Source organism: Silene latifolia, chromosome 10 (genome assembly GCF_048544455.1).
Source record: "Silene latifolia isolate original U9 population chromosome 10, ASM4854445v1, whole genome shotgun sequence".
In the NCBI taxonomy this organism is placed as follows: domain Eukaryota; kingdom Viridiplantae; phylum Streptophyta; class Magnoliopsida; order Caryophyllales; family Caryophyllaceae; genus Silene; species Silene latifolia.
This window is the reverse complement of record NC_133535.1, coordinates 128,692,421-128,764,509: the sequence shown is the minus strand read 5'-3', so window position 1 is coordinate 128,764,509 and position 72,089 is coordinate 128,692,421. Positions and strand designations below refer to the sequence as shown.

The window sequence follows — 72,089 nt, the reverse complement described above, 5'->3', positions numbered from 1 at the left end:
ATTAATAAATACGTGGGTTAACTCTTATTTATAATCATATAATCACCCCACCTTATACTAATCTTTCGATGTGGGACAATTCTACTATTTTTTTTGGGAAAGGTTAAGTATATACAATTCTACTATTTATAAGTAATATATTCACCAAACTTGGATTATTTTTCTGATGTGGGACAATTCTACTATTTATACGTAATATATCATCAAACCTGCATTGTTTTACAATGTGGGACAAATAACATACTCAGAATTACACCATCTTTTTTACACTTAGTTCGACATTCAACCAGATCCCGAATACCGAATACAGTTAATTGTTACTCATTATATCTAATAGTTATATTTAAGTTTAATAATATGATCAAGTACTCTCCATTAATATTTGTTGTTGTTTTTCTTCATTTTTTTTTATCATAATTGAGATATGAAAATTTCCCGTGGTACCCCTTAATTTTGTCAGATTTTTCATGTTACCCCTACTTTTAAGAATCTGCTTATGGTATCCTTGAAGTTCCATTTTTTTTCCCATGGTACCCCCTAATATAAAGGTCGTTAAATAGACGTTAAGTTTGATGGCGTGACAATAAAATAACAATTAATAAATAATACTCCCTTTATTGTTTTATTGGTACGGATATCTCTCTCTTTTAAATGAAAATTTAATTAACTATATCATTATAATATTGGAAATTTCTCATGGTAACCTTGAACTTTGATAGATTACACATGGTACCCCTAATTTTAAGTTTCTACAAATGGTACCCCTGTGTTCACCTTTTTCTTTCCCATATTACCATTTGACAACTTCCGTCATAATGTCATTGCTTCTATGACTTTTGACGCCTTTTTCTTTTGTTATCTATTACACAAACACTTCATCATCTAATTCTTAAATCCATATTTTATTTAATAAACTAACATTTAATACCTAAATAACAAAACACAAATAGCATGGCATGCTCAATTACTCATCTAGTTACTCATAGGAGTAACGGCGTTATGAAAAAAGTAAACACAAAGGGTATTATATGTACAAACTTAAAATTAGGGGTATTATGTGTAATCTAACAAAATTCGAGGGTACCATGAAAATTTTCCGTTATAATATTGACCATTTTATCGATCTTTCTCCCACCTAAAAAAATGTTACAACTTTAAAAATTTAACATTTAATTCAAGATTATGTTTAAAGTCTCTTATATAATAAGTATACTTTGAGAGATTCAATATATTTGGGGTGATACCTAAGTTCCAAGGATAAATCATATTTGTAATCACGGGATCACCCCACCTTATGATAATCTTATGATGTGGGACAATTCAACTACTCTGTATTTATATGTAGTATATATTTATCACACCTACATTATTTTTCAATGTGAGACGAATAACATATTTAAAAGTACACCATATTTTTTGAACCTAATTCGACATCCAACCCGATTTAATAATAAGCAAATACTATATTATCTATTAATATTCATACGTTTATTTTTTATTTTTTTATTATAATTAAAATATGTGCAAATGATATGAACCTATACTCTAATGATAGATTTTTTTTAACAAAATTCTAATTATATTATTTAAACGTAGTATATTTACCACACCTACATTATTTTCAATGTGGGACATACAAAATCTATAGGTAGAAAATATAATGATATAAACTTTTAAGAGCTCTCCAAGACAATATTTAAGAAACTCACAAAATTTTGGGTTGATGCCTAAGTTCTAAGTATGCCTCCTATTTATAATTATAGAATCACCCACCTTATACTAATCTTTCGATGTGGGACAATTCTACTATTTATATGTAGTATGTTCACCACACTACTTATTTTTCAATGTGGGACAAAACATACTAAAAAGTACACAATTTTTCATATTAAAAAGTACACCATCTTTAATATGTGCAAATAATATGAAATTTATACTCTAATGATAGCATTTTTTACCACAAAGCTAATTATATTATTTTCATAATTTTTTTAACGATTTTTTTTTGACAAATGAAATGTAAAAGTTTGATATAAAAATTGGAAATATCACTTGAATATAATTTAGGAAATATACATATTATAATAATTAAAAGATTCTCCACTTTATTTTTTACATCAAAAATTATACTTTCCTAAATTTATTTTTGATGATGTGGACGCTCTCAGATCGCTCGAAAAAACTCTCTTTTATGTATATATATAGATTATTATGTGTGAATTTAGTTAAATTTGTATGACCAAGAAATAGTTGTAAGTATAATGACACACCGGGTGTTATGTGCGAAACTTTAAAATTAAGGCTACCAAATAGTTTCGGAGTAGTCCATGTATATTTTCCTTTTTGGTGTAAATTGGGTTGTCCACGGTCAACAACAGTGAGTAATACGCTGGTCATGCGCGTAGCCAGAACCGAAATTTTGTGTAGCAAAATTCTTATTGTATTTTAGTATCTTTCCTAAGACCGCATTTTTAAAGATTTTCAGGTAGCAGAAATCAATAATTTCAATTATTTTTTTGGGATTGGGGTAGCGAATGCTACTCTTTCTATGTAGCTTCCCCCCTGCTCCTCAAGGGTGCTTTCTCGATCAGGTAAACGGCTGAACGAGAAGTTTGCCCCATTTCCATGGATTGAACTCGTGATCATATAATTAAGGGATGAAGTCAGCAATCACCATACCAAACCCACTTGATTACTAGAAAACTTTGCTGAGGATTAGAACATGCACTTGAGTAGTAGTGCCGGAATCAGAGGGGGCGAATAATAGGCCGAACAATTTAGTGAGGTGAAATAGTAAGCAATGGAGTGTATTTTAGAGAAAAAATGTAGTAACTTTCAAGTAAAAGATTCAAATTTTCATTGCTTTGGGGGATTCTGGTTAACAAATTTAGGTTTTTAACACGGATTAAGACTGCATACATGTGACCCCTACATTTGTGTTTGCGGGAACCCTTGAGACAGTTGGATATTTGTTGTTGTTGTTGTTGATGATGATGATGATGATTTTCAGAAGTTAATAAGGAAACTACATGTAAAATATGTACTCTTTTTTGTTAAACAGTTTAGATGGCTGACAAGAGGAAAAGGCCTGCAGATGCTCCTTCGATAAATATTATTCGTGATCGTGTATCAAGACCTCCAGCAACCATGGGTGATACCTCACAATTCGGAAGGGTTGATGAAAAGGCTGTGAGAATGGAACTTGCTAACATGATTCTTCTCCATAAATATCCCTTATCAATTGTTAACCATGAGGGATTTCAAAACTTTGCGCGCAGTTTAAATCCCCATTTTAAAATGGTGTCCCGATAACAAGTGAGGGAGGACATTCTTATAGCGTACTTTGACGAGAAGTCATCGTGTCAGTTTTTTACGAGGCAGCTATGTTTTTTTCTGAACAGAAGTATCATACAGCCAATGAGTACTTTCGAAAGGTTTGTGAGATCAAATTGGCTCTCTCTCAACGGGTTTCCTCAGAAGTTGAGGTGGTCAAGGCCATGGCTTCAAATATGATGGAAAAGTTTGATGAATACTGGAATGAAGTCAACACTATTTTGGCAATAACTGTCATTCTGGATCCTAGGTTCAAGATGTATATTGTCGAATATTACTTCACTAAGATATACAAAGATGGGGCTCAAGATGAAATTGACAGGGTTCAAAAAGTATGTAATGAGTTGTTTGAAGAGTACCGTGCTAAAGCTAGAATTAGCAATGCCTCAAAACGTTCCAAATCCAATCAAGGGATTAACCGGAGTGTCAAGCAAGATTCCATGTCCGCATTTGATTTCTTTGTCACCGAAAGGAAGAAAGAGACTACAACAACTGAGTTGGACTATTACTTAGATGAACAAGTCCTACCAAGAAGTGATGATTTCAAAATATTGTCTTGGTGGCAAGATAACGGATTGAAGTACCCGACCTTAGCTTGCAAATGATAGCTAAAGATGTTCTTGCTATTCCTGTTTCAAAAGTGGCTTCAGATGCAGCATTTTGTAGAGTTGGTAATGTACTAGTGCAACATTTTAACAAGCTACGTTCAGATACAGTTGCGGCTTTAATGGTTCAAAGAAGCTGGTTGACAGTAGGCTATCCCGGTATTCCAGCTTTAACTCCAAATTTGCAGTAAAATTGAAGCTTAGTGTCTTGTGTTTCTCGACTTCTTCTCTGAGATTGTCTTATGTAGTGTTAGAGCCATATCATCTGAATTACATGACATCTTTGGTGACATTTTTACAACTTTTCTATGAAAAAGTTCTACTTCCAATGTGTCAAATGGTCCGACATGCTCCTTACTGTAAGACAGGTCTTACAACGTCTTACTGATGATGTTTTTGTTCGTTCCTAGATTTTGGCGATTCTCTGCTTGAAGATGACGAAGATTCAGACTACGACAAGTATTAAACCCTCCATATGCATTATTTTGTCAGGTGAACCTCCCATCATTCTAATGCTAATAACTTCTAAACTAAGGTACATTGATTAGCATTACGCGAATCTTAATTAAGTTGCCTGACAAGCTTGTTCATTATGTAACATGCTTTAGTAATGACTGAGAGTAGAACATGCTTGAATTATCTAAATCATTGTATTTTGTTGAAGCTGAATTATTTAAGTTTGTTTTTATTTCTTGCCTTTTTCACCTCAGAGTCTGAACTCCGAACTCATAATCATCAAAAACAACAAAGCTTCAGTACTAAGATGATTTGAGATGAATACGAAACTGTCAATAAGAGGAGATAACAATGAATAAACAAAGAGATGCGAATAAACAACAGTTAAACAAAGCAATATAAACGAAAAAGCAGAAAGAATAGGTTTGAAGAGAAAAACAAGAAAAGGCATAATTATGAGAACATTTTCGACGAGAGCTCAGAATCTGAAGTACCATAGTACAAATGCTTATAAAAGAAATTAACCCTATGATTGCCTTCAAATGAACACTTAACGAGAAAAAAAAAAACTGTTAAAAAACTGTAGTTACATCATTTATTGTAAGAATCTTCAAATCAAGTCTACATCATTTGGCTTTTATGAGCGAAAAGCCTGCAAATTCACTTATTTCAGTGGTGGTCTTAGAATGTTAACTTGTGGAGAAACTTGAGGACCCAAAAATTCTGTGCATATTTCCTTGATGAATTTATCAACAATGTCCATATAAGCAGGACACGTAAGACGAGAGTAGTAATGAAGAACCTCTTCGATATCCATCTTATAATCAACATTACCCTTGTCCATCAGCTCAAGCTCCTTTAACTTCTGTGAAATCATGTTCACCCTACTCTCTTTTACACTCTTAGCACAAAACTCATCTTGAACGACATTTGTAGGACTCCTGCTCGTAACATAATCATTTCTCACCTTTGTAACCCGCTTCACCGTGTCACCATCTGCCAGTTTCTGAGGGTGGAATTCGAATGATTGGCTAGCTATCACTGGCGCCACATTCTCTTTCGCGGCATAGTTTTTTTGTTGGTCAAGTTTTGTGTAGACCTCTTGACTTCTTCTGGGTTTCCTATGCGCTCTATTCCTCAGCTTGCCCTTATGAGAGTCCCATTGACTGGTAAACTCTACATAAAAATTATCCAACTCTTTGCTGCAAGCTTCAATTTTCGGCGTCTTAGGTATCTTCTCATAAGCGTTGTCTTTAGAAAGAAACGACTTGAAATTATCGATGGTTTTCAAGAAAAACTTCTTGGTGTTGGAAATGGAGTTTCTAAGCAACATTTTGTGTAACTTACAATTTGCTAATTGCAATTTCTCTTAAACATAAAAATGGCTATACTTTCGGCTCCTAGGATTATAAAAGACCGAGAATTCTAGGAAATTGAGAAATGATATGAATTTTTATTGGTAAATTTTTGGATCACACGCTCCAAACCTTTGATTGTGTTCTCTTCTACCTTACTTAATGGTCCCTGTCTGATATAATGAAAGTGCCAAAGTAAGCTTTGAGGGGCCATTGTGAGCATATTATATAGGGAATGTTGGACTTTATTTATGATTTATAGAGTCTTGTGCTGTTCTTTTTTAAGAAAATGTAAGGCTCCTAATTACTCATTAGTGTAAACTTTACCTCTTTTTATCCTTATCATCAAGTTTTTAAACCTCATTACCTCTTTCTATTATTAGTCTAACCGACAAATCTTAGGCGATAAGACAATTAATCAAATGATTAGTCGCGATGTTACTGATTCAAGATCCCTCTCAGTTCACCTTTCTTTTCACTTCATTTTCGAGCTCAAAATTTTGACGTTTAATATGTTGAAAGATATAATAAAAATTTAAGTATGACACTAACATATTCTCCGTATTATGTTTGGCAAAATTATATTCTCGGGGTAAAAATGCAATATAGGAGACTGCGCAAAAGCCGGAATCAATTGAATTAGATTGGAGGGAATATGCGATAAATGGATGTCATGGGCTCACGTTTGGTTGCACATTCCTAAACTTAATAACTGAACATGAATACCGAGGTTCAAACTTTTGAACTCGGCTTTACCAAGTATGGGATCCTATAAATTCTAATGCACAGCCGATTGTGGTCACCCCTAGGTCGCAATGTAAGTTTAGTGAATAGGTAGATGAAGTGACGAAACGCATTAACAAATGAAGTCAAGAGTTTGGAGAAGGGTAGCCATCAGAATGTGAGGGTTTAGCAAATAGTATGAGCTAAGGCTCGTGTATGTGAAGGCTAGCTAAGTATATGGCTGGTTTCTGACTTTTCTTGGGACACACATCTTTCAGATAGTAATGTACCAACAATAGTTTATCTTAGGTTAACCATATTCTGCCAAACAGTACATGGATGTTTAACAAACTTTCTTACTTTGACCGTTTTTCAGATACTCACATTTTTAGTACACTTCACTATACTTAAGTTTGCTTTTCTGACTAAACAATTACTGCAAAATGCTAATAGCCGGAATTTTTGCATATCGGGAGATAATTCCTATTGTTCTTAATCATGGAAAGATTTAAAACGAACCCAAAAGTCAAAATTCTATAGACAATCTCGAGCTGAACCCGGATTTACCTAAGCTTGACATAAGTTATGTAAGAGTTACTGTGTCTGTATGTAGTTGTTATGTAAAGGTTTATGACAGCCAAAGTGGGGATGGGATATGTTTGGGCACAAAAACGCACCTAACACTATTTACAAATCAACTTATTTCCTTGGTCATACAAACTTACAAAGAATATACATTAAGAATAGGATTCTAGGTGGTGTAGGGTCACCGTGATTGCCGCCTGATTTTTAAATACACTTCCTTTTTGTCCTCCCATACCTCCTTTGTTCAAACTTTGAATACCCTTTTAATTTGCATATATTTAACATTAATTCTAACTTGTTCTTCAAATGATTTTGGATTACCATGGAATAACAAAAATAGTTGATTACGCCCGTTGCATTTTTTTTCTGAAATTGTGAAGTAGTCATCAGTTCGATGCTATTTTTATCACAAATTCTTGTATCAGACGGTCTAACAATAATTTATTGCAAGACTACTTTTTCCATGGCTCTTTATGTATTTTTGTTAACCAATTTAGGGTTGACAATGACTAATTTATTAGATAACCTGAAAGGAAACATATTTTTTCATACTTAAACAACTCTCCCTGTTAAATTTTCTGGTATAATGATCTATAGTATGCGGAGTATATGGTAGTATAATTGTTCATAATGTCATATTCTATTTTCTGGCCGACTTATAATTTGCGATGCCTACCAGTGAAATTTATTTTCGAGGATCTAATTTTCTTTGGTGATTTAAACGTGACTGCAATGACTAACAACAGAGAAGAATGGCATTGCCATTATTTCTTTCATCCATAAAACATAATTTCATTGTACAAAATCCATAACAATATGGCAGCAAATCTCAGAGAAGTGTTGAAACTTAAATACAAATAGGTTACATATAGCTCTTAAAGAGTTGAAATCGCGAAAAAGCAGGACTAATTACAGTAGGGACAGGGTTATCAAATCTCGGCCTTGTATCCTCCACCTCCTAAGCAATCCCTTGTGCTGTCAACAATTAACCGTGTCTTATGATGCTCTAGCTTGGGGCAAACCCGGATCCTGTGGCCCAACCCACCACAATAAGCACACCCTTTATGAAAGTTAACTTCTTCTGCTGGATCCTGCAGCTCAGCCAAGACAGGTGGTATCTTCTGCTTGGCTTCCTGCAGAAGATGCTTCAAGTCAAGCAGTGTTGTTTCGCTCTGGTCTTTATTTATGAACGTTGTAGCCAAACCCTTCTTCCCACGTCTTCCTGTCCGCCCAATGCGATGCACATAGTTCTCGATTTGGGCAGGCATGTCATAGTTGATAACGTGCTGAATATCAGGAAAGTCAAGCCCTTTTGAGGCAGCATCAGTGGCGACTAACACATCTTTCTTCCCGGATTTAAATGATTTTATGACATAGTCCCTGTCCTCTTGATCTTTGTCGCTGTGGAGTGCGACTGCTTCAACTCCTTTGATCAGGAGATACTCATGGATGTGATTCACACCAGTCTTGTTCTCGCAGAATACTATAACCGGGGGTGGCGTTCTCTGCAAGCATTCGAGAAGGTGAATGAACTTGGACTCCTGCTTGACATATTCAACTTCTTGGATGACATCCCGATTGGCAGTTCCAGCCCTGCCAACGTTTACAACGATAGGTTTAACCAATGCGCTTCTGGCGAAGTTCTGAATCTCACTAGGCATTGTGGCAGAGAATAAAACAGTTTGCCTCTGAGCTTTAAAATAGCTGAACATTTCTCTGATTTCATCCTCAAATCCTCGATCGATTAATCGATCAGCCTCATCTAAGCATAGATACCTGCAATTATCAAGATTCATTCTCTTTTTGGTAAGCAAGTCTTTGAGTCTACCAGGAGTGGCAACAACAATATGAACACCCTTCTTGATGATATCCACTTGGGTTCGAATATCGACTCCTCCAGTGCACAAAACCCGTCTAATCTCCGGATACCCAGCGTCTCTCAGCGAGTCTGAAAACTCCTCAATAACCTCATACGTCTGCCGAGCAAGCTCCCTAGATGGACAAACTATCAACCCAAAAGGCCCTTCTCCATGAACAACAGGCATCATCAATTCTTCCTGCAATGCAGCCATTATAAGCGGCAACACGAAAACCAAAGTCTTACCAGACCCAGTATATGCAATCCCTATCATATCCCGACCTGATAACACAACCGGAAGCCCTTGAACTTGAATTGAGGTCGGTTTCTCAATACCCTTCTCTTTCAATTTCCTCAAAATAGGCTCCGGAAGCCTCATATCCCTAAAACTTTGAATAGGCGGCGGGCAATCATCCCCGTTGACACTGATGCACCATTGTTTCCTCAACCTATCAGAATGCTTCTTCGACATCCTTCTAATCACCCGAGGGGGTTTCCATCCGGTTGAAAGAGGTTCAGTGTATGTAATGCCCCTAGCCAACTCACTGACTGACATCAAGGCCGTTTTACGGTCAGAGAGTTGGTCGATTATATCTTTCTCTTGTTGGACCATCTGCGTGGTAGGGCAAACCTCAGACTGTTTTTTCATTTGCATAACCTGTACAAGAAGGCTTGGGTTTGAAACCTTGAACTCTTTCGCTTTATCTGCCGCGATTTTGACGTTGTTCATAGCCGTGGCAGTTGCCCTTCGTTTATGCACAGGAACGTATTCAACATAATCCTCATCGTCAGCCAAATAACCCCTTTTCTTTTCCTCCATGTATGAGAGTGAGATTGTGAGAGAGTCTCCCCTATACAATGACTAATATAACAATTATGTAATTTTTTTCCTAAAACAAATTTCCTAAAATTTTTTGTAGTTACAATCTGATTCCTTGTCATACAAGGAATCCATTATTTCCTAATTTGACGAAGTTATATCAAGACCTAGCAAAAAGACCAGGTCGTGTCGTGTTCGTGTTCGTGTCAATATTAAACGGGTCACAAATACCTCAATCCTAACCCGGCCTAATTGGTCATTTGTCTCAACCCTAACCCGACCCATTTAAGTTTTCTATAACCCAACCCGACCTATTTAACCCATTTATCTTTAAGCAGGTCATTTTTAACTCACTTAACCCGTTTATTCCAATAAATTAATGCTATAAACAACGCTTATAACCCTATTTTCCACCAAAATGATGAATCAAAATGCTAATTTTTAAGTTGTTTTATTCAATTGTTGACTCAAGCCAAGTATATTATGAAAATTTTAAATAAATGGGTTATTCGTGCCGGGTTCGTGTCAAAAGACATCAACCCTAACCCGACCCATTTAAGTTTCGTGTAGTGTCGTGTCAATCCAATTAATTAAATGAGTCACAACGTTGTGACCCTAACACGCTAACTTCGTGTCGAGTTCGTGTCGTGTTTTCGGGTCGTGTCAATGATTGCCGCCTCTAGTTATATCCGGATATTTCTAGGATAAGTGGATAAGCGTTAATACTTTCCGGTTTTCGTGAAATAAACCCAAAGGGGTTTAAGGATTATTATTAATAGAATCCGCACGAGCTACAACACCAATATTCGGGGGTAATGACTCTACCCATCTACGAGTACCTACTAACCATGGTCTATAATGAGCAAGCGCATGGGTAACCATATTAAAGTTTCTACGAACCCAAGTAAAAGAAACCCTTTTGAACTAATTACAAACATTATAAATATCATCATAAATTAAGAAAATATTACTACGCCCCTTCCGTCGCCGCTGCAAATCATCGATAACAGTAGAACAATCACCCTCCACAATTACTCTAGAAATGTTCATCCGCCGAGCTTCCTTCAGGCCTTGTAAGACCGCCTCCGCTTCCGCCATTGCAGGCTCCATACTTACCGGCCTCAGCACCACCACACCCCACTCAACGTTACCCCTCTTGCCCTACACATCGCTCCCACCCCAATCCCCACTCCATCTACCACCGCCGCATCCACATTCACCTTCTTCTCACCTACCCCCGAACCTCTCCATCCACCTCCTACCCCCTCCTGCACATCCTCTCCTCCCCCCCCCCTCCTTATTAACTAGTGCCCCATTACTCCTCATCAGTCATCTCATATAATAAATCTCGGACCCTCCGAACTATTAAATCCGTTCGCCATTCTCCATCTTCAAAAATAGCTTTATTTCTCCTCTTCCATATAGCCCAGCAACCCATCATGAACTCTACACATTCTCATATACCCATTTCCCTCAACGCCACTTTCACTCATTCTCTACACATTCTCGTGTCCCCATTTCCCTCAACGCCACTTCCACTTCCACTAATAAATACTTTCCGTTTTTCTTATTATATATAAGTGTTCCGGGTGTAATTCCAGAGCAGATATTCGTTACCACTCGTAGCTTGTAGAATGTCGTCTTTGGTTGAATCCTTCTTTCCTTAATTGTTCCTCTCGGCCTCTCCTGCAACAATGAACGAACTGAGGACTTGGCTTTGCGCCAAGCGTACTCACTCCGACGCTCAAGTCAGTAAACTTAAGGGATAAGTTGTTACTTGGCTGAATGTATATTGTAGAGAGATAAGGAAGATAATACCAGATGAATAGTGTTTCTTAGGTTAAGTTTTGGATCCTTTCCTCAATGAAGGTTGAGGAGTATTTATAGACTTTCACCTTTTGTCACGTAGTGGCCAAGTGGCCAAGTGGCTAGCAGGTGGAAAGACTGATCTACCCCTCGGCCGAGGGACCTATGGCAGGCCGGCGGGCCCTGTTGACTCACCGCCGAGGGGTCTTGGATATGAGTACGCGGATGTGTGCCCCGGCTGGCAGGTTGACATGCCGAGACCCAGGCTGACAGGCCGATGGGCTGCATCGGCTAGGCTGTCTAAGTCGTGTACTTGCTGTGGATATCTTTGACCTTGCTCAATGTGTTGACTTGGTCAGCGGTGCAGAATATGCCCCATCAATTTGCCCCCAGCGTAGTCTATGCCGTGGTATGGGCTCCGATGTACGTTTGAGCGTATATTCTGCGCAAGTAATTTGCCAAAAATTTTCTGCATCGGCTTCTTCTGCGGCGGCCTCTTTTACCTCGGCCTGGTCTTTCTTAGGCCGTGCCATATCCCCCCTCCACATGAATGTGTAAAGGGCATCCGATGTGAAAAAAGAAAGTGATGCTGGCCGAGACCAGGGTTGAGTGTGCCAGTTGTTTTTGATTGCCCCCGGCCGGCGCTGCTTAGCTTGGTTGATCATGTGGCCGGCGGAGAACAGATGCTTGGGAATTTGTTGAGGAAGGTGATTAGGCGGAGAGATATGAATGGGCGTGTTGAAGACGCTTGGTCACTGTTGCATTGATTGACGTCTAACTGTTGCAACGATTGACATCCCGTGGTTGCATGTCCGACACGTGTCTGCACGCTGATTGGTTGACGCTTCATGGGCTGTTCGCTGATTGGTCCTTCTTTATGGGCTTTTCCCTATAAATAGGGCAGTTATTCCGTGAAATTGGCCACCAATTTCATTCTCCAAAATTTTTCTTCTCTCTAAACTTTCAAAGGCTTCTTTGTCTTCTAATTTTCAGAGTTGTTACTCCGGCGAGTGTTTTTCTTCAAGGTAAACAAACAAATTTCTTCACTTTTTATTTTGTTTAAATAATTATTGCTATTATGTCTTCTGCTGACGCCGGGACTAGCACTTCTGTGCCGGAGGGTTCCCCGTCGCGTCTTGATGGGGAGGGGATACTAGACGCCATCCCGATAAGGTTTGGGGGCCCTAGGTCTCCTTCTCCCGTAGTCGATCCACCCATTTTGGAGGAACGGGAGGATGAGGATGACGATGCTGATGAGGATGAGAGGACTCCTTCTGATGGTGGGAGGCTGTCTATCCCGGATCATGGCGAGCCCTGCACGACTGGTCTTGACCGTGCTTGGTCCCATAAGTTCGCCAGTTGTTCCGGCGAGACACTTTTCAGAGGCCATTTCTTCTTCGGTGAGGGGTACAAGATCGTTATCCCTAAGAAAGGTCAGGCGGTCTGTTGCCCTCCACCGGGTCACACCGGCGTGTACATCAGGCACCTGGAGTATGGGCTGCGGTTTCCTCTGAATAAATACGTCATGGCCATCATCAAAGCTATGAACGTCGCTGTGGCCCAACTTCATCCGCTGGCCACGAGGACGATAGTTGGCTTTGTGTGGCTCTGTCTTTTTAGGGGGGAGATCCCGACAGTCAACTTATTCCGCCGCCTTCATCATCTACGACCGTCAATCGCTGGTAAAGTGGGTTGGTATAGCGTGCAGGCGGAGCCAGGCTTCGTCTCCGTGTCCAAACTTACTTCTTGCAAAGACTGGCAACGGCGATGGGTGTATGTTCAAGTGCCGAGGACTACCCCCGCCCGGTCTTTCCGAGCCCCGTTTACTTGCGGTGTGAGAACCGGGAAGAGTATGAGGAGTGTACCTCCCGGGTAAAGTTAAAATGGTCGCTTCGATGGTTCCTCTTGCGAGGACGAGAAGCGGGCGATCTTCTTGTTTGATCCGAGAAGGGATGGTCGCCCCGACTCAGATCATTCTTCAGGATGAGCTGCTCTGCCACGTCGGCCTCATACCGGCCCTCAGCCAGGGTGAGTGGGGTCGGTGTGAGGCCCATCTTTGCCTGTTATGCTCTTGTTTCAGAGCTTTATTTTACTTCTTTCATGTAACCTTTGTTTGATTTCTTGCAGACCGGTTTGGCCAGGATCTGTCCGAGAGTACCTTGAAGAGGATAGGCCTTGATAAGGACGGGAAGGTCGTTGATTAGCATCCTACGGCTGAAAAAAGTGATCGTAGACCGGCTCCTAACGACCTCATGGAGAAGCAGCTGAAGTCATTGGATCTGACGGCGGCCCAAGCACGGGTTCTCGGAGGCGTGCCGAAGAGAACAAAGAAAGCAGCGTCCAGGTCGGCGGCGTCTGTGCCAGCTCCCTCTTCGACCCCAGTGGTTCAGGAGTCTGTGGAGGTCATCGAAATTACTGATGGGGCGGTGACCGTTGCTAAGGCCCTTTCTCCTCCGAAGAAGAGAAAAGAGCCTCCGTCTGCTTCCATCGTTGCCGGGGAGAAGACTGACTCAGCCGGCCCTCGAACGAAGAGGGTCCAGACTGGTACGGATCTAACTTGTGGTTCGGATTTAGCTGGTTCGTTGGACATCCCTGATGACCGGCTTTCTGATGTGTCAATGCATAGTGACATGGATGCTCTGTGTAAATTTTTTGTAGATCCTCCTTCGGCAGCCGCCGTTCTCACTGAACGGCAATTAGGGAAGCGACACTGAGAAGGCTATTGAGAAGGCGGGTGAGAAATGTCATCGTTGACTCCTCGGCTCAGAAGATTCCTCCCTCCGAGCTTGTGGCAGAGGGTGTGAAATTATATAAGAGGATGGCCAAGTGGACCCAACAAGCCGGCTCCTACATCTTGGAGCAGGAGAAAACCATGGGCCAAGCGCGCCACCGATCGCAAAGCTTAAACTTGATCTCTCGCCGCAAAGGGGAAGCCGGGAAGGCTAAATCGGATCTCTTTTTCGCCAAGAAGCGCGTGGAGGAAAGCGAGAAGCGCTAGGGGCCGAGAGGGCCAAAGTTGAGGAAGCTGACGCCGCCACTGCCAAGATGATGGAGGAGCGGGACAGGTACAAGGATGCTTATGACGCCGTGGTTGCCAAGGGGGAAAAGTGGAAGGATCTGTTCCACAACCAGGCGGAGGAGCTCAGGGACGCGCAGGCTGCCCTTGCTCAAAAGGAGAAGGATATTGAAATGCTTCAAGATGATCTTCTCCCCAAAATGTGCGCCCAATTCCGGGACCAGGCCGAGGAGGCGACCAGGGAGGCAATAAAAAGACTCGTCCCCGAGGGCTCTTTCCCGTGGGATAAATTTGACCAGCTTCTGGACGAGATGGCTGATGCTGCGGAGGCAGCGGCTGCAGAGAAGGCGGAGGCGGCTCAGATAGCTGAGGCCAAGGCAAACCATGATGCAAAGGTGAAAGAGGGTGACAGGCTAAAGGCACTTGAAAATGTCGAGCCCTCTTCTGAGCCGGCCACCGAAGATGCTGCTGCTGCTGATGGAGGGCAGCAACAGGCATAGGGAGACGGGCGGTCGTCACCAGACTCACCCGGCGTCTCGGACAGCTTTAGCTGTTCGGGGGCCAATTATTGAGCCTTCTCTCCCTGCCATCTTTTGGCGCTTCAAATCCCAAGTCTGTAACCTTTTGTTTTTTTTTTGTTTCCTAGCTTTTTGTAAAGCTTTGGTAGGTAGAGTTTAGGCTATCCCTAAGGGGACGGCCGTCGTCTGTACTCTCCTTGCAATCATTTTCAATAGAGTTTTATCTTTTTGGTCCTCGGCTTGGCCGGGACGTTGATCACGATCCTTTACTTACCTTTTTGCGTTATTAATTGAGTGCCTTCGTTTTTACCGTCGGCATGGCCGAGTCAGTTAGAATGCATATCTCAACTGCGTAACGTCTAGCATTTCTTCTAGCGTATCGGTCATTGTGTCCCCGTCGCTCTCGGCTAAGGCCGAGGTAATCGGGGTTATGGCTCGATAGCAATTCTTCTAGCGTATCGGTCATTGTATCCCCGTCGCTCTCGGCTAAGGCCGAGGTAATCGGGGTTATGGCTCGATAGCAGTTCTTCTAGCGTATCGGTCATTGTATCCCCGTCGCTCTCGGCTAAGGCCGAGGTAATCGGGGTTATGGCTCGATAGCAATTCTTCTAGCGTACCGGTCATTGTGTCCCCGTCGCTCTCGGCTAAGGCCGAGGTAATCGGGGTTGTGGCTCGATAGCAATTCTTCTAGCGTATCGGTCATTGTATCCCCGTCGCTCTCGGCTAAGGCCGAGGTAATCGGGGTTATGGCTCGATAGCAGTTCTTCTAGCGTATCGGTCATTGTATCCCCTTCGCTCTCGGCTAAGGCCGAGGTAATCGGGGTTATGGCTCGATAGCAGTTCTTCTAGCGTATCGGTCATTGTATCCCCGTCGCTCTCGGCTAAGGCCGAGGTAATCGGGGTTATGGCTCGATAGCAATTCTTCTAGCGTACCGGTCATTGTGTCCCCGTCGCTCTCGGCTAAGGCCGAGGTAATCGGGGTTATGGCTCGATAGCAATTCTTCTCTTTGAGTGCCCGCCTGGTGGCAATTGTGGAGGAGACAAACACTTCGATGGAAAACTTGGGTGATTCATTTGTTTGTTATGATCGTGCGTTGGGGTGTCCACAATGGGTTTGGACACCTCCGCCGCTATACAAAGTATTTTCTTAAGTTATCGGTGTTCCAATGGCTCATCAAAGGCACACCTCCCATGTCTGTCAGCCGGTATGTACCCGGCCTCATCTCTTCGACCACTTTGTAGGGACCCTCCCAGTTGGCCGTCAGTTATATCCATGAGGTCGCCCTCCTGTTGTAAGGATAGACTTTTCCCTTTCTCTGATTTCTTTGCCACTTTGAGGGATTGCATGTTGCATCCTCTGGCAGCTATCTGGACGTTGACCACCTCGTCTTTCTCGTCTTTGGAGACGAGCTTATGCGCTTCCCCCCGGTCCGAGACATACATCAGTGTTAGGGCCCGGATGGACATTACTGCGTCGGCCTCGCTCAGGGTGACTCGGCCTATGAGAACGTTGTAGGCGGACGAGCCGTCGATGATCACGAACTCAGCTAGGACATTCTTAGCCGCATTTCTTTCGCCGAACGTCACCGGGAGTCTGATTGATCCCAGTGGTACCAGGCCGGCCCCAGAGAAGTTGTACAGTGGGTTGGTGCAGGGGCTCAAGTCCTTGACTTTCGGGCCGAGGCCGAGGAAGCACTCCCGAACATGATGTTCGTGTACGCGCCGTGTCAATCAGGCATCTCTTGACCAGGTGGTTGGATATGTCCAAATTGACTACAAGTGGGTCGCTGTGAGGAGCGATGACTCCTTCGTAGTCCTTCCTTCCAATGGTCATATCGGGGATGTTGGAAGCGGGGATCGCTGTGTTGGGCACAAAGTTGATGGCCTGATATAGCTCGTTCAGGTGTCGTTTGTGCCCATGAGCGGAACCTCCGTTCTCGTTGCCCCCGATGACGACATGGATCACTCCTATCCGTTCGAAGACGGATTTCTTACCTGAGCTGCCGGCGTCAGTCTTTTGGCCTTTGGCAACGTACTTGCCGAGGCTCCCCTTCCGGATCAGCTCTTCAATGGCATTCTTCAGATGCCGGCAGTCGTTGGTTAGATGACCGGTGTGGCCGTGGTACTCACAGTACTGGATCGTGTCACCGTCACTTTTTGGCTTGGGGGGTCTCTCCCACTTCTGGCCCTCGTTTTTGCTCAGGGCGAAGACCTCGGCGGCTGATACGACTAGGGGGGTGTGATCATCGTACCGTTTTTTGTAGTACGTTCCCGAGCTCCCCCCGGCATCCGCCGAGTACTGTTTCCTGGCAGACTTGTCCGACCGTGACCTATTATTCTCACGGCGTCTTTCGTCGGACCGTGACCCGTTATTGTCACGGCGTCTTTCATCCGGGTTGTCCTCCCGGCGGCTCTTCTTTTCTGAGTGCTCGGCCTCGCTGGGGCCTACCCAGGTCTTGTGATAGTCCTCTACCTTGATGGCCTGGTCGGCCATTTTCCTGGCGGCATCCAAGCCCAGGCCTCCGCACTTGATGAGCTCATTTTTTAAGTCTCCCCTTGGGAGGCCTTTCATCAGCGCGAAAGCCGCCAATTCGGGATTAATTTCTCGAATCTGCTGGACCTTTCCGTCGAACCTCTTCACATAGCTTCGTAGAGACTCGCCCCCCTCCTGTTTGATAGTTAGGAGGTCTGACGTCTCCACGGTCCTTCTCTTGTTGCAAGAGTACTGGGCTAAAAAGGCGTCCCTTAGGTCGGCGTAATAGTATAACGAGCCGTCGGGAAGCCCCTTGTACCGACTTTGAGCCATCCCATGCAAAGTTGTTGGGAAAACTCGGCACCAGACCTCATCGGGTTGTTCCCATACCGACATGTAAGACTCGAAAGCCTCGGCGTGGTCGGCTGGATCATTATCTCCTCTGTATGATATGGGTGGCAACTTGAGCTTAGTTGGCACCTGGACTTCTAGGACGTAGGAGCTGAGGGGCTGTCTGACCACGTGTCGAACGACACGCGGCGATCGGCTCCTCGCATTCCTAATCCGGCTCCTCCCCTCGTAGCGGGGAGGGCTCTTTCTTCGACTCGGACTTCTCCTCCAACTCTGCTGAGTCGGACTCCTCTGGCTCCTTTGGGGTAAGCCTCGTTCGTGCTGCGGGGACGCTGTCCTCCTATGAGTACGGGAAGGACTTAGGTCTACCACGCCCACTTTGGGCTCCCCCGGCGGCTTGGCTGGGTCAGCTTCTCGTAGTGCTCCGTTCAAATTTCTCGGAGTCACATTTCGGGTCCTGGTCTCCTGGACGGTTTCCGCCGCTCTTGTCGGCGTGACAGTGTGAGCAGGCGTATTACTAATTAAGTTCAGGACCATTTTCAGTTTTGCTACGTCAACCACATGTCCCATGATGGTGACCTGGTTGGCTGGCAGCGGCGTGTCTGGTATTATTGGCATTCCGAACTCCGGTTGGATTACTCCACGGTGGAGGGCCGCACGACTCTGAATTGTTGAAGGTATCATCTTGGTAGAATGCGGTTTCGTCGGTCACGACTGCGTCTTGTTGTTTCGACATCCTCTTAGCTTTTTAGGTGGGTTTTTGTTGTTTTTTTCGTTTGGGAATGAATGTGACTAGCTTCTAGTAGCGATTCCCCACAGACGGCGCCAATTGTTCCGGGTGTAATTCCAGAGCAGATATTCGTTACCACTCGTAGCTTGTAGAATGTCGTATTTGGTTGAATCCTTCTTTCCTTAATTGTTCCTCTCGGCCTCTCCTGCAACAATGAACGAACTGAGGGCTTGGCTTTGCGCCAAGCGTACTCACTCCGACGCTCAAGTCAGTAAACTTAAGGGATAAGTTGTTACTTGGCTGAATGTATATTGTAGAGAGATAAGGAAGATAATACCAGATGAATAGTGTTTCTTAGGTTAAGTTTTGGATCCTTTCCTCAATGAAGGTTGAAGAGTATTTATAGACTTTCACCTTTTGTCACGTAGTGGCCAAGTGGCTAGCAGGTGGAAAGACTGATCTACCCCTCGGCCGAGGGACCTATGGCAGGCCGGCGGGCCCTGTTGACTCACCGCCGAGGGGTCTTGGATATGAGTACGCGGATGTGTGCCCCGGCTGGCAGGTTGCCATGCCGAGACCCAGGCTGACAGGCCGATGGGCTGCATCGGCTAGGCTGTCTAAGTCGTGTACTTGCTGTGGATATCTTTGACCTTGCTCAATGTGTTGACTTGGTTAGCGGTGCAGAATATGCCCCATCAATAAGGATGTTGCTTTTATCCCCCCGAATTTTACAATTAGTATAATGTTTCGCTTATCTTTTACGAGTGTCTTCTAACCATTTTGTATCAACCAATTTTTTTCCAAACATGAAGTTTTTTACCCCCTCCCCCTCCACCGCCATTTATTTACCTTTTGGGGACATTTTAGTAAACGATGAACAAATAATCAGAGCGGATGGAATATTAAGCGACTTAAGGCTTAAATGGGCAAGGAACTGGTGTTAGACCAGCTCTCATTAGCCCAACGTAATAATCAGCCCTATAACTAGCCCATATACTCTAATTTGATGATGAAACCTAGTCAATTCTTATTAATTGCTTCATTTTTAATTCATAGTTGCTCTGTACATTTTTCCTTTGGTTTTCCATTTGGCCTACTTCCTATCATTTTATATATATATATATATATATATATATATATATATATATATATATATATATATATATATTTAATATTTGTGCAAAAATAAATGCGAACATTTTCAAAAAGTTGGAGAGAGTAATGGTTTTAACTTCAAAGCTTCTTATTTTTATTTGAAAAATTCATATGTTACTATTGAAATTACTTCACTATCATTTATATATTTAATATTTGTGCAAAAATAAATGCGAACATTTTCACAAAGTTGGAGGGACTTAATAGTTTTAACTTTTAACTTCAAAACTACTCACTTCCTCCGCACAAAAGAGTTCTTTTCGTTTCTCTAATATATGTGAGGAATCCCCTATATATTAAAAGATTAACAAAGCTAGAATTTTAACGCCTAAGTTTTGCGCCTAAGACACAATATTATCCCCTAATTAATTCTATACCATAAATAATTTATGCTTATAATTAATTTGTACACAAACGAAATTACAATATTTATAGTCATATTATTTACCATATACGGAGTATAAGATTCTCAAAAGGTTTGCTTCCTATCTCCCTCCAAACTTCATTTATTTAAATAAGGAAACAAATGAACATTAAATTATTAACTTTTCATTAAATATAACTTTATATCAAATTAAAACAAATTTTTAATTAGCATAAAATAAAAGTTAAAATACAAATTGCTAATTTTTGTTAGAAAATGATTTGACATATACTTTCTGTCTATCAAACAAAAATATAACTGATATTATTAAATTCGTGAAAATAAAAAATCATTAAAATAAGTTGAGAAGTTTACAAAATAAAATTATTATTTTTGTGATAAAAAAAATCATTAATATATACTTTTCATGACATTTTAAATGTAAAAATGAGTTAATGAATAGTATATTTATTAAATGTAAAAATAAGTTAATGACAACATTTTAATTACAACTTTTTCTAACACAACCCTTTACAAATACCGTGTTGTAGCACGAGATCTATACTTATTTTATTAAGATGGAAAGAAGATAAGTGTGTGGAGGGAATACTTTTATTTGAAAATTTTCACGTATTATAATGAAAATTCGTTGTTATTTTGTCGCTGTAAGTTTAAAGTTTTGCTTATTTTTGCAAAGTGGGTTTTTATTTTAATGACTAGTGGCTTTATTTTGACAATATAGTGTTTTAAGAGTTGAGTTTATTTTTATGATGAAGTAAGGTTTTTTGTTTAGTACATGTCGATACTATACTTTGACAACGTGATCTCTTAAGTTATAGTATTAGTATAGATCCGTGCATGCGCGGTATTTCTAAATCCTTTATTTTATAATATATTATTTATAGATTTAAAATTGACACATTATTAATTTCATATTTTAATAAGGATACAAAATTGAAATGGCAAACTAATCAAATTGAGTAAATTCATAAAATGTGTATTTTAATGACATTTTTACCACAAAACTAATGATTTCAGTTTTTGAACTTTCTAAAATAGTTTTAAATGTTATGAAATATTATTATTATATGGATGTCCATATCTTATAAGATTATAAAATATATTATCTTATGGAAACTCTATCATTGTATGTGTATATATACTACTCATAATTGAATAAGAATACAGTTTTGTCTTTCTTTTATTCTATCTAACTTCTCTCTCTAATTCTCTCTTCCCTTTATTTCACAACACGTTATCAGCACGAGTCTTAACCGACTGAGCGAAAAGAATTATTAGTCTTAATTTGTTCGTACTTCATATATTATAAAAGATCTGATAATCAGGAGGTTCATAGCAGATCTTATTATTTTATTCTACTACTCAAGGTATGTTTCCATTATATCCCTTAATTGTTTATTAAGATCTGAATAGTCAATTATTTTATATGACTAAACAATGATATTAAATTATTTGATGGTGTACGATGGCAATTCAAGTTAATATTTGTATAAAATTGGTAAGCCATCTTTTAGTATTTAACTGGCATTCAATCAATAAATTAAAGTAAAGTTAAGGTATGTTGTTCTTTCATAATCAATACGTTTTGTTTGATTTAGTGCATTAACCATCCCAATATTTTCATCATCTCTATTATTATGCAATTCAATATGCATGGTTTATCTTGTTATATTGTTTAGACGTATATATAATACTATGGTCTCATGTAAAAATTGTTTATGAATTTGGTTTGTCGGAGAAGTATACATCATAGTATTGTTCTAGTTTCATATTATGATACTACCTTGCATGTTATTGATATGCGAGTTGCGAGTATGAGATAGGGGTAATATTAATTTGGACCTTCAGTAATTAAGATATTAGATAAGCGCTAATACATATGAGTAATAATGTTTAAGTATGTAGTTGAACTTGTTTACGTACGTTCATGTTAGTTACTACTGCAATTTACTCCAGTATGCTACAAGGGTTAGAATATATAGTACACTACTAGGCCACCTTGTTCTAGTATGCCGACAAAAGCTTGTAATTGCATGCCAGTACATAGACTAGTTTTTACCTTTAAAAATCTCAAATTTTATCCTCTAATTTTGTATTTGTATATCACGTTATGTGATAATCTTACTTTTGCTAAGTAATTTATATGATGTTATATTGTCAACAAGTTTTGGAAAAAGGACATATCATAAAATCTTGTACCTAAAATTCCAAAAGATATATTTTATAAAGATGAACATATATTTCCATATTATACGCTCTCGGTAGGTGCTAATTTTGCAAAAAGAAGCATTAATATTGAACATAGCTGCAAACTTTATAATCATGTGGAAACGGCTGTGGATGAAACTATGGAGCATTTATTTCGGGGCTGCGAGGTTGCTAAAAGGATATGGGCATGCTCGGAGTTGGGCATTCGTACTGACTGCCATCCAACCGTTGGAATTGCGAAATGGGTTATTAATTGGATTAATTATCTGGATAAGATAGATGACGCAGATAGAAGGATGGTGCGCTTTCTTGCAACTTTGTGGTGTTTATGGAGCTGTCGAAACAGGGTCTTGTTTGGGGGGGAGGTTTTCCACCCAAAGAGTTTCTTTTATTTATGGTCGAATGTCGTTCTTATTGCTGATCAAGCAAGAGATGAAGTGACAAAACGACAAGGGAAAGGTGATATGAATGACCACAACGATGAGGACATTGGATCACTAGAGGGGAGTTTGGCGTGGCTCCGAGAGAGTAACCCTGTTCATTTTGTTGGAGGAGTGAACTTTTGTGAGCGTGTTAATTAGGATCATGGTTGATGCGGGCTGGAAATCCGTTGACAGGGCCGGGATTGGATGGGTTGCTCTCAGGAGTAACGGAGATAGGCTCTTTGAAGGGAGGAAAGCAATCAAGGCTGAATCAGCTATTCAAGCTGAGGCGATTGGTATCAAGGAGGTCCTCTTATGGGCTAAGCAGTATGGGGTTTGGCATTTGGAGGTCTCGACGGATTGTCTTCCCATTGTTTTTTTTTTTTTGCAGGAACTGAACGGATCCATTACCAGGCGCTTGGAGTTCTTGAAGACATACGTTACCTTGGATCTTTTTTCCATTGCCTTTCTTTTAGTTTCATTCCTAGATCCTTTAATATGTATGCACATGGTCTTGCTTGCAAGGTGTAGATACCTCATTTCTGCACCTCCCGCAAACCACCCGGTGATGATTGGGCCGCATGTTTGATACGCGGAACGATTTGTGACAATTCGTAAGATTATCGTCAAGTGATTGCTCAAATATTAATGTCTACCTCTTAGTTGTCATCTACGTCCCGATACGGTCGTTTTGGCAGTAATTAGAGTACATTCGGAGTCCGGGCCTAAAACCGTCTCCATTTTCTGATAACCGTTAAAACCCGAGTCAGAATGTTCTGGAATGTTCCAGATATTTCTATTCCATATTTCACAAATTTCATCTTTTGGCAAATAAAATCCCGTAATATTCATATAAAGATATTAAGGGAATCGAATTATTTCCGTCCTACCATAACTCAAACGCGGAAATCTTTCTTCAGCAGGAGGAAACCTCCTGGGAAAAGACGCAAGCAGTCTTTGCGCCTCTTCCAAGAGACGACGTGGGTCGCTGCGCCTCTTCCCGTGCCCTTTTCGCATGTTTCTCGTATCTTTTTCATATCTTTCCGAGATTCACTTCCAAAGAGTCTCCGAAACCCTAATTCCTTCACGTGATTAGTATAAATAGGAGCCTTCGCTCCTCATATTTCTCACGCGAGTGTCCGCCCTTCTCTTCTCCCTTTGCATTCTAGACTTTGTTCTTACTTATTGGCGCCTACGTGCTTGAACTTTCGACCACGTAAGCTCGGATCTTTCCGGGTACCAGCCTCTCCGTTGCATGACCGACCAATTTGACCAACTACACATCAATCAACTTAATTAATTAATCGTTTTCCTCTTACGAGGGTACTTTCTTTGCATTCGCGTCGAGCATCACTAATCGATATCTTAGTCCTTCTCGTTTCGTCAACATGTAAGTCTGAGGGTGTAAATCTCCCTTTTTGTTTATTGTATTTTACTTTATTGCATCATCAATTGTAAGGTTTATGTCGAAAATACCGTTAAAACCGATTTCTAAACCCCTTTGTTAAAACCTGTTTTTACGGATTTCCAGTAGATAACCGTCGAGAAAGGACGCAGCAACTGCTGCACCTCTTCGAAGGAGCGCAGTTCCTGCTGCGGCTGTTCGTGAGGCTGCCGCAGTTCCTGCTTCCTTTCTTCTTCGTTTGTCCTCTGTAATTCGTGTTCAAATTCTTTCTTTTGCTTGCTTCGTCTGTTAATTCTTCGTCTTGATAGCACAATAATTCACATGTATATTTATAATCACCGTCATTAGTATGTTTTAATCGTCATAAATCCGACTTAAATCCCAAGTAATTCATATTTGCGGGTTTTCGTCATTAAATTCAATTCCGGGTTGTAGAGATTCAATTTGTTCATATTGGGTTTCTGGGATTCGTCTTTGATATAGTTTTCATCTGTTTATTCGCATGTTCATCATATATTCGTCATTAATCCGTCGTATTTAACGTAGTTAATTGATTTAATTCGTAGGGCTCATTGATATTTTTCACTTCTATCATTATTTCATCTTGTAATTAATTCGTTTGCATCCGTCTCATCCATGTTTTACTGTTTTTATGACCCATTCATATGTTAAATAACATGCTAATCACTTTCATCCGAGTAAATATCATCAATCGATCACCAATTAACATTAACGGCTCGCAATTACGGCTTTACAGCCAGAACTGAGCCACGGAACAGACGCAGCGTCTGCTGCGCCTATTCCAAAGGACGCAGCTCTGCTGCGCCTGTTCCTGGCTGAGTTCTGTCCCTGAACTCCGTTTCTGCCTTGACGTAGTTTAATTAGCTTACATATTAACTAACTATTATCCGTAATATCACCTTCTGATCTGTTCGTTAATTTATTTCTTTCTTTTATCCTTTTTATCAAATTATCCGTTTTAAAGGTATTTTCGACATAAATCGCCTAATCCAATGTAATTAATGTAATTGTCATTATAATAATTCATAAGTATTGTATTTCTTTTATTGTTTGTATGTTTTCAGATGTAAATGAGCATTAAATCCTACTTCGACCCAATTGTGTGCTAATTACGTGTCAACCGACTTAGTATTAATTCTCACATACTAGGATTAAAACTTGGATGTTGCATTGCATGCATATAGCCGACGATATATCAAGTACGAATAATTTCCCTAATCATTAGTAGAGGCCGCTATCGAGGCGGGCGGGATTAGGTGTTCGATCAAAAGAGCTTCCTAATACGTACCCTCACCCCTTACTCCAGATATCTGTGAACACCCGTGTTCATTGGCATCCACGAGAGTCATTCTAGACATAGAATGCTAAGGGTAACGATTGCTTAGTGTTCATGTCTTTACTTTGTGTCTAGACATGACACGAGGTATTCGAACGGTTCCAATTTCCCATAAAAATTGGTGGCGACTCCATACAAAAATGCAAACGCTTGTTTCATTTTCACCAAGCGCCCCCGTGGGCGGCCCGCTGTCCACAGTTCGGCGACTCCGCTGGGGATAATACACTTACGTGTAGCAAGGGTGAAACTTGAACAAGGTCAGGGAATAGTTTGTACAAGACAATTGTCGGTTATCATAACTCGGTCTTCCTAGATCGTTTATTCGGCCTTCCTAGGCCCAACCCAACCCATTCGACCAATCGTCCCGTCTAAACGGTCCTAATTCTTATTTGGGCCTAAGGATGGATAGCGATTGACGTCATCCATACCATGATGCTTACTCTTGTTTGTATTAAAGGCCTTCACTACTTGAGGAAATGGACTAGGAATCGGCCTTACTCTTGTTCGGCACGAGCCTCTCCACAGACTTCGGGTTTGATGGTTCGGTATGGCAACCCACCTTTTAAACCAAATCCCTTTTAAATGCACTCAGCATCCCGTCATAATGCTTGTATAAATATGTATACCTTACGTGATCACCATTTCTAAACAAAACCATGGCGATTTTTCAAAAGATCAAAACCCTCTTTTCAAACAGGAATTTCGAAATAAGCTCTTAATTAGCGCAAAATCCGGTCAAAACTCTGTCCGTTTGTCGTGTCAAAATTAGGGCCACAAGCCCATTTCAAAACCTCACTTCGAGTCCACTCCTACAACTACACTACAGTTGGTTAGGACACACATTTTCAAAACTTGTCTTTCTTCAAAGCTCACTCAACACAAGTGGCACACACCCACTTCACGAGTCAAAACTTTTCCTCTTTTAGCAAGTGTGTTAGAATGGTCGATCGTGTTTTGATTCGTCGCCGATCTCTTATCCAGTTTCCAAGATACCCGGATCAAGTGATTAAACGAATCTCCACCAACTTCAAGACGGTAATGATCGAATCCTCGCCGCGCTAGCCCAAATGCAAATTACCCAAGAACAAACATATGACCGCCTTGAGCTTATCGAGGGCCGTATCTTTTCCGTGGAGGGAAGGTTGCCTCCTCATGAAAGTGAAGTACTACGTAACTCCGATGATGAGTCTAGGGACGAAAACCCTCTCATGGGGACAACTGCAGCTGAGAAAAGACTCCAATACTTAGAGGAGCAATTGATGTATCTTAAGGGGGATGACATTTATAGGGAGAATAATCGCAAGTATGAAGCCGTCAATTCCAAATTGCCAACTAACTTTAACATGACGGATTTCTCTAAGTTCAAAGGACACGAGAACCCTTTGAACCACATCCGTGCCTTCAAGGATTACATGTCTATCAAAGGCATCAAACCCGAGATGTTCTTAAGGATCTTTCCTTCATCTCTTGACACCATCCCGAAGCAATGGTTCTACACTTTAGATCACAAGAAGGTCGCCACTTGGGAAGATGCCGCAATCGAGTTCTCTAAACAATACGCGGATAATGCCGAGATCCAAGTCAACATGCGTACTCTAGAGGTTCTTACCCAAAATGACAAAGAAGGATTCACCGACTTCCTAAGTAGGTGGAGGAAGACTAGCACTCAACTAGTTGAACGCCCGGATGAGGCTACTCTTGTGGAAAAGTTTGTGGATAATCTCAAACCCATCTATGCCAATCATTTGAGATATCAGAACATCAAGACTTTCAAGGACTTAACCGTATTAGGGACACGAATTGAAGATGACATCCGTAAAGGACTCTTGTCCAAAACGGTAGGCCGAGGATATCAAGGGTCCACAAGTCGTTCATACGGCTCTACTAGCAAGATCGATGAAGTTAACCTTCTCGAGCCATCCAAGAAAACTACCTCACCAAGGAAATTCACAAACCTTGGGGATACTTACTCCAACGCTCTAAAAAGGCTAATGAAGCAAGGCAAACTCCAACCCATTGGACCTACTCCCGAACCCGAGAGGAAGTCCAAGTTTTGGGATGAAAATTCGTACTGTGAATACCATAGAGGCAAGGGGCACGACACAGAAAAATGCTACAAGTTGAAAAACGTGCTTCAAGACATGATTGAAGATGGTCGACTCCCAATACCACCGGGAGGTAAGCCCAACAACACTCAGAATCCTCTTGGAGTTCTAGTGATCACAAGTGATGAATCTACCTTAGATTGCTCACACCTCATTTCTCCCACCGAAAATGAAATTCACGCGATTGAGAATGAAGGACTCTACTCTACTATATCCCCTACCATTTCCGACTTCATCACATGGGCAAGGAGTGTAGATAGACAAGTTTGGGAGCTAGAAAACATGGTAACAACTTTACGCAATACCAACGCAATACCCGAAGAACGTGTACCATTGATCTTCTCTCAAAATGCCACTATGCAAGAAATAATCACCGTGGTTGATAAACTAGTCGATCGAATCATACGACTAGAAAGTGATATCATGAGAATGAGGGAACTAGCTGCAGTCAATGGGGTTTGGGCCGATGACGATGAGGACGAGTATCTCATTGAAAACTCCCTAGTCAAAGAGATAGTCCAAAATAGTGAAGACCAAGATGTGGACCACCTAACTCGTTCGGGTCGCCCATATCAAAGCACTACTCAAAACGGTCCAACCAACGTCATCACACCAAATGACAACGAAGATGACCCCACTGATCATTTGCTCAAGCAATTACAGAAAACAAAGGCTGATCTTTCAGTCTGGCAACTAGTAGCAAGCTCATTCCCACATCGCCAAGCTTTACTGCAAGCTCTGGCCAAGCTAAACGTAGCACATAACTCCACTCCTGAAGATGTAGTCAACTTGGTCTTCCAAGAATCACCAAAGCTAAGTAATCCTATTACTTTCTCGGACGAAGACTTGCCACCCTTTGGCGCTAGTCACAACCTTGCTCTATACATCACTGTCATTTATCTAAAGAAGAATGTGCCAATGACCTTGGTGGATGATGGCTCCGCGGTCAACGTCATACCCCTCAAAACGGCATACAAGCTAGGCATGAAAGAGTCGGATTGGACCCCTACCAATCAAGGTGTGCGTGCATATGACGGTACACGACGAAAGGTAGTAGGACTTGTTAACCTAACCATAGCCACGGGACCAATCGAACGAAAGGTTAACTTCCAAATAGTGGACATTGAAGCTTCATTCAACATACTTCTGGGAAGGCCTTGGATTCATGCTTCCAAAGCGGTAACATCCACCCTTCACCAAAAGATCAAGATCCCACTAAACGGCAAAGTAGTGACGATCACTTCATCACCCATCAAGGCAATAATCGAAAAACAGTCGAACAACCAAGTCCTTGCGGATCCCGTATACGAACTTGGGGGCTTCCAAAGTGTAAGCGTCATAGAAAGTGAGTTGGCACCATTATACTATAATCCCTACTCTAACTTGGTGGTCAACCACATACTCAAATCCCAGGGATACTTCCCTGGAATGCCTTTGAACCCTATCCGGAAGAATACCTTCGCACCATACAAGGAAGGCAACTCGACAAGGATACCACTTGGACTAGGGTACAAACCTACAAAAGAGGAGGTTCTCGAAATGCTCGCCCAAGTCCAAAACCGCAAGCACGTAGGAGTCCAAATGAGGCCATATCTCCCTACTTTAAATGGGTACTTTGTTCAAGAAGGAAGTTCAGAGCTCATTCATGGATTTCCCGAACTTTGGCATTATCTCGAGAGGAAGTTAGCCGGAATCGAGATCTTTCACGATTGCTACTTCATCCCTCCAGAAACGGTTCCTACCGTCAAAACCCGTCAAGCACCTTGCTTAGACGAACAAGCTGTTAGCCTATTGTTTGGAGAAGATCGATTCATTAGGGCCGCGCAGGATGAGATCATTACTATGATACTTCAGGACGATCGCTTCAACCCCACGCGTTGATCACGTAAACCGACGCAAGAAGAGCAGAAAGGATGGAGAAAATCGATCAAATGGACCAACAATCAAGGAAGACTCTTCAAGCTCACCACTGGAGAAGGAGAGATGTTCAAAGGAGAACCAGAAGACGATGAGTTCGAGTCGGAGTCAGAGTCAGAGTCGGAGTCTAGAGAAGTCATTAGAGAGTCTACTCCTGTCGTCATCCCCACTCCCTTCGTTTCTCCTAGCTTAGCCTCAAGTAGTCACAGTAGTTCGGGAAATGCCCCACCATCGTCCCTTTGCCGCCACCGACCATGGATCAGTTGGCTTCTTTGTTTCAACTTTACTCAAATTTTAATATGAATAAATCAGGTTCTGCTTACTCTTTGTGTTATCTTGAGTGCAATTCTGTTTACGATGATACTGAGGATGACCAAGACCCAGACTTAATCGAAATACCTCCCTACGTAGCCAAAGAAATACTACAGGAAAGGGAAGGGGGACCAGTAATAGAAGACACCGAACCTATCAATGTAGGAACCGAACTAGAACCCCAAGAACTTAGGATAGGGGCTACCTTGAGCTCTACCGAAAGGGCCGACTTCATAGACCTCCTAAATGAATTCAAAGACGTTTTCGCTTGGTCCTACAAAGACATGCCAGGGATCGACAGGGATATCGCTGAACATAGGATTCCGATTAAGCCAGGTTTCAAACCTGTGAAACAGAAGCTTCGACGAATAAGAACAGAATGGGCTCTAAAGATTAAGGAAGAAGTTGACAAGCAATTTAAAGCCGGGTTCATCAAAGTTTCCGAGTATTCTGACTGGGTAGCTAACATAGTACCCGTACCCAAAAAGGATGGGAGAATCCGTGTTTGCGTCGACTTTAGGGACTTGAACAAAGCAAGTCCAAAAGATGACTTTCCTCTACCTCACATTGACATATTAGTGGACAATACTGCCGACCACGCATTACTATCCTTCATGGATGGATATGCGGGTTATAACCAGATCAAGATGGCCATGGAAGATATGCATAAGACCGCATTTGTCACCCAATGGGGAACCTATTGCTATACGGTAATGCCGTTCGGATTGATCAACGCCGGAGCTACGTACCAACGCACCGCAACTACACTCCTACATGACATGATGCACAAAGAAGTTGAGGTATACGTAGATGACATGATCGTCAAATCCAAGGAAAGAGAGGGACATATTGCGAACCTTCGCAAGTTCTTCGCAAGGCTACGAAAGTACAACATGAGACTTAATCCTCAGAAATGCACATTCGGGGTAACATCTGGTAAACTCCTGGGATACGTTGTTAGCCAACGAGGTATAGAAATAGATCCTTCCAAAATCAAAGCTCTGATCGAAATGCCACAACCTCAAACAGAAAAAGAAGTCAGAGGATTCCTGGGAAAAGTACAGTACATAAGCCGATTCATATCGAAACTTACGATGATTTGTGAGCCTATCTTCAAGAAACTCAAGAAAACAGACCACACTATGTGGGATGACGATTGTCAAAAGGCGTTTGACCGAATCAAAGAAATATTGGCTAAACCACCAGTGCTCATGCCGCCACAACGAGATCAACCTCTTGGTTTACATCTCACAGTAACCGAAACGGCCATGGGTGCCATGCTGGCTCAAACTGTAGGAAGTGAAGAAAGAGCTATCTACTACCTTAGTAAGAAGTTCTTGGAGTACGAGTGCAAATACTCACAACTCGAAAAGACATGCCTCGCTCTTGTGTGGGCAACGAAGAAGCTACGCCATTACATGCTTAGCTACTCCGTCAAAATATACTCCAAAATGGATCCAGTCAAATACCTCTTCGAGAAACCCGTCCTCAACGGACGCCTAGCAAGATGGACCATGATGCTTTCAGAATTCGACCTCAAATACGTACCACTGAAAGTTATAAAAGGTCGCGCCGTCGCCGAATTCTTCGCAGAAAATCCTATCGATGACGCACAAACGATAGATACTTGGTCATTTCCAGACGAGGATATACTTCAAACTGACGTAGACTCCTGGGACCTATACTTTAATGGAGCATCAAACTTAAGAGGATTCGGAATAGGAGTGTTGCTCATTTCTCCTGAAGGTGAGCATACACCAATTGCTGTCAAACTCGACTTCGAGGTGACAAACAACGCTGCAGAATATGAAGCTTGTCTCATTGGATTACAAGCGGCAGTAAGCTTAGGCATTAAAAACCTCCGAGTACATGGGGATTCATCACTGATAATCAACCAAGTTACAGGATCTTGGAAAATCCGAAGCGAAAGCCTCGCACCCTATCAGGCTAGGATAGACCAAGTCGCTCAATTCTTTGATCACGTAACCTACCTACACCTACCTCGGGAGGAAAATCAATTTGCAGACGCTCTTGCGAAACTTGCATCTTTGATAAATATGCCGGATCACATGATGGAAATGCCTTTGTGCATCGAACGACGGTCTGAGCCGGCTTATGTCCACCAAATCATCGATGAAGAGGAAATCGCACAGGAGCCCTGGTTCCAAGCAATCCTAAATTTTAAGTTTAATTGTACCTATCCACCGGATATGGACAAGAGGGGACAACGTGCTATACGCCTATTAGCTTCCCAATACATTCTCATGCAAGGAGAATTATACAAAAGAACACCTCTTGGTGTAGTCCTACGTTGCCTTGATCATTCACAGGCACGAAAGGTGATGGAAGAAGTCCATGACGGAGAATGCGGTCCTCACATGAGTGGACCCATGATGGCAAAGAAAATCACACGTTTGGGATATTATTGGACCACAATGGAATCCGATTGCATCAAATACGTAAGACATTGCCACAATTGCCAAATCTTCGGGAATGTGCAACATGTCCCTCCTTCATTGCTCTACACAATGACATCCCCTTGGCCATTTTCTGCATGGGGAATTGACATAATCGGGAAGATAACCCCAGCCGGAACAGGAGGTCACTGTTTCATTCTAGTAGCAATCGACTATTTTACCAAATGGGTAGAAGCGGCTTCCTACACTGGTCTTACAGCTAAAAATGTGGCAAAGTTCATACAAAACAACATCATCTGTCGATATGGTTGCCCACATGAGATCATTAGCGATAACGGGTCACACTTCAAAGCTGAAACCGAGCAATTGCTAGCCAAATACAAGATTAAGCATCACCACTCTTCGCCCTATAGACCACAGACTAACGGCGCGGTAGAGGCGGCAAACAAGAATGTTGTCACAATCCTCAAGAAAATGATTGACAACTATATAGATTGGCCAAGCAAGATACCCTTCGCTTTATGGGGGTATCGTACATCTGTCAGGACACCCACTGGGGCTACTCCTTTCTATTTGACCTACGGCATGGAAGTTGTACAACCAGTCGAGCTAGAAATACCATCCTTGCGTATTTTGCTAGAAAGTCAAATCCCGGAAGCCGATTGGAAAAAGGGATAGATATGAAGAACTCATCCTCCTGGATGAACGTAGGCTACGCGCCTTACATAATGTCCAAACATATAAAGCACGTATCAAACGAGCTTTCAACAAAAGGGTTAGGCCAAGAAACATCAAAGAAGGAGACTTAGTACTCAAATCGGTTAGAGCTCTTTTACCTGTCGACCCAAGGGGAAAATTCAAACCTAATTGGGCCGGACCATTTCTAGTCAAATCCATACTCCCAGGGGGTGCGGTTAGAATCACAGACCTAGATGGGAATGAGTTTTCAAACCCCACAAACCTTGACCAACTGAAACGGTACTACGCCTAGAATAGGAACAAAAACACGCCTCGCGTAACCCCACGTGTCGCTCTTGTGGCACTAAATAAACGGCCCCTGGCCCAGCTGAAATAAGCTAATGTCACTGTGCTCTTGCATTTTGACAAGTTTGTCATCCTCATATCATCAAATAAACTAAATTCGCACCTCCAGAGTAAGCAAAAGCTCATGCTTATTTTCTATGTTCATTACAAGCTCTTGCTTCGAACAATTATTCTTTTACATTTACTCGAACTACGCGCAAGGGTTTGATTTCGCTTTTTTTAAGGTGAATACGTAGGCAATCCTTCACGGGATTCAACCCATTATATCTAAAATGTAAATAGAAGGACATTTGCATCGCATTTGAAATTCGACAAGAATAATAAATAGAAAATCACAACGGTTCCATAACCACTTAACCTTTTTATTTCATTCATTTCCTAAATAATAATAGTACGCTACATAGTAAAAATAGAATAGGCTAGGATTCAAAAAATCCCTCCTTTTTATTACAACAACAATCCCCTATTTACTAAATGAATAGGTGAACTCCAAAATTTTCCCTCCAAAAAGCATCTTTATAAATAAGGAAACTATTGATAATTTAATTGTATTCACTAAATAAGGTAATTAATAATTATAATGTATTTCATTATATAATTTTTTTCATTTAATATTAACTTTTTCATCAAATTTTATAATTTTTACTAAACACTAAACTATAATATTTTAATTAAAATAAAAATAATATAAAGCTATAAACTATTAAATCTTTTATTGATGCTATTATTTAAGAATGACTTAACTCATACTATGTATAAACAAAATTATAAATCGTTTTGATTACTTACATGATAAAAACAAATGAGAGAATTAATAAATTTGAATCATTAGCTTTGTGGTATAAAAAATAATTTTAAAAAAATACATTTCAGTACGTTACTCAATTCTCTTTGACTAATTTTCAGTTTTAATTTTTTTATCTCGAAAATATATATAATAACGAGAAAATGAACAATTAATTAAATACCATTATTATTTTGCAATTTAATTTACTCGGTTTTCTTGAATATTTTTACAGTTCAATTTTTTTTCTCATATCAAAATATAATGGCATGAAATATGAAAAATTAGTGAGGTATTAATTTAGCATTATTAAGTAATATAAAAGTAAAAACTCTATAAATACCGCGCATTTATGCGCGGGATCTAAACTAGTAATAATAATAATCAAATAATAAATAAAGACTTGGGCTATTCCTCCATCTTCCCCTTGCCCTTGTCATTCTTGTCATATTTCTTGTCACGACCTCAAGCCGGACGCTCTTGCACCACTTCAGACCTAATCACCAACGGTCTTTCTCGAGGCCTGACTCTTCCATTCTTGCCAACCACCATTTCTGCGACAGGAGTAGTCTTTGATTTCTTTGAAGGATGAACGACTTGAAACCCGGCTTCTTCTTCTCCCTCTGTTAGATGCTTCTCCTTCTGTTTCTCTCCCTCGCGCACCTTGTAATCAACAGGTTCGCGTTTCCTCAGTCTCTCGCGCTCTTCCGGAGTAGTGGCCTTTCTCCACCTCAGATAAGAATCCGACACCCATAAAGCATTGGCGGAGAAGCTGAAGAACCACATGTTCCTTTGGGCCCATTTGATAGCCCACTCTCTTCGGCTCTCTTTAGTTAGTGCCATAGCAGTCTGCGGGACGGTATCAAGCCTAGGGATCGTCTGCTTCAGCCCAACTTGTCTCATCAATCTTTCCGGGAAGATGCACACCATAAACTCCAATCCAGGAATGCGCACGGACCTAGTGGGATCCAAAGAAGACACTCCAGTGACAGACTTGAGATGCCACCACGGTACAACCCACCTAATCAACGGACCATCATCATTCTTCAGCTTGTTCTTCCAATAATCGCAAACCCGGGTAAAGTCCACCATGTACAACCGCGTCCTCATCGCAATTGAACGAGCATGATAGGAAAGTGCATGAACTGGGGGCTCGATCAATCGGAGCCGTTCCATAAGCCAAACCTACCAAAAGCAGGTATTAGACATCGAAAAAAAAAACGAAAAAAAAAAAAAAAAAAAAAACGAAAAAAACAAAAAATGACTTTTACCTGCAAAATGACGGGACTCCCCAAGAACGGCAGATCGCGGTTGGATTTCCTATTATCCAAACCCAAAATAATCTCTCCTAAGCATTAGCAAGCTGGGCTCCTGCGCAGCTCCATTTGCTCAATAAGGCCCAAAAGACGGGGATCACCTCTCAAGTCTTCATCAATGTGTCCTTGGAAGACATACACATGCAACAAACAAAAGCCAAATGCCCTCCTCCTAGCAACATGAGAAACGGTAGGGTCGGCCCTGTTGATAAATCGGTCCACAAAATCCAACATTCTCACGCCTTTCGGAGTAACTAGACGATCCACCTCAAGTCTGGTCAGTCCAAGCAAGTCTCTAAATTTGCTCTTATACCCTTGTGAAGTGGAAGGAATGGCAGGTAAATGTTCGGGGTCCCACCCACCAATGGCAACAATTTCTTCAGGAAATGGGCAAATGTCACCTCCTGGGAACGCGAAAACATGATAATTCGGGTCCCAATAGTCAAGGCACGCATCCAAGAACGGTTTTACAACCTTAATGAGTTTCAAACTCAACAAAGACCCAAGGTTATAAGCACCCATGTCATGCTTCTCCATATTTGAAAATTCGTTGGTCCATTCCTTCAAGCGGATCTCCAAAGTATTCATAATGAAAATTTTCTTTTGAAGATTTATTTTGAAAGTTTTATGTGAATAGACGAAGAAGAGACGGAAGATTTATGTGAATTAAAGCTCCATCGACGCTTCTATTTATACTAATTGCTGTTTCCAAAAATCCGCCAGAACGGACCAGCTTGGGAACAGGCGCAAAGACCCGCGCCTCTTCAGAGGGACGCAGCTCATGCTGCGCCTCTTCCCCAGTCTCACTTCTGTGATTTCCGCGTTGGATCTTTCCTAATTCTATAACGAATGATTTCCTATTCCTGCGGGGTTTTATTTTGGTAAATACGAGAAGTTTACCATGTTTCAGGTTTCCTAAATTCGCGAGCACACATTTCGAGGCGACGTCGACACCTTCGCCATTTCATCACACCTAATTCATTTTGCTTTTTTAGGAAATAATTTTCATTTTCTTTTAGGGAATAATTTTCATTCATTTTCATTTTGGGAAATAATTTTCATTTGTTTTCATTTCTAACGAATTTCAGCATTTCACTTCTACATTTTCTAACTTATAGATTTATCTTTTTCTTTTTTTTTAGGGGGTAACTCTCCCTACCGTCCGGTCATTTCCGGCAAATTTTTTGACGAACTTGTGTTCTTTTGAGTCTCATTGTGCGCTAATTAAGGCCATATGTATATAAAAATGTATGTTTTGCATGATTTCTATGCGAATTTCGGCAGCCTGACGGCGTAAACCGTTATCTACCAAACCTGTTCGGAACTAACCTGCAGATACAAGCAACACAACCCAGCAGCAAAGGCACTCCGGCCGTCGTGTATACGCCAAACAAAGCAAATGTACAAGCAAACTGGGGGCTTGCGCCCCAAACAAAGTCCAAAACGTTCAAAATCAAATGTCCAAATGTACGAGTCTACAAAACTACACAAAACTACTGTTGGGCGCCCTCCAACTCTGCAACCCTCGCCAAGAGAGCGGCGATCTCGGCATCCCGAACCTCGAGCTCCCTCAACACGCGAGCTGTCTCCTCCCGAGACTGGGTCAACTCTCGCTCCAGCTCGCGGTCGCCCTGTAAACAGCAATAAATTGGCTCATGTCAATCGATTCAAGCAAAATTGGAAATCAAAAAGAGAAATAGGTGTAAGGTTCATACCTGACGACCTCGACCACCGACGAGTGCCTCGACGGCAGTAGCTCGCAGCCGGTTGGCCACCCTCCATAATGCCACGAACCGGGACGGCGCGACCTGCATTTTCAAAAAGAAATTCTCAGCAAATTGAACAAACTCAATCAAATGTGTTCCTACACGAAAGTTATACAAGCTAGAGGCTCACCCTCCGAATCAGATGCTGCCAGTCGTCTAGGCCAGCATCCGTCACAGCTACGTCAAAGTCACGCAGCTCGGAGATCGTCGTCCTCCCGGTCGCGTCAGTGTACTCAAGGGTCTCGAGGTACACTAGGGGCTCGATGCCTGCCGCCTCGACCTCCTGCAAAGACAAATAGTTCTCATTAATCGATGATCTTTCGGCGTAATTCTCAAAATCAAATCAAGAAAAAGTAAAAATACTCACCACTACCGGCCAGTACGCCAACCTCCCGTAGAGGAACGCCGAGTAGTCCTCGCCAGGCAGAAGAAGGGCGTCGCCACTGGCACCAGCCAAGTCCGCCTACCTCTCAGCCTCAGAAGGCTCCCTAAACATCATCCTGGGAGGATCGACGGGAACCGTCAACGCGTCCCGAAAGCACTGACGAGCCAAACGCTCGCCCAAGTACCACACAGGACCCATCGACGTCCTCAACAGCAGTCGGCTCGGGCTCCTAGGTCGAAGGACCTCAGCCACGAAAGGAGGCGCTCCAGCGTACTCCGCCCAAGGTCTGGGCACCCACTATGACAAGATAAGGCAAAGATCATTCCTATGATCAATTAAAAGCAAAGTATAAGAAGTATAAATGAATACGAATGAGATACTCACGCTGCTCAGCTGAAGAGCGTTCACGTCCCGCCGGTAGACGTTGTGAGAAGAACGCTTGCTCTTCGTCCGGCAAATCACCCAATCCCTCACCACAGGATAGGCCCTCTCCAGCGGCTCCGTCCTCTTGGGCGCGAGACTCGGGAAGTAGGAGTACACCCACGCCTGTAAATCAGAATAATCAATGACGATCTTTCGTGATCTGATAAAGAAACTAATTTACTTTGGTCTAAAGGAAGGTTCATACCTCCAGCAGTAGTCCAGGTCCGACAGCACCAGGAGAAGTCCCCTTCTCCATCAACTCCGGACGAACCATGGCCCTCATGAAGCGGATGAGGACCGCAAAACCAGCAATGATGACCCGGTCCCGGCGCCCTAGGGAACTCAGTCGAAAGAAAGGGAAGAAGCTTCGTCGACGGCCTCTCGCCCTTGTCTCCGAGGTAAATCGAAGACGGGGAACCACCAAAGCCACAGGACGAGCCCTCTCGCTCGGCAGACAGGAGGAGGAGCCGTCTCCCTCCCGTCAATCGTCACCAGCGTCGGGGTCTTCCCCACAAAGTAGTCTCGAACGTAAGAACTGGGTACCAAACCCGGCACTGCAACAACCTTCGGCGACAAGTTCCAGCCGATCAATCTCCTCGCCTCGGCCGAGTCCACTCTCATGGCAGTCTCCGGCCACACCACCTCCTCGGTCCCGCACGACAGACCAGAAATCATGCCGTAATCCTCCAAAGTGACTCCCACCTCACCAAAAGGCAGGTGAAACGTGGAAGTCGTATCCCAGAATCGGTCCAAGAAAGCACGGACCAGGCTAAGGTTAACCCGCAACTTCCTCTTCACGATATCCCTCCAGACCTGTACCAAAGGACCGAACGCTCCGCGCTCGATCATAGCCCTCTCCTCCGCCGACAGCCGCTCGTAGTGCTCCATCGCTATCGTGTAACCCGAGAACGACCTGATGTTCCCGGCCTCCTATTATGATTTAAAACAAAGCTATCTTTAGTTTTGAATGAAATTGGAAAGAAATTTGGACAAAAAGGATGAATAGGAGATGAGTAGTGGAATAGAGAGATGAGAGAGAAACTGTTCTTCCTTTACTGAAACCCTAACAATGGTAAAAACACGAAAAGCCACAAAAAATACAAAAAATTCAGCAAATAAAAGTCGCGATTCTTCAGGATCTGCGTCTAAGTTTCGATTTGATGCTCTTAGAACACTAGAGGATGAGAATACAGTCATTGATGCTGAGGAAGAGGAGCTTGCAGTTCTCCCTCTGGAGCTGCCTCAACCTATGGAGACGATTCAGGAGGAGGAAGGGGAGCCTGCTGTGAATCTTGAGGGCCAATGGACGGAAGTTCGATCAAAGAAGAAAAGTAAGACGCCGTCGCCTGATTCTGGTAAGGTTACTCTGACTTTCTCTGAGGAGGATGTTCTCCCGGAGATCAATTACTGGGCCTCAGCTTTATATGGGTATATTCTGGGGGCAAACCCGCCCTGTAATGTACTCTCTGGTTATCTAAAGCGTATCTGGAAGGATTCTGAAGTTGATAAGATATCATTCATGCCTAATGGTATCTTCATTGTTAGGTTTAAGAGTATTGATAAGATGAAAGAGATTGTTAAGGAAGGTCATTTCATGTTTGACAATAAACCCGTCATCATTCAGGAATGGTCTCCTGATGTGGACCTTGTTAAGCCTGTTGCAAAAATTGTTCCTATTTGGATAAAACTGTCAGGTCTGGATCTAAAATTCTGGGGTCAGGAATGACTTAAGAAAATTAGTGGTTTGGTTGGAGAATATGTAAAATGTGATGAACCTACTAAAACTAAGACATTCCTGGGATTTGCTAGGGTCCTTGTGGATGTTCAGGTGGGACAAACCTTCCCAAAGTCTCTACAATTTAATGATGAGAAGGGTAAGACTCACCAGGTGAAAGTAGAATATGATTGGATACCAGTGAAATGTTCTCTATGTCAGGGTATTGGGCACACTCAGGAGGTTTGTAGGAGGAAAACTGTGCATGTTAAACCCAAACAGGTTTGGCAGAGGAAGGTTGTTCCTAAGGAGCCACTGATTGTACCCCCTCCAAAAACTCTGGACAGGGGGAAACAGATTGCTGCCACACCTGTACCAAGAGCTACTGTTCCACATACTCCTGCAGGGATTGTGACTAGAGTAATGAGACAAGATGGGACTGCTTCTTCACACCAGATCTCAGGGCCTACTTTTCTGGATGCTCTCAATATGGCTCAAAAATCTGCCCACATGAGCAAGGGGACTGGGAGAGGAATAGGAGGGGTCCTGGATCATGGTTAATATAGGCTTTTGGAACATTAGGGGCCTCAATAGCCTGAATAAACAGAAGGACATTAAGTGCTTCTTGCATAAGAATAATTTGGGGCTATTTGGGTTAGTAGAAACTAAGGTAAATCCTAATAGTTGGAATAAAGTAAGGAATAATATATGCTCTGGCTGGGCTATTTGTACCAACAATTCTGCTGCCAAGGGGGGTAGGATTTGGCTTCTATGGGATCCTGGCTTATTTGATGTTGATATCATTGACATTAGTGCTCAAACCATTCACACTAAGGTTCTCAGTAGGGGGGATCAGAAGCAGTTCTATTTTACTAGTGTCTATGGATATAACAAGTTGGCTCAAAGATCTGAGTTATGGAAGAGTTTAGGACATTATAGTGACCAGATTGATGGCCCCTGGATAGTTGGGGGGGACTTTAACAATGTTCTTCAACCTCTTGAAAGGATTGGCTCTGATGTCACTTTAGCAGAAATTAGGCCTTTCCAGCAGTGCCTCTTACATTGTGATCTGACTGATATTAAGGCCATTGGGTCTTATTACACGTGGAATAATAAACATGATGTGGATACCAGGGTCTATAATAGGATTGATAGATGCCTCATTAATGCTGATTGGATGAATGTTTATCCTGACTCTTATGCCTTCTTCATGCCTGAGGGAGAGTTTGATCATTGTCCATGTGTCATCAGATTTTGTGGGGATGATATTCAGAGGAAGCCTGCTTTCAAATACTTCAATATGTGGGCCTTGGACCCTAATTTCAAGCAGATTGTTAATGGGACTTGGAGTCAGCATGTTCAAGGCACCCTTATGTTTCATGTGGTAACAAAACTTACTAAGTTGAAGAAAGAGCTGAAGCTACTGAACAGGAATAGATTTAGTGACATTGAGAATAAGATGCATATCTCAAAAATTGCCCTTACTTCTGTTCAGGAGCAACTTATATCCCAACCACTGAATGAGGAGCTCATTGGGTTGGAGAAGACTCTTATTGAGGAATACATTGCTGCCAAGAGTGCTTGCCATCAATTTTTGGCCCAAAAAGCAAAAGTTGATTGGCTCAAATTGGGAGATGAGAATTCCCAGTATTTCCACTCCACTATTAGACAGAGGAGAGCCCATAATAAAGTGTTCCAAATCCACGACTCAGATGGCAAGCTTTGTGTTGACAACAGTGCAATCCAGGATGCTTTTATCTCCTATTACAAGGGTTTACTTGGCACCAGCAAGAAGGTGGATAAGATCAGTGTTGCAGTGATCCAAAATGGAAGAGTTTTAACTGAGGCCCATCACAATTTGCTTATGGCTGATGTCACAGGAGAGGAGGTTAGGAAAGCAATGTTTGATATTTGTGGTACTAAAGCTCCTGGTCCTGATGGCTATAATAGCCAGTTTTTTAAGGACACTTGGGAGGTGACTGGGCCTGGTATTATTGCTGCAGTGCAGGATTTCTTTGATTAAGGGAGATTGTTGAAGCAGGTAAACTCTACCCTTGTCACTCTCGTCCCTAAAATTGATGCCCCTAAGGATGTGACACAGTTTAGACCCATAGCGTGCTGTAACACCATTTATAAGTGCATTAGCAAGGTCATGTGTGGCAGATTAAGTGCTATTCTCCCTGATATCATCAGTGATTCTCAAAGTGCTTTTATTAAGGGGAGGGACATTGTGGAAAACATCCTTATTTGCCAAGACTTAGTTAAGCTCTACAATATAAAGGCTTGTTCCCCCAGGGTGATTATGAAACTTGATCTCCAAAAGGCCTATGACTCCATTGAATGGAGTTTTGTTCAAGACATGCTACAGGCTTTGAATTTTCCTGATCATTTTGTAAACCTAATCACTGAATGCATCACTTCCCCTTCTTATACCCTTTCTCTTAATGGGGAGTCTTTTGGGTATTTTAAGGGGGCTAGAGGTTTGAGACAAGGGGACCCTCTTTCCCCCCTGTTGTTTGTCATTTGTATGGAGTATTTGAGTCAAATTTTGGATCAGATAAGGGATTATGTGGAATTCAGATACCACCCTCTTTGTGGTAGGATCAAACTTAACCATCTAGCTTTTGCAGATGACCTTTTGCTTTTCTGTAGAGGGGATAAACAATCTATTACTGGTTTGTTAAGAGCCTTTGAGTCTTTCTCTAGAGCTTCAGGGTTGAGAATGAACAAGGGTAAGTCTAGTATATATAGCAATGGTGTTGACAAAGCCATTCTTGATGAGGTTTCTCAGGTTACTGGCATGGTACAGGGATCTCTACCTTTTAAGTATCTAGGCATTCCTATTGCTGCTAGGAAACTCTCTGTATTGGAATGCTCCACTTTAGTTGACAAAGTTTCCAAGAGAATAAGGGCTCTGGGGTGTAGGAAACTCAGCTATGCTGGGAGGTTGGTGCTCATTCAATCTGTGCTTTCAAATCTTCATTCTTATTGGGCTAGAATCTTCATTCTTCCTACTGCAATTCTTAAGCAAATCACTAGCATATGCAGAAATTTCTTATGGACTGGTTTAGATAATGCTAATGGGAATGCCCTAGTTTCATGGGACCAGATTTGTAATGAGAAGAAGCATGGTGGTTTAGGGATTAAGGACCTCATTCAATGGAACAAAGCTGCCTTGGGCAAGTATATCTGGTGGGTGGCTCAGAAAAAGGACTACCTATGGGTCAGGTGGGTACATTCTGTCTATATCAAAGCAGGTGCTTGGCACCAGTATACTCCTCATCTGAATGGTAGCTGGGCTTGGAGAAAACTATGTAGGATCAAAGACCTTCTTGCTCCTGGATACATAGGGGATTGGTGGTTACATGATCAGAACTCTTACTCCATTCAAAGTGGATATGAATGGTTGAAACCCCATCCTGCAACTACTCCGTGGTTCTCTTTCACCTGGGTTAAAGAGGCTGTTCCTCGTCACAATTTCATTGGTTGGTTAATTGCAAATGAAAGACTCTTGACACGTGATAGACTGCACAGAATGGGGATCACTTCTGATATTTCCTGTGTGTTGTGTGAGAATGCACAGGAATCCCATGATCATCTCTTCTTCAATTGCATTTACAGTAGGAGGTGCTTAGACCTGGTTGCTGCTAATCTGGGATGCAATCTTCCCTGCACCCAGGTCGGTCAGTGGTGGCTTCAGTTTTCCTTTGCTTCAGTCCTCACTAAGCATCAGGTGGCTGCAAGTCTCCTTGCTCTCATGTACTATCTTTGGTGGGCACGCAACACTTGCAGGCTGCAGGCTTATCTCCCACGCCCAGAAGTATTGGTCAAGCAATGTTCTACTAGTAGCCTGATGCTATCTTAAATTCTCTTGTATAGGGTTTTTAAGTGTCTGTTGAAAATGTATGGCTTTGTTAGCTAGTACGCTTTGATTGTAAACATCTAAATGGTTTCTAATTTAATATAATGCTTACCATTTTACCAAAAAAGGAGATGAGTAGTGAGTAGTGAATTCCTATTTACCAAACTCTTCACCGTCCTGTAGGACAGGTGACCCTCTGCAGCCCACACGAGGTGCCTACTCTCCCAGGTCTCAGCCTACGCAGGAGCTCCCCTCAGCTGACGACCTCCTCGCCCGACGTTGGCCCGTCTCGGGATCTCCTCCTCCTCGACGGCCTCCTCCTCGTGAAACTCAGCAGCCATCACCGCAGCGGTGAAGGCCTGCTCCAAAGCCTCCTCGACAGTAGCGGCGTCAATCTCCATGGGAGCTCTCCCAGAAGTAGAAGCCTCATCACCTGCAACGTTAAAGCAAATTCAGGCCGCGTCATATGACGACGAGCCTCGGTTAAGGATTTTCGAGCCCTCGGAAGCCCTGAAATCGCTCTCTTTTCGCCATCCTTGGCCATATTCCCACCAACCCGATCACTCATGTGATAAATTAGGTCAAGTCAAGTCCAATTCGAAGCCTAGTTCCAGGTTCGGGTCGAAATTTCGGCAGCATTTCGCTATAACGACGATTATGCCCTAGAAAATTGTCCTGGAAAAGCTGTCACAAACCAAAATTCCGAGATGGTAGAAAGTTTACCCATCACCCAAGGATCCCAAATATCAAATTTCATCGCAAATGGGCAATCCTAAGGCTATTTTCGAAGCAATTTACGGTTCAGCTGTAAAACCGTCTCAAATTTCACTCAAAGGCTCAAAACTTGATGAAAATTCGAAACAAATACATGGTTATGTTCCTAACATTACCTACTATCCATTTCTAATATCAATTTGATAAGGCAAATTCATTTAGGGGAAAAGCCCCAAATTTTCGATCAAAAGGGTCGAAAACCCTAGATTTTGCGGCTCAAAATTCAACAAATGCAGAAGATTAATGCAAGATTGAGATACATACCTCAATTAGTCATGTTTAAAGCAAGCTTTTGAATCAAACCTTGGCAGAAATGGTGAAGATTTGAGAGAGAAATGAGTGATTTGTGTTTCGAATGCAAATGAATACAATCCCCCTGATTTTCGCGTTTTTACGCAGGAAAGCCAAATTGGGGAATAGACGCAGCAGGCGCTGCGCCTCTTCCAAGAGATGCAGCTCTTGCTGCGCCTCTTCCTTTTGTTCCCTCCATACGGATTTTCAAAAATTCGTTATAAGTTCGTTATTCGTGGGCCCATCTTTGGTGCGCCTCTTCCCCGATGCTATTTTACTCTTTTGGTCCGTTCGACGATTTTCTTTCGTTCCGGCTCGCATTTCCAAGGCAGCAGCAGACTGTTTATTCCTTCCAAGACCCGTTTTTTTTGCTTGTCGCAACGAGCATTTACTTATTTACGAAAATTCGACACACATTCATTATGTCTCAAGCGAGAGCAAGCGGATATACTTTCCCTCTCATGACAAGAAGAAAAATTCCCCATGATGTCTCCAGCGAGAGTAAGCGGACGTACTGTCTCTCTCAAGACGTGAGGATTAACATCTACCCAAGCAGATCTTTCCCTCCAGCAGTTCCCAGCCGTGTCCTGCTACTTGCAATATTTTCCCGGAGATTATCCAAACAGTTTTCCTCCAGCAGTTCCCAGCCGTGTCCTGCTACTCGCAATGTTTCGTGTTTCCCGCGGAGTTCGACAGGGTGTCGTTCTCCAGAAATTCCCAAACCCCAAAGCCTTTTTTTTCTTAGGTTCGTAAACCCGAAATTAGGACTTTTCAACTATAGGATCCCAATCCTTTTAGGTTCATAAGCCTTCAAGTTCCCAAACAAATAGAGTTCTTATACCCAAGCCTTAGTTATCCTTAAGTTGAACTTACTTTAGGCCTCCTTCCCGTCAATGCTTTCCTTTAGGGCCCCATACCCTAGCACAATCCTTATATATCCTTTAGGTCTTACCCTTAGCTCCCACGCTCAACCTTAGCTCCCATGCTCAACCCTAGCTCCTACGCACCTCCGAAAGCATCTCGAGAAGAAGTCTCAGGTATGGTCTCTTCTTATGGCTGACGAGCCTCCTTACGTAATCTAATGGACTTTAAACGACCCTCCCGGATAGTCGACAGACTCTAAAATGTTCCCGACGACAGGTCCTTGGCTCAGACCCCTTGAGCCGCCTCGCGTCGCCATAGTCGTCAGGTTGTAATCTTCGATTGACCTGATGGCTATACTTTGACTTTCGGCTTGTCCAAGCCTCAGTCAAAGTGGGGGCTCTGTAGATACCTCATTTATGCACCTCCCGCAAACCACCCGGTGATGATTGGGCCGCATGTTTGATACGCGGAACGATTTGTGACAATTCGTAAGATTATCGTCAAGTGATTGCTCAAATATTAATGTCTACCTCTTAGTTGTCATCTACGTCCCGATACGGTCGTTTTGGCAGTAATTAGAGTACATTCGGAGTCCGGGCCTAAAACCGTCTCCATTTTCTGATAACCGTTAAAACCCGAGTCAGAATGTTCTGGAATGTTCCAGATATTTCTATTTCATATTTCACAAATTTCATCTTTTGGCAAATAAAATCTCGTAATATTCATATAAAGATATTAAGGGAATCGAATTATTTCCGTCCTACCATAACTCAAACGCGGAAATCTTTCTTCAGCAGGAGGAAACCTCCTGGGAAAAGACGCAGCAGTCTTTGCGCCTCTTCCAAGAGACGCAGTGTGTCGCTGCGCCTCTTCCCAGTGCCCTTTCTCGCATGTTTCTCGTATCTTTTTCATATCTTTCCGAGATTCACTTCCAACGAGTCTCCGAAACCCTAATTCCTTCACGTGATTAGTATAAATAGGAGCCTTCGCTCCTCATATTTCTCACGCGAGTGTCCGCCCTTCTCTTCTCCCTTTGCATTCTAGACTTTGTTCTTACTTATTGGCGCCTACGTGCTTGAACTTTCGACCACGTAAGCTCGGATCTTTCCGGGTACCAGCCTCTCCGTTGCATGACCGACCAATTTGACCAACTACACATCAATCAACTTAATTAATTAATCGTTTTCCTCTTACGAGGGCACTTTCTTTGCATTCGCGTCGAGCATCACTAATCGATATCTTAGTCCTTCTCGTTTCGTCAACATGTAAGTCTGAGGGTATAAATCTCCCTTTTTGTTTATTGTATTTTACTTTATTGCATCATCAATTGTAAGGTTTATGTCGAAAATACCGTTAAAACCGATTTCTAAACCCCTTTGTTAAAACCTATTTTTACGGATTTCCAGTAGATAACCGTTGAGAAAGGACGCAGCAACTGCTGCGCCTCTTCGAAGGAGCGCAGTTCCTGCTGCGCCTCTTCGTGAGGGCCGATTCCTCGCTTCCTTTCTTCTTCGTTTGTCCTCTGTAATTCGTGTTCAAATTCTTTCTTTTGCTTGCTTCGTCTGTTAATTCTTCGTCTTGATAGCACAATAATTCACATGTATATTTATAATCACCGTCATTAGTATGTTTTAATCGTCATAAATCCGACTTAAATCCCAAGTAATTCATATTTGCGGGTTTTCGTCATTAAATTCAATTCCGGGTTGTAGAGATTCAATTTGTTCATATTGGGTTTCTGGGATTCGTCTTTGATATAGTTTTCATCTGTTTATTCGCATGTTCATCATATATTCGTCATTAATCCGTCGTATTTAACGTAGTTAATTGATTTAATTCGTAGGGCTCATTGATATTTTTCACTTCTATCATTATTTCATCTTGTAATTAATTCGTTTGCATCCGTCTCATCCATGTTTTACTGTTTTTATGACCCATTCATATGTTAAATAACATGCTAATCACTTTCATCCGAGTAAATATCATCAATCGATCACCAATTAACATTAACGGCTCGCAATTACGGCTTCACAGCCAGAACTGAGCCACGGAACAGACGCAGCGTCTGCTGCGCCTATTCCAAAGGACGCAGCTCTGCTGCGCCTGTTCCTGGCTGAGTTCTGTCCCTGAACTCCGTTTCTGCCTTGACGTAGTTTAATTAGCTTACATATTAACTAACTATTATCCGTAATATCACCTTCTGATCTGTTCGTTAATTTATTTCTTTCTTTTATCCTTTTTATCAAATTATCCGTTTTAAAGGTATTTTCGACATAAATCGCCTAATCCAATGTAATTAATGTAATTGTCATTATTGTAATTCATAAGTATTGTATTTCATTTATTGTTTGTATGTTTTCACATGTAAATGAGCATTAAATCCTACTTCGACCCAATTGTGTGCTAATTACGTGTCAACCGACTTAGTTTTAATTCTCACATGCTAGGATTAAAACTTGGATGTTGCATTGCATGCATATAGCCGACGATATATCAAGTACGAATAATTTCCCTAATCATTAGTAGAGGCCGCTATCGAGGCGGGCGGGATTAGGTGTTCGATCAAAAGAGCTTCCTAATACGTACCCTCACCCCTTACTCCAGATATCTGTGAACACCCGTATTCATTGGCATCCACGAGAGTCATTCTAGACATAGAATGCTAAGGGTAACGATTGCTTAGTGTTCATGTCTTTACTTTGTGTCTAGACATGACACGAGGTATTCGAACGGTTCCAATTTCCCATAAAAATTGGTGGCGACTCCATACAAAAATGCAAACGCTTGTTTCGTTTTCACCAAGCGCCCCCGTGGGCGGCCCGCTGTCCACACAAGGCTATGTCTAGTTAGGATATCTTTCTTTACTGCTGTCAAAAAAAAAAAAAAAAAAAAAAATCCATATTATATCTTTGGCCTGAAGTTCAAAGTTTTAAAGGTGTGTAATAATTTAACATCGCCTCATCAGTACAATATATTCATATTGTATAAGTGTAAGTGGCTAGAAGTCCACGTGTAAATGCTAGTGGCCAGAAGTCCACGTCTATGAGAATATGAACCGCTGTTCAGTTTAAAGCGGTCTCTATAAAAGGCAAGTTTATTTGTGAATTGATTCTTGTTCACTTGAAGTTGAACAGTATAATGAGATATGAAATTTTATCCATTCATTGAAGTGAATGTGACATCTCATAAAGACTCTGTCTGTAGCAGAGATCGAGAACATGGCGTTATGACAAGCCTAATATTGCGGCCTTAATTGAGCCTAATGATGTGGCATTTGACGAGCCAAGTAAAGAAGCCTTAATTGAGCTTAATTATGTGGCCTTATTGAGTCAAATTAGTTCATTGAAAGAACTGAAATATCTCATGAAAAGTCATGTGAGAATATGAGACTCGTATATGCAAGAGTTTGATATGAGAAAAGAAAAAATGATATACAAGCTAAAATTTTGATATTCATACTATGACCAAAGTTCATAGCGTTTACATATACTGAATTATTACATGTAGTTCATAATGTTTGCAGATATTGAAAATAATGAACTCGATGTTTATACATGAATGTCTGCAAATTATGCGATACTTTGAAAATTCAAAATCATATCAAACCGATTCAAATCATTCCCTGGAGCGAATGAGACATCATGTTTTGAGGATGAAATTATTTTATCTTTCATACAAGTAATGTAATCCTATAGACACATTACATAATAAATTTGATTAGAGGCCATTATTCCCCGAAAATAATATGGCATTGTTTTACTCATCTAATAAAAGTATGAAAGTATATCACAAGCAGTGGTTAAATATGAGGATATGGATATTTTCATGAGTTATGTGTTTATTTTAAAACACTGGTATTCCCACCAAAAGTGGACATTACTTCACATTTGAAATAAGAGTGATAATGTGACCAACATATAATATATTGTGAAGTAAATGGTCGAAAAATACAACTAATTTGAAAGTTGTTGAATCATCTCTAATCCTTAAAGGGAATAATTGATTCGTAAGTTGAATTGTGATCAACTTACATGTATTATCATGATATATGGCACATTGAAACATGCGTTGTGATAAGCATGAATATGTCATCATTGTATATGTTGATTATTATAATTGTTGGTCATATGAAAATACTCAAGGAGTAATATATTCCCCATTGAAATATTGCCGAGTCTTGCTTACATATGTGGACCATGGAAAAACGCTCCACTCAAATGCTTTTTCAAAACATTTTTAATTTTAAAAGAGCCGCCACTAAATTTTTAAATGGAATTTAGAAACCAATTTTAGAGATTTGAATTCGTGTGATTTTACGTGTTAGGAAGTTAATTTAATTTCATTAAAACAACACCCAACCCCGCCCGTTGCAATAACGGTCTCTACTAGGTGAAAGATGGCTATTTCGGAAAGATATCACATGCGTATGCAACCATTGAATTTAAATCCTATCATGCGAATTTCATTCTAAGTCGTTTAAAATGCATTTAACTTCGTCGAAGTGGTTTAACATGTGAGATTCATTGATTAAACTAGAAAAACACATCCAAAGAGAGGGATAGGAAGGCTTACGCTTAGCATAAGATGTATTAACAAACATTAGTGGTTAGCTCACACATACAATATAAATTATAAATAATGTAAATTAAAATCTAAAACATAAACTAATTAAACTAAGGATTAATCAAAAAAGTCAAACAAGGAAGCAAATTAAAACACAAAACCTGGACAAAACCGTGCACTGCACAGATCTGAAATTTTCGAAATATGTCAGAATTGACCCGTGCACTGCGCGGGTTTTGAATTAATACATTGCTAATTACGAAATAAATACTAAATCAATGCAATAATTACGAAAATCTACCTAAATTAAAATTACAAATTATAGGTCTGGAAAATCATAAAAAATCAATTTTTATATGGTTAAAAATAAATACACGTAAATTAAATAAACTCGATTTATTAAATTGCCCTATTCCAAAACGAGGATATGTAAATGAGACGGGGTGTACGACCGACCGATATGGCGGATTTCTTTCCCATCTCAAGTCAACGCGGGTGCCGGAATGGTACTTTAACTCATACTCAAACTATTCTAGTTTCGATGTTAGTTAGACGATGTTAGACAATGGTTAGTAAATAAACAATAAAAAAACGAAATAAAAAGGAGAGAAGGGAGTTTTAATGCACCCTCAACCTACATGTATAGTTGACACCGTCTTGGGTCGTAATCGATCGTAGATTTTATCTCGAGGGGCCGTCGTCGACGAAGACAATTGAAATTGAATTTTGAAATCACGAAACAAACACGTTCAAAAGGCAGACTTGAGCAGCGATTTTCAATCGCTCACCACGACTTCGTTTCTCAACGATTTTTCAAACCGAAAGATGTTTTGGAAACTAGAAAGGCTGAATTTTGTGAATATGGAAATAAACCAGAAGTTTAAATAGGATTTGTGCACGAGAATCAAGGCCAAAGACCACGACAGAAACTCGAAAACAAGATTTGTGTCCCTGTTTTCGAGCGGCTGTCACGGCTTTAGTTTAGGGTTTTTTTGGACGATTGATGGTTGTTATTTTCAGTATGTTGTGGGGGAGAACTTAGAGGGATGAATGTATGGTGAAGGGGGGGTATTTATAAGGAGTTTCGAAGGGTAGAAGTAGGGCAACAAGCAGTCGGGCTCGGTTTGCATAGCTGCTGTCCATCAGCTAATTCATGGGGTTTTTAGGGTTTGTATGAGGGTTTTCTTGGTGGTTAAGCTAAGGTAATATGGGTAGGATACTAGGGTATGGTGTAGGGTTAATGGGCACGGGTTTGGTAGTTGTTTGGAGCGGGTTTTGGGCTCGGGTTTGAGCACGCAAAACAGGGGGGCTGCTTGTGTTGCGGGTTGTTTGTGGAGTATTTGGGACGGGAATTGGATGGGTTTTGTGGTGTTCTAGGTGCTGGGTTGTTGTGGGTAATGTGGAGCACGGGTTGGTGGTAATGGGTTGCGGGTTTGGACCAAGTTTGAGTCGGTTTAGAAGGGCTTTCGATGGGCTATACAAACACGGGTAAAGGGAGGAATTGGGCTGTGTTGGGGAGTGTTTAGGACGAGATTTGGGTGTGGATATGGGGGTTCGAACTGGGGTTGAATGGGTAGAGGCCTAGGTTGGTTAGTGTACTCGAGATTCGTGCCAACTCGTAAAGAAAACGGGCTCAAAAAACCGAGCTATAATCGAGCTCCAAAACGCGTGGTTGAAACGAGTTTTAAATTTTCAAATTCGATTTTTCAAATCAAATAGCACATTTAAAATGAATGATTTTTCAAATCAAAAAAATATATTTTATTTTCAATAAAATAAATTTAAGGAAATAAATTCAAATTAAAACAATAAAATGAATTCACTTAAAAAAGCTTTGATTTAAATATCATTTAAATTAATAAAATACTCCGTCGACAACGCTCATTCCACATCGTAAAACGAGCCCAAATAATGACAATGACAACTAATAAATACATGCGTCCTATCATCATCGGGTGTTTGTCGGGTTTTCTATAAATTCCAATATCGACGAGATATGGGTATCTATCGAGCCCCCACTTTGGTGGGGCTTGGACAAGGCGAAAGTCAAAGTATACTCCAGGTCCCTCTCGACCGAGGATTTGCGGGTCGTTTATAGTCCAATAGACTTGCGTATGTAAGCTCTTGCCACCATAAGAAGAGATCATACCCGAAACTTCGTCGGGGATCAACTCTTGCTTCTGTTGCGTCGAATTATCATCGTTAGTCATCGACCCATAAATTGCATATATGGTGGGTTGAGCCTTATCCTCGGGCGCCTACGTATCCGTTTCTGAAGGAATCAAATCCGCGTCGTAGTTCGGCTCGATGGCCTGTAGCTTTCTGCTGCTTCGGCTCGGATGCCAATATCCCATTGTTCATGTGAGTAAAGACAAAACTTGCGCTTTGCTTATCAATTTCGCTGTTCTGCTAGGGAGAACGATTCACTGAAACTGACGTTTCTGTTGGGGAAATGTCATTTCCGCAAAAATTCTGCTGTTGATCTTTGTTAGGAGGATGCCATCTTGTCTGTTTTGTGGTGGTCTCTGGAGCCGACGGCGACAGAGCACCCAGTTGGAGCATATTCTGCCAATTTAATCATAATATATAGCACGCGATTCACGTAGCGACATTTCGATACTTGAAATGGTCATCGACCGAATTTTGATGGGTCTCTGGAGCCGACGGCGACAGAGCCCCCAGTTGAAAGAAAAGGAAAATGGGTTATCGACCCTTGAGACATGAACATTGCTTAGAAAAGGTGGGTCATTGACCCGAACTTTGAATATCTCGAAAATGATTGGCCTCTTCGAGGCGAGAATTTATTTCAGTTTTCTGGATCCAAATGATTTTTCGAATCAACACATAATTTTATTTTCAATAAAATTAATTGCGAAAAATTATTTCAAATTTCTGGAGTTAGATGATTTTTCAAATCAAAACATAATTTTATTTTCAATAAAAATAATCGCAGAAGTTTATTTCAAATTTCTGGAGTTAGATGATTTTTCAAATCAAAACATAATTTTATTTTCAATAAAAATAATCGCAGAAGTTTATTTCCAATTTCTGGAGTTAAAGCGATGTGTAGACACGACCTTTTGACAAAAAGACTCGGACTTTCTGACCCGTAACCAATGTGGGCGTAACCCAATAAAATCCGTAAGTGTGTACGGGATGTTAATTCAACACGGGACGCGCGGGGGATGAGATTGTAAATTAGTCACTTCGGTGCACGAACTATGACAAATTCCGCAAGAGAAATGAGCGAAGCAAACCCGGGACGGATGGGGCCCACTTGGCGCACCACACGGGCCCTACACGGCCGAAATAGAGGAGGTATGGGACTTGCTTTCTTATTTAAAAAAGCTACCAAACTTCCTAAAGCTAGTAGGCTTCCAAGTTTCCAAATTTCCTAGAAGATTTAGGTTTTCAAAACCTAAAGGAGTTATACTTCCAAAATTCCTCATCTCTTTTCATATATAAGGAAGGGCTAAGGGTTGAGATTTCCCACAATTTCTCAAACAGAAATCTCTCTGCTTAAAAGAATATCTTTCTTAAAAAAAAACTAGTCATGAATTCCCTGTTTGGGACCATGAAGGGATGGGCGCGAGAATTGGGGGTTTAGAAATCCAAAATCGAATGCGGCGGGAATTCAACAAATTATTTTCCTGAGGCAAGTGATGATTCAACCCGCATTTCTTAAAGAGTGCCTGAGAGTGTGGGATCCCGAGCATCATGTCTTTGCTTTTCCGGAGGGAGAAATCTGTCCCCTTCCTGAAGAATTTACCGTCTTGGGAGGATGGAGGACCACGCAAGAGCCTGTGGTTCCCGACTTTGTGTCCAACTGGACCCAAAAATACCGCGAATATCTAAACTTGTCGCGTGATGAAGCCCGTACCATCGTCGATGGTGGAAAGGTGAACCTGCTTGCGCTAGTGCATAAATTCCGGCGTGCGAATGACCCAGATATACCGATCATTTATCGACGCCGCGCCTTTGGCCTCATTCTATTGCATCTTTATTGTTTCGAGGGGGCGATAGAAATTCCATCTTATCGCGGCCAAGCTAGACTAATCCGAGTCATGGAGCAAATGGAGAATGGTGCTAATCCTGCATGGATTATACTAGCTGAGACTATTAAAAGCTTGGATGCACAAAAAGCCAATCCGGATGCTGTATTCATGGGATCAACCCATCTACTGCAAGTTTGTCTTTCTTCTCTTTTTTCCTTTTTCTCTTTTCTTCGTCTCTTTTTTTTTCGTCTTTTTCTTTTTCTTTCGTCTCTCTTTTTTTTTTTTTTTCGTTTCTCTCGTTTTTTTTTTCGTCCTTTTTCTTCTTTTCTTCGTCTCTTTTTTTTTTTGACCTGCCTTTTTCTGACTGTCTAACAGGTATGGCTCAGCGAGCGTCTTGGTTTGATTGATCCGTCGTTGAAACCAGAAGATTATCATGTCAGAAGTCTCACTAATCGGCGACGGCGCTACAGCTCTGAGCAAGGATCCGACATGGCGAAATATCTTTGATTAGTGGAACAGGATCTCACATTCGCTGGTCCTTACCATGGCTTCATTTGAGCTCACTTACCGGGCTCGCAGATACTGATCATACACGGTATGTCACTTTGTTGGGCTTGGATCACCCTGTCTAATTTTACCCGGACCGAGTGCTTCGCCAATTCGGTCGTCAACAAATTGTCCCTGCGACGGAGGCTTCACGAGGTCCTGCTTTAGTTATTTCTCAGGGTAGATGTCATACTTGGCTCCATGCGTGGCGCCGAAGACCGTGTGGCACATTCCCGAGCCACGCGAGTCTACTTGGGTTTCCCCTTCATATCTCAAATGGACTACAGAACTGGGCCTTAAAGCAAGGAAGAAACTACAGAAAGATGATGCCATTGATCGGGAGAAGCATGACAGGGGGTTAAAAAATCGACAATTCTTTATTGGGCCGATTAAGGCCGGGGCCCGACCGAGACCGAGACTAGGCTCGACGAGAACCCTAGGGCTAAACCTGGTGCTCCTAGCGTGTGGGACCGACTGGGTACTACAAGTGGTGACGTTCCGACACTTGCAGAGAGACTTGGCCCTCGACCAAGCGTAAAAGAGAGATTAGGCCCGCGAGAAGACAGCGTGGTCCCCCCGAAGAAACGGGCAAGAATGATGATGGGTGAGACATCGTCTCGTAGTGACGGAACACGCGACCCAACTAAAGATAGGTGGTAGTTACGGCTCTATTATTTAGTATTACTATTATGCTTTTATTTGCTTTCCTGTTAGTTTGATTTGTAATGGGCGTTGCCCGGATTTATCAAAATAAAAGACACGTATTATTTATTAGAAATCCTCAGTTTCTGCATTGAATATTTCATTTTTGTTGTGGTTGTACCCTTTTCAAGGGTTGCCTACGTATCTGCTTTTCAACAGAATCAAACCGAGGTCGTAGTTCTCTCATAAAACATTTCAGGCAGTGGCAACAAATGCCAAACTTAAAACTTATTCAAATACATCACAATTCAAGTGTTATTTCATAACTTTGAGACTGAGGTCTGAAGGATAGTACTTCTTCAACTGATCCAGATTCGTTGGATTCGAGAAATCATTTCCATCCAAATCTGTCAAACGTACCGCGCCTCCTGTGAGTATCTTTTTCACGAGATAAGGACCGGCCCAATTAGGCTTAAACTTCCCTCTTGGATCGACTGGTAATAGAGCCCTTACTGATTTGAGAACTAAATCGCCTTCATTAATTCCCCTGGGCTTCACCTTCTTGTTAAAAGCCCGCTCTATCCTTTTCTGATAGAGCTGAACATGATACAACGCATTCAAACGACGCTCATCAAGTAACACCAACGAATCATATATGGCTTGGACCCAATCCGCTTCCGGGACCTGGCTTTCGAGCAAGATGCGCAGGGAGGGTACTTCCAGTTCGACTGGTTGTACTGCTTCCATCCCGTAAACTAGATAGTACGGGGTTGCCCCTGTGGCTGTTCTGATGGATGTTCTATATGCAACGTATGGGGTTTATTTATTTTGGGCTTGTTTTTGAACGGAATTTATTTGTGATTCCCGCTGAAATTTATTATAATTTTTACCCCCCCCCCCCTCTATACGCATCACTATATCCCCACAACGCGAAGGGTATCTTCTCCGGCCACTCCTTGTAATTGACAGACATCTTTCTCAATATAGTAGCCACCATTTTGTTAGCGGCCTCCACTGCTCCATTTGTATGAGGTCGATATGGGGATGACTTATGATGCTTGATTCTATACTTTTCAAGTATAACGGCTGTCTCAGCTTGAAAGTGAGTTCCATGATCACTAATGAACTCGTGCGGCACTCCGTACCGACAGATGATGTCATTCTGAATAAACTTGGCTACTTGCTTCGCATTTAGCACTTTGTAAGACTTGGCTTCTACCCACTTGGTAAAGTAATCAATAGCGACTAGGATATAACAATGCCCTCCTGTTCCAGAAGGGTTTACTTTTCCGATGATGTCGATTCTCCAGGTTGAGAAAGGCCAAGGTGACGTCATGGTGTATAGCATAGAAGGTGGTACATGTTGAATATTCGCAAATATTTGGCAATTGTGACAATGCCGGACATATCTGCGACAATCCGTTTCCATTGTTGTCCAATAGTATCCTAACCTCATGATCTTCCGAACTAGCATGTGGGAGTTCATATGCGGCCCACATTCCCCGTCGTGGACTTCTTCCATAACCTTTTCTGACGTTGTCTTGTCGACGCATCGCAACAGGACACCTGTCTTTGTCTTCTTATACAATTGTCCATCGTTAGTTTTAACGAATTGGGCGGATAACATTCGCAATGCACGCTTTCCACGTGTATCGAGGTCACAGCAGGTATTCTCCGCTTCTTTGAATCTCACAATGGATGCATACCAAGGTTCGGCCGCTTCCCCTCCATCATCGACAACATTTATATAAGCTGGTGAAGACCTTCGTTCGACACACAATGGCATGCTATCCATATGATCAGGGATGTTTATCAACGCTGCCGTTTTTTGATGCGTCGTCGCGAACCGATTTTCCTCCCTTGGGAGGTACACGTATCGCACCTCTTCGAAGAGTTTTTCTAGCTCTTCTATCTTAGCCTGGTAGGGTGCAGGTCGCTACTTTTGATCTTCCATGACCCCGTCACTTGATTGATGACCAAGGAGGAATCCCCGTGTACTGTCAACTTCATGACTCCTAACTTGTTAGCGCTCTGCAAACCAAGTAGGCATGCTTCGTATTCCGCGGCGTTATTTGTGACGGCGAAGTCCAATTTGATCGAAACTGGTACGTGCTCTCCTCTCGGTGAAATGATAAGGACACCTATTCCGCATCCCATGTTATTCGAAGCCCCATCGAAATATAGATCCCATGCATCATCTTCGACATGGACAATATCCTCATCTGGGAACGACCAAGTGTCAATAATGTCAGTTTCTTCGACTGGATTATCGGACAGGAAATCGGCAACGACCTTTCCTTTTATCGCTTTCAGCGGCACATATTTGAGATCGAATTCCGATAGCATGAGGGTCCATCTTGACATTCTGCCGTTTAGCACCGGCTTTTCAAACAAGTACTTGATGGGGTCCATTCTGGAATATATATACTCACACTGTAGCTGAGCATATAGTGACGTAGCTTCTTCGTTGCCCAGACTAAAGCTAGGCATGTCTTTTCTAATGCCGTATACTTTGATTCATACTCCAAGAACTTTTTACTAAGGTAGTAAATTGCTCTTTCTTCTTTGTCAACGGTTTGTGCCAGCATTGCTCCCATCGCGGTATCTGTAACTGTTAAATACAGTGATAGAGGCAAGCCGGCTACAGGCGGACTGAGAACTGGCGGAGAAGATAACACTTCCTTTATCTTATCAAACGCGGCTTGGCATTGGTCATCCCACATAATATGCTCCCCAACTTTCAATTTCTTAAAAATTGGTTCGCAGATCATAGTTAATTTTGAGACGAAACGGCTTATGTATTGCACTCGGCCTAAGAAACCTCGAATTTCTTTCTCGGTTTTAGGATGGGGCATTTCCATAATGGCTTTAATCTTTGATGGGTCGATTTCGATGCCACGGTGGCTAACGATATGACCCAAAAGCTTGCCAGAGGTGACCCCGAACGTGCACTTCTGTGGGTTTAATCTCATATTATACTTTCTCAACCTCTCGAAGAATTTTCGTAATGCCATCAAATGGTTATTACGTTCCTTCGATTTTACGATCATGTCATCGACGTAGACCTCTACTTCCTTATGAATCATGTCATGCAAAGAACGTCGTTCTTTGTTGTTCTCGTAAGTCGCACCTGCATTTATTAATCCAAACGGCATCATTGTGTAGCAATAAGTGCCCCATGGTGTTGTGAAAGCAGTCTTGTGCATATCTTCCTCGGCCATTTTTATCTGGTTGTAACCGGCGTACCCATCCATAAAGGATAATAATGCATGGTTAGCGGTATTGTCAACCAAGATGTCAATGTGAGGTAACGGAAAGTCGTCCTTTGGACTAGCCTTATTTAGATCACGAAAATCAACACAGACCCGAACCTTCCCGTCTTTCTTTGGGACCGGCACCACATTAGCTATCCAATCTGAGTATTCCGATACTTTGATGAACCCGGCCTTGAACTGTTTATCAATCTCTTCTTTGACTTTCAAAGACCACTCGGTACGCATTCTACGTGGCTTCTGCTTTACTGGTTTGAACCCTGGCTTGATCGGAATCTTGTGCTCTGCAATTTCCCTATCAATACCCGGCATATCTTTGTAGGACCAAGCAAATACATCTTTGAATTCATTCAACAATTCAACAAACCCCTTCCTTTCTGCGGGATCTAAGGTTGTTCCTATCTTAAGCTCCTGAGGCTCTAAGGTAGTCCCCACATTAACAACTTCGGTATCTTCGATTACCGAGCTTCTTTGGTCGTATTCTTCCAACCCTTTTACTAAGCGGGAGGCGGTTCTACCTCCTCCTCTTCTTCTTCCCTGTCTATCCTCGACCTCATTCTCAACGTTATTAAAACAATCAATTGAATCGCAATATAAATGAGACAAGTCGTAAGCAAACTGATTCATCTTATTATTGATTTGAAACTGCGCAAATTGCGTTAACATTTGGGCCAACTGATCAGAGGTCAGTGGCGAGATAGGAGCAGTATTCGGGACAGGCCCCGGAATACCAAAGCACTAGGGAAGGTACGGGAAAAGGAAAGGCGGGAAGGGTATCTTCGACACCTAAAACCCTAAACTTAGCCTTAGGACTTATGTTAGACTCAGACTCGGACTCAGACTCAGACTCAGAATCGTCATCAGGCTTGAACATTTGCCCTTCTCCAATGGTCATCTTGAAAAGCGAACCCTTGTTGTCGGTCCATTTCATGGTTTTACGCCATCCAGATGTATTCCTCTGAGGATCTACATCAGTAATGAGGGTAGATGGATCGAAACGATCACTCCTTACGATCATGTTTACCAAGACTTCGTTTGGTATTTCCGGCTTCTTTTCCTCTCCAAAGAGGAGACCCATAGCTTTCCCATCTTCGATCGGAACAGACTCCTTCTTTATTGTAGATACTGCCATAATGTCTTCAGGAATATAGAAACAATCACGGAATACTTCGATTCTGGGGACCAGCTTGTTGGCCTTTGAGTTGAACAGTGGTTCGGGGAAGTCTAAACTCGGATTTTCCTCCTCGGCTTTCACAAAGTGGCCGCTTAGAGTTAGCAAGTACGGCCCCATCTTGATGTCTCGATCTTCGATCGAGACTCTCTTTCTCAGGGAGTCTTCTTCAGTTGGCTCATACCCAAGCCCGTATCTTGTCCCCTTAGGCACTGGCGACTTCAATTGAAATGCGTTTTCCCTTCGGGGGTACATGGAGTACCCGAAGTACTTTCCGGTCTTGAAGATTGTTTTACAAATACGGCTTCCCGTATATAAGTCCATATTCGGTGCCTCGAAAGTGGACTCAATTGCGTTAACTACCTCGAAACCACAAGACTCCAAGGCGGTATTATCAGTTTGCACTTCGGAAGTAACATCTCCTCCCGTCACAATTATAGGAGTAGCATCGATGGTCACTACCTCTCCCTTGAGAGGGATTTTAATCTTGCGATGGAGGGTAGAAGACACGGCTCCAGCTGTGTGAATCCATGGTCTCCCGAGCAAAATTTTGAAAGATGAGGCAACATCTATCACTTGGAAATTGACCTTGTGCTCCACCTTTCCCACATTCACGCTTAAAGTGACGAGTCCGGACACTCGACGCACTGTGCCATCGAAAGCCCGAACCGTTTACGTAGTGGGTGCGAAGTCGCTTTTCTCGAGTCCCAAAATGAAAGCGGTCCGTAGTGGGAGAACATTAACTGCAGACCCGTCGTCGACAAGGGTCATTGGGAGTCGCTTATGACGGCATTCTACTGTGATGTACATAGCGAGACAATGTTGTGGCCCAAATGAGGGCAGGTCTTCATCGAGAAAAATTCTGACATTAGTGAGCCGAGGTTGGTTTTGAGCAACAAATGAGACCACGTCATCTGGAGTAATGTGCGATGACACGGTCATATTCATTAAGGCTTGAAGCAGAGCTTGTCGGTGTTCAAACGAGCTCAACATTAACTCCCAGATGGAGACATCTGCCTTAGTCTTTTGTAACTGCTTGATGAGGGAGGCCTCTGAGGTCGACCCTTCACCAAGAGCCCGGACTGAGGTGGCCTCCTTGGTGGGTGTCTTACTTAGACTGTCTCCAAAGATAGAGACATGGTTTGCCTTCTCGACACGATAGGGTCGTCCCGATCGAGTCAAATGATTAGATTCGAGGACATCTTTCCTCAATTTAGAAATTTCTTCCTGAGTTCGGGGAATAATCGCACCTTCGGTGAGACAGATATCGTCTTCATCGTCAGCCCAGACCCCATTAATTTCATTCTCGCTTCGGAGAATGTATGGTGTGCAATCGATAGCAAAATCCCCAATTCGAACTTCGTTCTTAGCTTGAGGGATATACTCGGAGCGACTTACATAGACCTTCCCCACGAAAAACCCGGTGAGACGGCGCAGATGGGTTGGATTAAGTGAGATACATCGGTATTGTCTTCGACGAATACTGTATTGGCATGGTCGCCAAAAGGATTGTTCAGGTTGTTAGGTCGGACGGGGGGGATGGGGAGCGACCCATTCTCGATCATCTCTTGGATTTCATGTTTAAGACGGTAACAATTTTCGGTATCATGACCTTTCCCTTGATGATAAGCACAGTAGGCGTTGGGCTTATACCATTTACCCTGTCGATCTGCAGGCGGGTCCGGAGTTGGACCAATTGGGTTCAGTTTCCCTTGGGCCGAGAGCCTTTGGAGGGCGTATGCGTAGGTACACCCGATGTCAGTGAACGCTCTTGGCCCATGGCGTTGCGATCCCTTAGGAGCTCCTCCCAAAAGACCGATGGCTTGGATATGATTGGCAGAACTGGATGCCTGGCCTTAGCTTTGGAAGAGGAGGCACCCTGATATCCTTTTGGCTTTTCAGCCTCAGCAGAACGAACGTCGTCCTCAATTTTTCTTCCGACTCGAATAAGGTCCTTGAATGAGCCAAAATGTTGATATTTGATAGCGTCACGGTAGAGCAAGGTCGAAGATTTTTGATGAACTTATCTACCATTTCAGTCTCTCCTCGGCCTTTTGGCCAACTTCACGCTTTCGGCGCGCCCGGCGGTTGAGGAATTCATTAAATCCCTCCTTATCCTTCGTGTCATCACCTCGAGTGTGCGCACGTAGTCCGAATCTCGCATTATCAGCAAAGTGTTTGCAGAACTCCACCGCTATATCTTCGAAAGTGGGGAAATTCTTAAGCTCAAGGCTGTAGAACCACGCCTTCGGGTGTTCTCCTAGGGATTGAGCAAAAATGTGGGGCAACATCTCAGCAGGTACCCCTTTCAACGCAAGTTACTCCTTGTAGGAACGGATATGTTGCAATGGATATTCTGTCCCTTTGAACTTTGGGATATCAGTTAGGACAAAATTGGTAGGTAGCTTGTCCTGAACCGGCATGTACCCTCTGGCATTCTCATAATGCACATTTTCCCCTCGGGATAGCTTCAACTGTTCCTCTATTAGTCGGAACCTCTTTTCGGTCGGTTTCGGGGCGGTGGTATGGGAGCTTCCACCGCGATCTTGGCTTCCACAGCCGTCAAGCGTTCCATCATTGCGACCAAAGTGTCGTTAATCTGCTTCAGTGCCTCTGCGGTAGTCATACTTCTTGTTTGTAGTGGCCTTTCTACAATAAAATCCCGAGCGAGTATCAGTTATCGAATCAAAATCCCCTGCACAAACATGACTCGACTCATAACAACATGACGGACTCCATGCGACTCGATATTGGGATTAGACCCGGAGAGCGAGCAATTGGGCCCCCTCGGTTTGGGTCATACACGACTAGGGACGGTTTTTCAAACCTAAAAACTGGCTATAACTTGACATGGATCCTACGAACGAACTATTCTGGCTCGTTGGAATGGGTCATAACCGTGATACGCACGTGGCTTGGGTTTTAGACTCAACGTGATTATAAATCCGACATGACAAACCCGTGTTCAAACCAGACATGGCTCTTGGGCTTTGTGACAAACGCCCTAGGTGGCCTAGTGGGGACGTTTTGGTGGATTGACTTGGACCAAATGGTCGACTTTCATGACTCAGACCCAAAGATCGGTTTAGGTGACTCACTTGACAAGTGTTCTAACCAAACAAAGGCTCACTCGAGCCTAAGGGTGGACTAGCTCGCCTATATCGAGCAAGCAAAAGCCCAACTCGACTAACCCGACCCCACTGACTCAAACTCTATTCTAGGTTTGGGTTGTACCTGGGATATGTTGGGGCTGGTGTCCTTTACAGTTAGTGCAAGGACTTATAAATCTCTAAAAGGATCAAAGGGTATACTTTTGTATAATAATCAGTTGGTCCACGTTTATCAATAACGGTTGGCTTGCTAGATAAGTTTGACGTTATTGTCATACAGATGGCGGTGATCAACTGGTCCCTAAAAGTCACACCTATAGGATACGTTTGAGAGATGTGACGGTATGAAAATACAGTCATGTAGATGCCAAATTTGACTAACCAGTTAGTCTGAGTTATTTGACTAATAATTAGTCAAAATGTGATGTTGAGATATTTTATTTAATACGGATTAAATAATAATGGCTAAGGCGGATTAAGCAGTTAATTCGTAAATTAAATATAAAGCGATTTATATTTGATTAATGTATATTGAATATAATTATACAATATCGTCTTTGTCGGACATGTATTAATATTTCAACTAATCCGTATTATTAGTTGATGCTTTAATAACCGATAACCGATGACGATTTATGATAAAACCGTGTCATATACATTTAGCGCATTTCGGGTCGTACCATGAGTTAAAAATAAGAGAAAGTGGAAAGCCCACTCTCCCCATCTAAAGCTCACGTCGAACCAAGCTCAAAAGGAGAGCTTCCTCTCCTATTTGCCCTAATCATTCATTTGAGAAAAGAATTAGGGTTTTGAGAAATATTGTCTCTCAAAACTTTAGATCTCACATCTAAACAAAACTCACAAAATAATCCTCTCAATATTGCAAGGCAATTAGAGGATTCATTCTAGCACAAGGGCATTTCTCAGACGATCTTGGGTGCATCATTTAGGAGGAGATCTACTTTGATCTCTCATTGCCAATTTGCACTAGGACCGAAGGTTAATTCTTATCTTTATCGTTTCATTGTTGTTTTTCGTTTATGACTATAAATCACGTATTAAATTTGCGTTATAATCCTTCAAATTATGGGTTTTATACGAATATTACCCCACAGGATACAGTTCATCGAAATTTGAAATCGAGAAAGATTGAATTGATTTTTAAAATGGGCAGCACTTCGGCTTGAAAGAAGGTTCAAAATTTCGAAATAGAGGGCCGAAATTTTCGAAAAGAAATGGACTTGAAAAAGAATCAAATTTTCGAATGAAAAAGAAGATGGATTTGAAAATGCTATTTTGAAAACATGACCCGAGATTCACATAGCATGTAATCATTCGCATTTTAGGGATGCAATGCATGAACTAGACTCTTCTAAGTCTCGGTCAGTCCTCTAAAATGGGTCTATGCCAGTGAAACCGCTTTGTCGGGGAGTCCACATACCGTCATATGCCCGTAGCAATATGCCTCGTATGCAGCTGCCTACCTCCACGGAATCACCTTGATACTTAAATCGGACATAATGGACATCAATATCCTCCCTTGGAATTAACCCAAGAGATTCTTTGGCCCGCCTAAAGTCTCGGGGGTTTATGCATTATTAACATAAAAAAAATGTGACAACAATCCTAATAGCCATCTTACACTTTTCAAGTTTCACTTTCCCCAGCAGAGTCGCCAAATTGTGGACCATGGAAAAACGCTCCACTCAAATGCTTTTTCAAAACATTTTTAATTTTAAAAGAGTCGCCACTAAATTTTTAAATGGAATTTAGAAACCAATTTTAGAGATTTGAATTCGTGTGACTTTACGTGTTAGGAAGTTAATTTAATTTCATTAAAACAACACCCAACCCCGCCCGTTGCAATAACGGTCTCTACTAGGTGAAAGATGGCTATTTCGGAAAGATATCACATGCGTATGCAACCATTGAATTTAAATCCTATCATGCGAATTTCATTCTATTTTTTTTTTTGATAAAATGTAAGCTTTCATTAAAATCAAAAGAAAAAACGTAACCATACAACATGTTGTTACGACCTTGAGTGGTCCATACACACATGCCAATCCAACAACAGGAAAAGAGCACTAAGGCCCAATTCCGGTTCTACCAAAATACACACATCTACATGTCACTCACTACATCATCACCATTTTCATCCCTAAAACAACAAAAACAAAACAGTCAGGGGGAAAGGGTCACCGGCGTCACCTCAAGCTCCATTTAACGCATAGATCCATTGATCCGTCAGTTTTTTCTTCCTTGCCACAACTCGGTTAATCCAAATTTTCATTTCGTTGATGATTCCAGTAGCCACTGCATCCGGGTTGATTATGTTGGCCTCATGCTTGCTGCGATTTCTTTGATTCCAAATGGAATAAATCAAAGCATTGATAATTCCATTGATAGTATCCTTGGTATCCTGAGATCCATGGATGTTATTCCGCCATTCAATCACATCGTCCCGAGGTAAGTTTCTCCCCATCCATTGTTCAATTTTGATAATGACTCTTTGGCTGTATTTGCAGGAGAAGAAGAGGTGCTCCAGGGATTCCGTCCCATCTCCGCAGATAAGGCAGGTAGTATCAATATCGAGTCCAATTTTTTTCAGTTTTTCATTTGTGTTCAGTCCCTTATGGTAATAAATCCAAGCGATAAAGCTGTGCTTGGGAATAGTCAATTGATTCCAGACCATGGAAGTCCAAGGGACTTGCTCAGTTCGATTGCGTAGGAACTCATACCCCTTTGAAATAGTATAGGTTTTACCAGGGATGTTATCCCATCGCTTTTGCAGGAAGGGGGTATTGAGGAGAACCTTCACTTTGCAGATTTTTCTCCAGTACCAGCTGGTATCCTGGGGAGGGACATAGGTAGTCCAGTTTTGAGCTTTTAGATAGGTATGGCTGACCCACTTAACCCAAAGGTGGTCAGCTTTTGCATAGAGCCACCACAGAAGCTTACCCAGGGCCGCCTTATTCCAGGCCCGATCATCTTGAAGTCCCAGACCCCCTTCAGATTTAGGCTTACAGATTTTAGCCCACCCCACTAAAGGAGTCCTCATGTATTCTGTGGACCCATCCCAGAGGAAATTTCTGCAGATGGCTTCAATACGAGCTATGACTCCACTGGGCAGGATGAACATTTGAGCCCAATAATTATGGTAGGTTTTTAACACCGCCTTAATTAGGACAAGCCTACCAGCGTAGGTTAACTTCCTGGTGCCTAGACCCCGGATCTTGTTCATGAGCTTCTGAATAATGGGTGCACAATCCAGGGCATTTAATCTAGTAGTCTTTATGGGGACACCCAAGTATCTAAAAGGGAGAGTCCCTTCCACACACCCAGATACCTCAAGGATATCATGTCTTATATCCTCTCTGACCCCATTAAAGAACACATTGGATTTTCCCTTACTCATCTTCAGACCAGTGGCAAAAGAAAAAGTAGAATAAGTCCTGAGTATCACCATAATGGACTGCAAATCTCCTTTGCAGAAGAGGAGAAGATCATCAGCAAACAATAAGTGTGTGAGTCTCAAAGGCTTGCACAGGGGATGAAACTGAAAGCTCATTGTCTCAGTGGTGTAGGCTAGAAGCCTAGAGAGGTACTCCATGCAGACCGTGAAAAGCAGGGGGGAGAGGGGGTCTCCCTGTCGAAGCCCTCTCTTCCCTGCAAAGAACCCAAAGCTATCACCATTCAAACTTAGAGTATACGTAGCAGTAGTGACACATTGCATCACCCATCCAATAAATGTCCTTGGAATTTTTAGAGCTCTAAGCATTTGTTTAAGAAAACTCCACTCCACTGTGTCATACGCCTTCTGAAGGTCAAGTTTGAATAAGCATCTGGGGGAGACATTCCCCCTAGAGTACAATCTGATAATATCCTGACAAATCAGGATATTCTCAAGAATGCTCCTCCCCTGTATGAAACCTCCTTGATTTTGAGAGACCAACTCCGGTAAAATAAGGGCCAATCTGTTACAGAGCACTTTAGAAATGCATTTATAAATAACATTACAACAGGCAATAGGCCTAAATTGGAGGACGGTGGATGGCCTATCAACCTTTGGGATCAGGGTCACCATTGTGGCATTAACCTGCTTGAGGATTTGCCCAGTTCTAAAGAAGTCCTGAACTGCTTCAGTCACGTCAGAGCCAACAATTTGCCAAGCATCTTTATAAAATTTACTGGAATACCCATCTGGACCTGGTGCCTTATCATTGGGAATCTGATGGATAATGCTTTTGATTTCTTCCTTGGTGACAGGAGCAAGGAGTCTAAGTCTCTGAGCTTCATCACACACCTTCCCCCTCCTCACTATACGAGCATTCACGGGTGCAACAACACTCTGAGAACCCAGCAGGGAGTGATAAAACTCCAGGAAGGCCTGCTGGATCCCTAGTGTGGTATTGTGTAAAACTCCTTTGTCATCTCTGATCTCATGAACTGTATTCTGATGCTTCCTAGCTTTAATTACCCCATGAAAGTAAGAGCTGTTTAGGTCACCCTCAGTGATCCAATGAGCCTTGGCCTTCTGTCTTAGGAATTCCATGTTTGCTTGCTGAGTTTGACTGACTAGCTTGTTTGTTTCATGCTCTAGCTGCAGCAGTTTCATATCTCCTGGGCAAGCTTGTAACTGTTTCTGAATGTGTATAAGGCTGGTCATAGCTTGCTCAGCAGCATTTTCTATGTCAGAGAAGTGAGTCCTGTTGATCTCTTTAAACTTTGGTTTGAGCATCTTCAAACGAGAAACAAGTCTGAACATTCTGGTCCCTTTTATTCTTTGCCCCCAAACCTGAGTAACAATACTCTGGAAGAAGGGTGAAGAGCTCCACATATTGAAATATTTAAATGAACGCTTGCACTGATCTCCAAGGTGCCCCTCTGCAACTATGCAAGGAGTGTGATCAAAAGTGCCCTCAGGTAAGAAGTTGGCACACAACTGAGGGAACTTATCAGCCCAATCACAATTGATCAAGAACCTGTCTATTCTGCTATAAATCCTAGACTCAGGTACTTGCTTGTTATTCCAGGTGTAGTAAGCCCCTTGAGCTTGACTGTCAATTAAATGGCATGTATCCAAGCAGTCCTGAAAAGGATCAGACTCTGAACTAGTCACAACACCCCCCAGTCTTTCATTGGCATTTAGCACACAGTTGAAGTCACCCCCAACTGCCCAAGGTCCACTCATAGACCTAGCAATACGACTCAGATTATTCCACAAAGACTCTCTTTCACTGATCCCATTGTAGGCGTATACAATAGAGTAGTGAAAATGATTATTACCTATTTTATCCACGACATGCATATGAATATATTGCGCATCATACTCAAGGATATGAATATCAACCCATTGATGATTCCAGAGAACAATAATTCTACCCCCAGGATGCATATTATTATTAGAAGTAAGACTCCAATCCTGAAAAACCCCATACATAGTTTTGTTCTTAGAGCTAGCTTTAATTTTTGTTTCCAAAAGACCAAAAACTGCTACTTTATTCTTATGAAGGAAACTATTCACAAATTTCTGCTTATCCTCCCTATTTAACCCCCTAACATTCCAAAAACCAATCTTAATCATGGAGGTAAAATAGGAGCTTCATTACCATTTTGCACATTGCCAATCTTGGGGGAGCTCTGTCCACTCAAGACCTCTTTATAAGTAGGAGAATCTTGTGCGGATGAGCTGACATCAACACCCTGTCTAGGGACTCTGACAGGGGATAAAGACCCACTTTTTTTCTGTATAATGTTATCCACAGGAGGACTGATTTCTTGTGAAACAGGTACCACAGGCACCTGCGGTTTCTTAGGCACCTGCAGAGTCTGCTCTTGGGCAGGCCTCCAAATCTTTTGTACCTTCTTAATCTCTTTGTGAACGCCTTTCCTGCAATTGCTTTGCTCATGTCCTATTTGTTTGCATTTGTTACAGGTGCTAGGTTTCCACTCATATTCCACAGGAATCTGAATTTTACTTTGCTTTTCATCCAGAAAGGTAATGTGTGAAGGAAATTTTTGATCCACTTTCAGTTCCACCATAAGCCTAGCAAAGCCTAGTCTGGTTTTACTCTCAGTGGCCGCATCTTTTTTTACATAATTTCCAACCAAATTAGCAAGCTTGGGGAGACTTTGTCCCCAGAATTTCAGAGGTAAGCCTTTAAGCCTAATCCATGCTGGAACACACTTTATTTCCTCTTTTTCTAAATTAATGTCAGGCTGCCATGCCTTTATGACTAAAGGCTTATTGTCAAAAAGGAAGTATCCACTTCCTAGAACAGCTTGTTGCATTCCAGCTGTTTGGAATCTTGCCAAGAACACACCATTGGGTAAAAAAGATATTTTATCAATTACATACTTACCCCATATCCTTTTCAGGAAATTCTCAAGGATCTGCCATGGAGGATTGCCCCCCACCACAAACCCATACACTGCTTGTTGCCAATAGGTAATCTCTTCTTGAACATCTTCCTCTGTCAGTTGAAGCAATTCCTCAGGCTCCTCATCTATCATTTGTATAATCTTTTTACCATGCCTTTGATACCACTCTCCTTCATCATCTATAATATTCTCTTTTTCTTTTTCAGTGTCAGCTTCCTTCTCAGAAACCGATTCCTCCACGTCTTCATTTTCCTTTTCAGAGGCCGACTCCTCCTTCTCAGACGCAGAGTCCTCATTGTCCTCCAACTCAGAAGCATCTTCTACCTGTAGATCCTCCGTGGAAAAAGGGGCTATCCCTTCAATTTCATTGATGCTTTTGTTTTTGCTTCCTTCCTCCACGTTTGGTTTACCTGTAACTTTTTCTTTTTCCATTTGAATTGGTGTAAAAGTATTAGAGTTTCTATTTTTGTTAGGACTAGATTGTTTGGCTGTGGCGGATCTGGTTGATTTCCTAACCATTGTGACAGTCAAGAAATCAAACAGAAAGAAAATGCAGAATCACCTTTCTCTCTCTAACATTCTCTCTCTAACACCATCAAGTTAATTATCCTAATACTCTTAGTACTCAAAAATTTGTCATCACTCAATATTTGACAATAATTCAACTTAATTTAATTTTTATGCTCATATTTTGCGAATTTCATTCTAAGTCGTTTAAAATGCATTTAACTTCGTCGAAGTGGTTTAGCATGTGAGGTTCATTGATTAAACTAGAAAAACACATCCAAAGAGAGGGATAGGAAGGCTTACGCTTAGCATAAGATGTATTAACAAACATTAGTGGTTAGCTCACACATACAATATAAATTATAAATAATGTAAATTAAAATCTAAAACATAAACTAATTAAACTAAGGATTAATCAAACAAAGTCAAACAAGGAAGCAAATTAAAACACAAAACCTGGACAAACCCGTGCACTGCACGGATCTGAAATTTTTGAAATATGTTAGAATTGACCCGTGCAGTGCGCGGGTTTTGAATTAATACATTGCTAATTACGAAATAAATACTAAATCAATGCAATAAATTACGAAAATCTACCTAAATTAAAATTACAAATTATAGGTCTGGAAAATCATAAAAAATCAATTTTTATATGGTTAAAAATAAATACACGTAAATTAAATAAACTCGATTTATTAAATTGCCCTATTCCAACACGAGGATATGTAAATGAGACGGGGTGTACGACCGACCGATATGGCGGATTTCTTTCCCATCTCAAGTCAACGCGGGTGCCGGAATGGTACTTCAACTCATACTCAAACTATTCTAGTTTCGATGTTAGTTAGACGATGTTAGACAATGGTTAGTAAATAAACAATAAAAAAACGAAATAAAAATGAGAGAAGGGAGTTTTAATGCACCCTCAACCTACATGTATCGTTGACACCGTCTTGGGTCGTAATCGATCGTAGATTTTATCTCGAGGGGCCGTCGTCGACGAAGACAATTGAAATTGAATTTTGAAATCACGAAACAAACACGTTCAAAAGGCAGACTTGAGCAGCGATTTTCAATCGCTCACCACGACTTCGTTTCTCAACGTTTTTTCAAATCGAAAGATGTTTTGGAAACTAGAAAGGCTGAATTTTGTGAATATGGAAACAAACCAGAAGTTTTAATAGGATTTGTGCACGAGAATCAAGGCCAAAGACCACGATAGAAACTCGAAAACAAGATTTGTGTCCCTGTTTTCGAGCGGCTGTCACGGCTTTAGTTTAGGGTTTTTTTGGACGATTGATGGTTGTTATTTTCAGTATGTTGTGGGGAGAACTTAGAGGGATGAATGTATGGTGAAGGGGGGGTATTTATAAGGAGTTTCGAAGGGTAGAAGTAGGGCAACAAGCAGTCGGGCTCGGTTTGCATAGCTGCTGTCCATCAGCTAATTCGTGGGGTTTTTAGGGTTTGTATGGGGGTTTTCTTGGTGGTTAAGCTAAGGTAATATGGGTAGGATATAGGGTATGGTGTAGGGTTAATGGGCACGGGTTTGGTAGCTGTTTGGAGCGGGTTTTGGGCTCGGGTTTGAGCACGCAAAACAGGGGGGCTGCTTGTGTTGCGGGTTGTTTGTGGAGTATTTGGGACGGGAATTGGATGGGTTTTGTGGTGTTCTAGGTGCTGGGTTGTTGTGGGTAATGTGGAGCACGGGTTGGTGGTGATGGGTTGCGGGTTTGGACCAAGTTTGAGTCGGTTTAGAAGGGCTTTCGATGGGCTATACAAACACGGGTAAAGGAAGGAATTGGGCTGTGTTGGGGAGTGTTTAGGACGAGATTTGGGTGTGGATATAGGGGTTCGAACTGGGGTTGAATGGGTAGAGTCCTAGGTTGGTTAGTGTACTCGAGATTCGTGCCAACTCGTAAAGAAAACGGGCTCAAAAAACCGAGCTATAATCGAGCTCCAAAACGCGTGGTTGAAACGAGTTTTAAATTTTCAAATTCGATTTTTCAAATCAAATAGCACATTTAAAATGAATGATTTTTCAAATCAAAAAAATATATTTTATTTTCAATAAAATAAATTTAAGGAAATAAATTCAAATTAAAACAATAAAATGAATTCACTTAAAAAAGCTTTAATTTAAATATCATTTAAATTAATAAAATACTCCGTCGACAACGCTCATTCCACATCGTAAAACGAGCTCAAATAATGACAATGACAACTAATAAATACATGCGTCCTATCATCATCGGGTGTTTGTCGGGTTTTCTATAAATTCCAATATCGACAGATATGGGTATCTACAACATATATGAGACATTTATTGTGTCCTATGTCTATGTCACATTATTTGTATGGCCGGATTGA

At 41.9% G+C, this 72,089-nt stretch overlaps 4 protein-coding genes across 4 annotated transcripts; 2 read left to right on the top strand and 2 right to left on the bottom strand.

Moving 5' to 3' along the window:
• Positions 1 to 4,818: 4,818 nt before the first annotated feature.
• Positions 4,819 to 5,958, bottom strand: LOC141605936 (uncharacterized). Its single transcript, XM_074424867.1, has one exon. The coding sequence runs from the start codon at positions 5,725 to 5,727 to the stop codon at positions 5,059 to 5,061; it is 669 nt and encodes a 222-aa protein (XP_074280968.1). The 5' UTR covers positions 5,728 to 5,958; the 3' UTR covers positions 4,819 to 5,058.
• Positions 5,959 to 7,863: 1,905 nt separating this feature from the next.
• On the bottom strand, positions 7,864 to 9,821 carry LOC141609178 (DEAD-box ATP-dependent RNA helicase 35-like). Its single transcript, XM_074428348.1, has one exon. It carries the CDS (start codon positions 9,733 to 9,735, stop codon positions 7,987 to 7,989), a length of 1,749 nt encoding a protein of 582 aa, XP_074284449.1. The 5' UTR covers positions 9,736 to 9,821; the 3' UTR covers positions 7,864 to 7,986.
• Positions 9,822 to 22,517: 12,696 nt separating this feature from the next.
• LOC141608208 (uncharacterized) lies at positions 22,518 to 22,958 on the top strand. The gene has a single exon (XM_074427570.1). The coding sequence runs from the start codon at positions 22,518 to 22,520 to the stop codon at positions 22,956 to 22,958; it is 441 nt and encodes a 146-aa protein (XP_074283671.1).
• A 16,141-nt stretch (positions 22,959 to 39,099) lies between these two features.
• Positions 39,100 to 41,767, top strand: LOC141608207 (uncharacterized). Its single transcript, XM_074427569.1, has 3 exons — positions 39,100 to 39,719; positions 39,840 to 40,300; positions 40,407 to 41,767. The coding sequence occupies exons 1-3, from the start codon at positions 39,100 to 39,102 to the stop codon at positions 41,765 to 41,767; spliced, it is 2,442 nt and encodes an 813-aa protein (XP_074283670.1).
• The last annotated feature ends 30,322 nt before the right edge of the window (positions 41,768 to 72,089 follow it).

What these genes read in the sequence shown, in the direction of transcription:
- LOC141608207 (XM_074427569.1), top strand. Translation starts at nt 39,100, where the DNA reads ATGGTAAAAACACGAAAAGCCACAAAAAATACAAAAAATTCAGCAAAT. An exon ending in GTTCCTATTTGGATAAAACT is followed by an intron (nt 39,720 to 39,839) that starts GTCAGGTCTGGA and finishes GGGATTTGCTAG; the next exon opens with GGTCCTTGTGGATGTTCAGG. An exon ending in AGGAGGGGTCCTGGATCATG is followed by an intron (nt 40,301 to 40,406) that starts GTTAATATAGGC and finishes TTGGGTTAGTAG; the next exon opens with AAACTAAGGTAAATCCTAAT.
- LOC141609178 (XM_074428348.1), bottom strand. Translation starts at nt 9,735, where the DNA reads ATGGAGGAAAAGAAAAGGGGTTATTTGGCTGACGATGAGGATTATGTT.
- LOC141605936 (XM_074424867.1), bottom strand. Translation starts at nt 5,727, where the DNA reads ATGTTGCTTAGAAACTCCATTTCCAACACCAAGAAGTTTTTCTTGAAA.
- LOC141608208 (XM_074427570.1), top strand. Translation starts at nt 22,518, where the DNA reads ATGGAGCATTTATTTCGGGGCTGCGAGGTTGCTAAAAGGATATGGGCA.